General features: G+C 59.8%; 1 protein-coding gene across 1 annotated transcript; it reads left to right on the forward strand.

The window, feature by feature from the left end:
• The first annotated feature begins 13,426 nt into the window (after window positions 1-13,426).
• On the forward strand, window positions 13,427-58,647 carry HS6ST1 (heparan sulfate 6-O-sulfotransferase 1). Its single transcript, XM_062183120.1, has 2 exons — window positions 13,427-13,978; window positions 55,857-58,647. Exons 1-2 carry the CDS (start codon window positions 13,452-13,454, stop codon window positions 56,563-56,565), a joined length of 1,236 nt encoding a protein of 411 aa, XP_062039104.1. The 5' UTR covers window positions 13,427-13,451; the 3' UTR covers window positions 56,566-58,647.
• The last annotated feature ends 7,508 nt before the right edge of the window (window positions 58,648-66,155 follow it).

A 66,155-nucleotide genomic window follows, 5' to 3' on the forward strand; every position in this document is an offset into this window, starting at 1 on the left:
CTTGAACCAGTGTCCATATGGGATGCTGGCACTGCAGATGCAGGCTTAGCCCACTGTGCCACAGCACTGGCCCCTACATGCATTTCTATATACAGAAAAAGCCCAGAATTACAAATATCAAAATAATGGCCCGCGCCACAGCTCAATAGGCTAATCCTCCGCCTGCAGAGCTGGCACCCTGGGTTCTAGTCCTGATCGGGGCACCAGATTCTGTCCCGGTTGCCCCTCTTCCAGGCCAGCTCTCTGCTGTGGCCTGGGAGTGCAGTGGAGGATGGCCCAGGTGCTTGGGCCCTGCACCCCATGGGAGACCAGGATAAGCACCTGGCTCCTGCCTTCGGATCAGCACGATGTGTCGGCCGCAGCGTGCCGGCCGCAGCGGCCATTGGAGGGTGAACCAACAGTAAAGGAAGACCTTTCTCCCTGTCTCTCTCTCACTGTCCACTCTGCCTGTCAAAAAAAAATATTAATGATGGTGTCTTCTGGGTTATGGTATTGTAGTAATTATTGTTTTTTAATGACGTATGTGCTTGGTTTTCTCATCATCATCATCATGTGTTGCTTATATAATCTAGAAATATTGTTTTCAAAATTCAGTGAAATACTGTTAATGCGAAACATGCCTAACTGCTGAGGGAAATTTTTTTTTAAAAAAAGGTGAACCTCAGGGAAATGTAAAAAAAATAAATAAATAAATAAGTTGGCAGTGGAGGGGCCATTGCTGTGATGCAGCAGGTTAACGCCCTGGCCTTAAGCGCCGGCATCCATATAGGCGCTGGTTTGAGACTCGGTTGCTCCACTTCTGATCCAGCTGTCTGCTGTGGCCTGGGATAGCAGTAGAGGATGGTGCAAGTCTTTGGTCCCCTGCACCCTCCGTGGGAGACCCAGAAGAGGCTCCTGGCTCCTGGCTTCGAATTGGCACAGCTCCAGCCGTTGCAGCCAATTGGGGAGTGAACCAGCAGAGGGAAGACCTCTCTCTCTCTCTCTCTCTCTCTCTCTCTCTCTCTCCTTCTCTCTCTGTGTAACTCTGACTTTCAAATAAAAATAAATAAATCTTTTAAAAAAAGATTGTTTTAAAAAAAAAGAAGTTGGCAGTGGAATCATAGAAGTGATGAAAATAGTATGCTATGCCAAATATTGACCTAAACTTCTTAGGTGCAACCAAAGTTGTGCTCAAAGGCAAATTCATAACCGTTAATGATCCTATCATTTAAAAAAGAAAAGTCTGGGTCCAGCACTGTGGTGCAGCTGGTACAGTCGCCACCTGTAACACCTGCATCCCATGTGTTTGTGTCCTATTGCTCCACGCTCAGGTCAACTCCCTGCTACTGGCCTGGGAAAGGCAGCAGAGGACGGCCCCAGTGTCTGGGCCCCTGCCACCCACGTGGGAAACCAGAACGAAGCTCCTGGCTCCCGGCTCCGGCCTGGCCCTGCCCTTGGCTGCTGCAGCCATCTGGGCAATGAACCAGTAGATGGAAGACCTCTCTCGGTGTCTCCCTCTATCTGTAACTCTGACTTCCAGATAAGCAAACAAATGTCTTTAAAAAACTTTTTAAAAAGACTGAAGTACATGGGCGTGACCTCCTAATCTTGTGGTCATCAGCACACATCAGCTGGCTGATAACGTTTCTAGGGATGTGCTGCAGAAACAGAAGAGTAAGCCTTCGCTTCTTGCTCTTTCTGGTTGAACAGATCTGGGGGGTGAGGGGGAGCGGAGACAGGAGGAGAAAAAGCTCCTTCTAAGGCTTGTGTTCTCGAGTCCTTTAATTCTGGCAAAAGCATGGGTAGCTTCAAATGCCGTGACCAAGATTCTGATGAAACCAAGTCTACGATAGGAAACACATAGAAAATTTTCAATGTTTTTACTCTACTCAAATTTGAAAAGATCTTAATAACAATATTCAGTGATGCAGCCACTGTTACATACTGGGATTATTTTTTTAAGATTGATTTATTTATTTGAAAGGCAGAGTTACAGAGAGAGAGAGTGAGAGATATGGAGAAAGATCTTCCATGCCCTGGTTCACTCCCCAAATGGCCACATCTGCTGAGGCTGGATCAGGCCAAAACTAGGAGCCAGGAGCTTTGTCTGGTCTCCCTTGTGGATGCAGGGGCCCAAGCACTTGGGCCATCTCTCTGTTGTTTTCCCAGGCCATTAGCAGGGAGTTGGATTAGAAGAGGAGCAGCCAGGACTTGAACCAGTGCCCATATGGGATGCCGGCGCTGCCGCAGCAGTTTAACCCACTGTGCTACAGCGCCAGCCCCTCTCATATACTGTTTGAGAGAAAATAGGAGTGCCACCTGCCTGGAAAGGGATTTGCTATTATGAATTAAGACTCTTAAAATTGTTCTTGCCCAGGGTCCATCAAATGCCACTTTAATAAACTGTTGTAAGAAAACAGCCTAAAATGCAAACAATAATTTGTGCATAGGACTATTCACCATAGCATCACATTAAGTGGGAAAAAATAACCACTCAGAAACAATTTTTAAAACGTCCCCAAAATGGCTAAAATTCCAACAGTAAGGTAACCATGAAGTAAATTATGATTATATTCAAATGATTATATTCAAAATCAGAAATATTGAGTAGTCTGACATTATATTTATTGTTTTTCTTAATAATTTGCAAAAAATGCTTGGGGTACTATATCAAGAGAATAGAATAACAGGATCCCACACCATATGGATGATAGGTTGTCAACTACTGCGTTATAATGTACCAAGGAAAGAGACCAGCAAGAAATAAGAGCATCGTTAGCAGTTAATTTTAGATAGTTGAGTTACAAGTGATTGTCATTTTTTTCCCTTTACACCTGTTTTCTCCTTTCCTGTGTTTTAAATTACTGTCCAGGGTTGACGAAATCATTGCCAAAGAAAAGTCTATTAAAACTCTCAGAAATGAAACACACTTCAGTTCACACCCCTGCCCCAGCCCAGCCCCAGCCCAGCCCCAGCCCAGCACAGGTGCTGCCCGGGGAAGCAGGGGCCACCTGGGGGAGGTGGGTGGAGAGCCTGCAGGGCAGGGGTGAGACGGTCACTGTTTTCCTGAGCCCAGCGCCTGGGAGAAGGCTCGGCTGCTGGTTCCTGCCAGGGAGCCTGTGAGAGGTCAGTGCAGTGTGGCAGGCTCCGAGCAGGCAGGTGGGCAGATGGGCAGGTGGGCAGGTGCTCCCAGCCCTGGCTGCACGGCACACTCACCTAACAAGCATCTCCGACTCCCCTGCCCTCCACCGGGGCTCTGTGGTGACTGCTGTGCAGCCAGGCCCTGGAAGCAGCATTTGTCGGCTCTCAACCTGATTCTCTTTTTCCCACTGCTGAGACATGCTGGGAAATGAGCCCAGCAAGAGAAAGGCCAGAGATGGCAAGCAGGGTCCAGGGTGCCTGAGCCTGAGAGCGGGATTGCCCAGCATCCCCAGCCCGTGGTCTCCCCTGGGCAAAGGCTTGGAGACCACAGCAGGTGGCAGCCCCACACTGAGCTGCCATCCCACGGAGTCTCGGGCAGGCAGCCACTCATTTCGGCCCCCAGGACAGACAGCAGGGCTGAGACAACAGCAGAACTTCACAGGTGCAGAGATGCAGAGAGGCAGTGACACGGCCAGACCCCCTTTTCTTAAGAACTTAACTTGTTTATTTTGTGATACCTAGAGACACACGCAGCTGAGCGACTTCCGTTTCCCCTTGTGGCAACATGCGTAAGCTCCTGCAGAAGCATCTCCCGACACAAGCAGGAGAGTGACATTGGGACAATCAATACTCTTATTCAGATTTACCCAGTCTTACTCACACTCAGTGGTGTGTATGCATTTAGTTCTATATGATGTGATCACCTGTGTAGGTTTGCATATCTGCCCCCAAGTCAAGATACCCAGCGGCTCCATCCCTCTTCTAACCGCACGTCCTTGGCAACCATAGAGCTGTTCTCCATCCGTAGAACTGTGAATGCTACGTACAAGGAACCCCGCTGCGCGTACCCTCTCCAGTGGCTGCTTTTCCCTCTGCTTGACTCCCTCGGCGCTCTTCCAGATGGCTGTGTGTATCAATAGTTCCTTTTCACTGCTGAGTACTACACCAGAGTTTGTGAAGCCGTCTGCCCGTTGATGGGCATCCGGGCTTTCTCCAGGGTAGGGCCATCATGCCAAAGTCACCATCCTATTCCTTTTTCTTGCTGCTTCCCCTGTTTCTCATCCCCCTGTGTCTCTTTTCTCATCTCCCCTTGGGTCAGGATTCACATCTGGGGCATTTGCAATATTTTCAGTACATCTCTCGAGTTTTGGTCATAGTTGCCCTGGAGGCTGCACTGTAAGTACGTGATTGATTGTCACGTGAGTCCGGTGGCGTCACATTTTTCCTACTGCCAGGGACGTGTGGAACCTCCACTCTATTTGGGTTCCTTCATCCTTCCCACTTTTAAGTATTGTCTTGAGACGCAGACGATGCTGTAACTGTTGTCTCAATCATGAAATATGCTTTACAAACTTCATAAAACTCTGAGCCCCACGGTTTTAGATGAGAAGCCTGCTGTCGCTTGCATTGCTGTTTTCCTACAGATACTGAACTGTTTCTCTCCCTCCAACCGCCGTCAAGATTCTTTGTGTTCAGTGTTCAGAAGTTTCAGTGTGATGTGTCTTGACAAGAATTTCTTTATAGCTGACACATATGAGCTCTGCTCAGCTTGAACTTTATGTTCACATCTTTCATCTAATATGGAATGTTTTCAGCCGTTATTTCTCCAAATAATTCTTCCAGTCCTCTTGACTGCCAATGGAACCAACGTTGGTTCTTTGGTTATTGTCCCATAATTCCTTGAGGCTTTGTTAATTTTTTAAAGATGTGTTTATTCATTTATTTGAAATTCAGGGGTACAGAGAGAGAAGGAGACACACACACACACACACAGACAGATCTTCCATCTGCTGGTTCACTCCTCAGATGGGCATAATGGCCAGGGCTGGGCCAGACCAAAGTCAGGAGCCAGGAGCTTCATCCAGGTCTCCCATGTGGGTGACAGGGGTCCAAACACTGATGCCATCTTCCATTGCTTTCCCAAACCATTAGCAGGGAGCTGGATTGGAAGTGGAGCAGCTGAGACTCGAACCAGTGCCCATATGGATGCCAGCACTGCAGACAGTGGCCTTACCTGTTATGCCACAATGCTGGCCCTAGTTCTTTTTTTTTACATCCATTTGCACTATACTCCAGATTAAATGAACTCAATAATTCTGTCCACAAGTTCATTGGTTTGTCCCCTGCCATCTCTGCTCTACTCTTGGCTTTTTATTTTTATTTCTGTTAATAGTTTTTTTTTCAGTTGTAATTTTTATTACTTCTATTGCCTTGTTGAACTTTTCTAGTTTTGAAATTTGTTTCAAGAGAATTTGAAAATGCTTGTTGAAGCATGCTTAGGGTGGCTACTTTAAAATCCTTGCCAGATAATTTCAGCACCTGTTTCATCTCTGCATTGGCATCCTTTTTAAAAGATTTATTTATTTATTTATTTATTTGAAAGTCAGAGTTACAGATAGAGAGAGAGAGAGAGAGAATCTTCCATCCACTGGTTCACCCCACAGATGGCTGCAAGCCCTGAACCAGACTGAAGCCAGGAGCCAGGAGCTTCTTCCAGGTCTCCCACATGGGTGCAGGGGCCCAAGCACTTGAGCCATCCTCTGCTGCTTTCCCAGGCGTATTAGCTGGCAGATGGATTGGAAGTGGAGCAGCTGAGACTTGAACCAGCACCTACACGAGACACCTGCATCACAGGTGGCAGCTTTACCTGCTACACCACACCGCCAGCCTCGTGTTGGCATCTTGAGTTTCTTCTTACGTTCGAGTTTGGCTGTTCCTGGGTTTTGGTAGGATGAGTGATTTTCTTGCCAAACCCTTGACATTAGCTCTAATATTATGGGACTGTTTGTACCACTGAAGATTTATTCAGCAGTGAGTCACCTACTTCAGTTCAGCACGCAGGTCCTGAACTCCTCGTGTGGCCTGTGGTTCCCATAAGGGTCTCCTGTTTGATGTTTCCCTGCATTATTTTGGTCTGCTTGGTTCATCCGGTTCTGCTGGAGCTTCCACAGAGACCCTGCTGGCGCTCGACGAGGCAGACTTGCCCCAGGCCCAGCCACTTGGTGCCACTAAGGAGGTGGAAGAGTTCTCCCAGTGTGTGGGAATAGCACTGGGCCACTGGCTGCAGTGGGATCCACCCAGACATCCAACAAGGTACAAGAGGGGAGTCTCGGGCCGAGTGAGGAGGAGCACGTCCCCTGGTCACTTGGAGCTCTGGCCCACACTTACAGGTGCTGCCACGTCCCCTGGGATTTACAGTAGCACTGCCTTTCACCTGGGGGGGGGGGGGTGGAGCCAGCCCACCTGGACGGGTGCCTTCTGCTGGGTGTGGCTGTGAGGAACCTGCTCCTCTGCTTGTCCTCCAGCCCTGGGTCTCAAACCAGCCCACCCTCCTCCTCTTCAGCCTCTCAGCCTCCTCCTTCAGCTGTCTCCGGTGCCATTGCCAGCAGGGTGCAGCCTTGGTCTGCACACCTTGTCTGGACCAGAACTGCAGCCCTGCTCTCGTTCCTCCATCTGTCTGCTTCAGAGCCCAGCGCACGTGGAGCAGAGAAAAAACTGATGGAATCCCAGTCTGAGCCCATAATTGTTGGGGCTTTCTTGTATGCCTCAGCTTCGGTGTATGAAGTTTAAATTTTCACACAGTGGAGAGGGCAGCATCAGGACCGCACCTCCCTCTCCCCAGCATCCCAAGGGGCATTGGTGGCATTGCAGAATTCTCAATTCTTTGAGAGTCCCCAGGGGATGCCACTGCAATACAGAAGGGGTTGCGTATGGGAAGCAGCTGGGTCCTGGGTCTCAGACCGGCACGGCCTGCCATGACGGGCCCTGGGAGCCAGCTGTTACAGGGTCACCACGAGGAACCACCCTGCCCAGTCCAGATCTGCAAGTTCTGTGTCCCCACTGGGCCCCATCCATCTCGGCCACGAACAGATCCAGGGGTCCCTCCTGCACTGACTGGACAGCCCTGGGTTAAATCTGTCCAGAGACCCCCACGCAGACGCACCTACTTCCACTGCGACATGTGGAGAGAGGAAAGATTCAGAAAACGCTCACCGCTGAGCCAAGCCCGCGCGAGGAGCCGGCGGCCAGACACAAACACAAAGCCGGGACTGGCCGTGGGGAGCTGAACGTAGGCTCACGAGCCCACACGCACGCAAGCCAGCGCTGCCTTCAGCCGCACAGGCAAACACCAGGAGGAGGAGGTGCAAATGAGACGGGGCGTGTTAGCACACTTCAAAACAAAGGCTGTGAGAGGGGAACAAGGGCCCTAGAGGACACAAAACACAGGCAAGAGGGGCCCAGGGCAGAGACACAGAAATCACAGAGCCCGCCAGGCAGGGGCGCATGCCCACAAGTGGCAAGGTAGAGGACCTCACCAGCAGCCAGCCTGTCACTGTCCCTTGCTCAGCCTCAGCTTCCCTACCTGTGAAATGGGAGCATGACGCTCAGAGCCTATGCGACCCAGAGAAGTAACACGTGGAGGAGACCAGTCTGGGGAGGGCGTGGCACCCAGTGGGAGGAGCCATGACCTGGTCGCCAGTGGGCTGATGTCGACACGGAGCTGTCTGCCAATCAGCGGCCTCGCTTAGGCTTGCTTCACAGAGCTCAGGGAGAGGGAGGAACTTGCTGGGGGCACACAGCTGGGCCGAGGGAGCTGGGCTGAGAACCACACCCTTACTTCGACAGCCACTTCTGACTGGCACATGGCCGACTCCAAGACCCTTCTCCCTGGGTCCTCCAAGCCAAGGGGGCTCCAGGGGCCAGCATGAGGGCTGAAGGGGTGTCCCACACCCCCTAACTCACCCAAAACCCAAAACTCAAGGGCCAAGCCCCCTACCCAAAGGCCCTTGCCCAGCCCAGGCTAGCCCCAGGAACACAGGAGGCAGCTTCCCAGTGCTGCAGGAGCAAGCTCAGGGCGGAGCCGACACACGCGCCCTTGCCCAGCCTTCCAGACCTCGGATGCTCAGCTCTGGAGGCAGCTGGCTCCGTGACCTTGGCGGGTGACCTCGTCTGGCTTTCACAAAGGGAGCTGCGGCAGAGGCAGGTGCCTGTGGGTTAGCCACGCCGCCCGCCAAGGCCTCTGCCCCAGGCCAGCACTCCTGCCCACAACACTGGCTCCTGTCACAGGCCCCAGGGGATCTGAGCTGCACGCCATGCCGTCGCTTCAGGACAGAGAGCAAGGGGCCTCCCTCCCGCCAGCCGTGGCTGCCATAGCCACATCCCCAGTGCCAGCCTTCAGCAACGTGGGCGAGTCCATCCTTGTGCATGTGCTGTGGAGTTAAAGCAGGTGCTGTGGCCACCTGCGTGCCCGGCAGCCTTCTGGGGGGGTGGGGGGAGGACTGTGGGCTGCTCCTGCTGCTGCTCCAAGTCCCTGCACCAGGGCCTGCCCCACCCCCCACGAATGTTGAGGCACCACAAAATCCCCTCTGCACAGGAGGGCGGCAGCAGAGAGAAAGGGAGAACAAAAGGGCCACCAGCACGCTGTTCCTGGGAGCACAGTGAGAAGTGGGCTCACGGCTGCGACCTTGCAGCCTGGGCTGGGAAGAGATGAGCCCCCACCCCACAGCACCCCAGGACAGGCAGCGCCCTGCTGGCCCAGGACCCTCTCTCAAACCCGGTGCCCCTCTCCATAAAGCACCCACTGGCACTGCCTAGAAGGGGCTGGCCCCAGCAACCTTGGAGGTTAGCAAGCAGAGCCATCAGTATCAGGCGAGATGAGTTAAGAAAGAGCAAACGGGGCTGGGCAGCCAGGCAGGGCCAGGGCACCAGAGCACGCTGGACAGACAGAAGAGAGAGGCAAGCCTGGCCCAGCCCCACCAGCAGGGCAGGAGCTGCCAGGAGGGTGCAGGCATGGCCACGCCTCCCCAGGGCTCCCCAGGACTGAGGCCTCCTTCCCCCACCCCACGTCTCGGACCCCAGTGGCTCCAGGGTCGGGGCAGGGCAGTACAAGCCCACGTGTCTCTTTCCCTTTGGGAGGCTCCCCACCCCCACCCCATCTGGGCTGCGGCCCTCCTGGACAGAGAACACAATGGCACAAATCTGGGGTACAGGGGGCCCCGATGGACACTGCACATGGTCCTGCCCCACCCCACCCCCGCCGCCCCCACTCACACACACCCTCCCAGCACTGACATTCCGGAAGGCAAGTCCCAGCAGAAGTTCCAGGGAGAGCCAGGCCAAGGCCCCTGGGGGAACAGTGAGCCTGGCCACACCCCACTAAGCTGGCAGAACGTGCCCGGCCTGGCCAGCGAGCCGTGCCCCGGGGAGCAGGGTGGGCTCGCTGGGACACGCTTCCCATACAGGCCTGGAGGCACGAAGAGTGCAAGTGTGTGAGTGGCCAGCCTCCGTGCACAGTGTCCGGGCCCAACAGGGGAAAAGCCACTCCAGGTTCCCCATCCCACCCCCACCCCCACCCCCGTGGGCCACAGCCAAGGCACAAACCTCAGCTCCTGGGAGTAGGGGGAGGACAGATGGGGGCCACGCTGGCTCCAGCAGAATTGCTGGGACTCTGCTTAACCAACGCCTATTCCCACCACCTTCTCCCCAAAAAGGACTCAACAAGGGCCTTGAACCCCAACAAGACAGAGCACAAAGGGACCGGACAGCAAGGACACAGGCAGAGGGGCTGCAGGTCCAGCGGGGCTCTGCACCTCCAGCCGCAGCCCCCCACCCCCAGCCAGTGAGGACCCCCCTCCCCCCTCCCCGCGAGCAGAGCCAGAAGGGGAGCCCCTCCCGCCTGCCATGGACAGGGCCTTCAAGGGCTCACGGGAAGCCAGGCAGGGCAGCAGGTGTCCCAGGCCTCATGCTGGACAGCCGCATCTTCCCCAGGGGGCCACGGGAAGACCCCAGGCAGGCCGCGGTGCACTGGACTCAGCTACCTCGTACAGGAGGACAGCCCTGCGTGGGAAAGCAGCTGGACAGGCAGCTGCAGCCTGGGCCACGCGAGGCCAGCCAGCAGCACAGGGCCGACGGTTACCGCCGGCATCCCAGCCCAGGGTCCGGGCCGGCCCCTTCACAGGCCACGCAGATCCCGCCGCGATCCCGCGTGCCCTTTCAAAGTTTGTCCCCCAAGCCAAATCTCTGTTGGCCCAGCCGCGGGGAGCGGGGCCGGCTCCGAGGACAGAAGCAGCTGCCCTCCTCCTCCTCCCCCCACCCCCGACTCCTCTTCCCGCTCGGACGCAACAATGGGCAGCCGACCGAAAGAGACCCGGGGCAGCGAGTGTGGAAAAAATCCCCCACTTTTTTTTTTTTTTTTTTTTTTTTTTGCAATGTCAACCGCGGGGTGCTCTGCGAGCCGGCGGCTGCGGCGCTGCCCCCGCGCGTCCGCCCGCGGGACTGCAGCCGGGGTGGGAGGGGCGCCGCGGTTGATCTGCTGGTTCTCAGACGCCGAGGACGCACGGCGGGGTAGGGAATTACGCGTCCCTCCCAAAGCTGGTAGCGGGGTGTGGGGCAGCCTGGCATTCCCGGGGCAGCTGGTTGATATCGGATCCTCCCAGTCTGCCACCGGCCCAGGCTCCCTTTTTTTCTTTTTCTTTTTTTCCTCTGGCCGTAAGTCCGGGATCCTACGTGAAACCACTGATGGAGGGGACCTCCAGGGCACAGGGAACATCAGAGCTGCGACTCCTGTGCCCTAGGCTCCGCGGATCCCGCGGGCCGGCGCTGACCGCTGCCGGCTCTGCGCCCTCCCGCGTGCTCCAGATCGATCTCGGGGCTGGAAGGAGCCGTGGCTGCTCGCCCCTGGGTCACCCAGGGGGAGAGGGGCAACAGCAAGTGGACAGACAGCTCGTGCCGGTGCCAGGTGCCCCGTGACCCCTTCCCAGGGAGCCCACGGCAGCGTTCCCCTAAGGGATGACAACAGCAGGCGCAGTCCCCAAAGCTGCCGGGAGAAACCTGCCCAGTCAGGCGGCACAGCGACAGCCTGCCCCCACCTTGCCCCCTGAGTCACGGTAGCTTGCCGCATGGCCAACGGCTCACCTGCCTCCTTGACTCCTTGCCTCCATGGGCTCCCGGCTCCTGGGCGGGGCTTGAGTCCAAGGGGAAGGCCGAGTGGAATCCTGCAGCCTCTTAGTAAGAGTTTCTGCCTCCTAAGAGAGTTCTGGAATGAAAGGGCTTCCCCAACTAGGGAGGGAGTTCCCCATCAGCCACCCTGGCCGTTGCGAAGCTTGGTTAAATGGCCTCAGTTTCCCCACTGGGACAGTGAGGTCATCCTATTGTGAGGCTACAGTCCGCACACGGAGGGTCTCCTTGAGTTCTCAGAAGTGCACCAGCCTTCTGCCCAACGCCCCGGGCCCACCCACATCCCCGGTCCCGCAGCAGCAATCGCCTCCGTCACCAAGAGCGGAGACGCAGCCCCTGCCCCTGGCCTGGGAGCTACAGGGAATGCAGGGGTGAGTAAGGGTGAGTAAGACCCTGGAGCCAGGGTCATAACCTCTTCAAACCTCAGTTGTCTCACCTGTAAAATGGGTACTGTAGGGGCTGGCGCTGTGGCTGATCGGGTAAAGCCACTGCCTGCAGTGCCAGCATCCCTTATGGGTGCTGGTTCGGGTCCCAGCTGCTCTACTTCCAACCCAGCTCTCTGCTATGGCCTGGAAAAGCAGTAGAAGATGGCCCAAATCCTTGGGCCCCAGCACCTGTGTGAGAGACCTGGAAGAAGCTCCTGGCTCCTGGCTTCGGATCAGCACAGCTCTGGCCATTGTGGCCATTTGGGGAGTGAACCAGAGGATGGAAGAACTCTCCCTCTCTCTCTGCCTCTTCCTCTCTGTAGCTCTGCCTTCCAAATACATAAACATAAATCTTTTTTAAAAAATGAGTACCCACAGGTACTGGAAATGTCCTAGGGACCATGCCTGGCACCCAGGAGCTCTGGGTAAAGAACAACTGGGTGTACAGGCTGCCACTTGGTAGAAAGGGGCGCCCTGATCAAGGACTCCAGGTGGGCTCCCCCAGGGCCGTTCTGCCTCCAGGCCTCAGCCACAGACTGCAGCCCCTCCCCGGCACCCCTGGGTGCCTCCTCACAGCAGGAATTCAGCATTACTGGGGGGGAGGGGGCTAAGCGAGCTGCCCCCAGGCTCCATAAGCAGGAATTGGGTCACACAAAGGACACGTCCCAAAGGCGCTGGGTGGCTGCAGCTCTGCTCCTGGTGCAGCGCCCGCCTGCCCAGAGCAACATCCGCTCCCCGCACCCCGTTTTGTGGTCTCCTGTGTCCTCTTTGGCTGGGGTTGGGGTATCTGGGTTTTTCCTGTTCTCAGGGTTTGCTTCCACAGGGACTTCCTGGTGTGTTTATATATATATAAAAGCAGCTTTACCAAGGTCCAATGGTCATGCAAATACCACCGTGGACAGGCCGGAGCCAGGCCGGAGCCAGGCAAGCAGGAGCTGGGGATTGCTCCTGGATGCTCACAATTTTTAAATACCGCCTCCATTTTTTTCCCTAACTTTTTCATTGGCGTGTAATAAACTTAAAGAGAGAGAAAAAAAATGTACCCAAGCTGAAAATCCTTTCCACCAAGAAAAGACTGCGCGCGAAAAGCGGGGTCCGCGGGGCTCCCGCCCAACGGGGCCCTAACGCCCCGGGCACGGCAGCCCATCTGGGCCGTGGCTGAGCGCCCCAGGCCTCCTTCCCCTTCCCGGCCCTGGCCCCAGCGCCCCTCGGTCCCTCCCAGGGCAGCCTGGCCAGTGCGTTGCGGACTTGCCGGTGCCCAGCCCGCAAGGTCAAGGCCTTTCGTTCCGAGGAGGGAGGCTGGGGAGGCCACCCCGGGCCGGGACCCGGGGAGGAGGGGGGCACCCAGGGCGCCGGCCGCAGCGCCACCCCTCGGGCCGCGGTGCCACCCTCGCCTCGGCTCTTTGCGCCCCAGCTCCTCTGCCTCCCCTCTGCGGGCTGGAACCAGCTCGGCGCCCGGGACCGCCCGCGTCGGAGCGCCGCCGCCCCGCGTCCAGCAGCGCCCTGCGGGGGCCCCCCCGCGCTCCGGGGGCGGGGCCGAGGACCGGAGCGGGCGGCGACGGCAAGCGGCGCCGCGGGGGCGGGCCGGGGGCGGGCCGGGGCGGGGCGGCGGCGGACTGCGGAGACGCGGCGGCGCGCGGGGCGGCGCAGAGCGTTCTCGGCGCGGAGCGGAGCGGGCCAGCGCGGGGGGCGCGCGCGCGCGGGCCGGGGCCGGGGCCGGGGCGAGCCGGAGCCGAGGCGGAGGTCGGGCTCGGGAGCCAGGAGCCCGGGGCCGGGATCGTGGGGGCAGCCATGGCGCCGCGGAGGGCCGGGGCCCGCGCCGCTGCGGGCGGCCTGGGCGCCGCGTAGCCGGGCCGGGCCGGAGCGGGGCGGCGGCGGCGGCGCCCGCGCCCGCGCCCCCCGCCCTCCGGGCCCCGCGCCCCGCGCCGCGGCGGCCGGCGATGGTGACACATGCGGCGGCGGCGCGCCGGCGGCAGGACCATGGTTGAGCGCGCCAGCAAGTTCGTGCTGGTGGTGGCGGGCTCGGCGTGCTTCATGCTCATCTTGTACCAGTACGCGGGCCCGGGGCTGAGCCTGGGCGCGCCCGGCGGCCGCGCGCCGCCCGACGACCTGGACTTGTTCCCCACGCCCGACCCACACTACGAGAAGAAGTACTACTTCCCGGTGCGCGAGCTGGAGCGCTCGCTGCGCTTCGACATGAAGGGGGACGACGTGATCGTCTTCTTGCACATCCAGAAGACGGGCGGCACCACCTTCGGCCGCCACCTCGTGCAGAACGTGCGCCTCGAGGTGCCTTGCGACTGCCGGCCCGGCCAGAAGAAGTGCACCTGCTACCGGCCCAACCGCCGTGAGACCTGGCTCTTCTCCCGCTTCTCCACCGGCTGGAGCTGCGGGCTGCACGCCGACTGGACCGAGCTCACCAACTGCGTGCCGGGCGTGCTGGACCGCCGCGACCCCGCCGCGCTGCGAACCCCCAGGTGAGCGCCCGCCGCTGGACGGCACCGTCGGGGGCCCCCCGCCCCCACACGCGCGCGCGACTGCGCCCCCAGAGCCGGTTCTGCTCCCCGCCCCTTCCGACCTGCCCCAGTGGCCCCAGCTCGTATGCTCTGGCCGGCGGCCGCCCCCTGCCCTCTGACCGGGCTCTCATAACCGCCTCTGCGCGTCCCTGCCTGGCTGCGGTGCCCGAGCTCCCCGCAGGGTCACCGCCCGCTGCCCTCACCTCTGTGCGCCCGCCCGGCGGGCTTGAGAGCCGATCCGCCTAGGCTGTGGATCCAGGCTGGTCCCGCGGGTCTGCCTGCGGGGTGGGGGCGTCACGGTGGTGCGTGTAGCCCACCTGGAGTGTTCGCTTCCCGCAGCCTTCTAGTACCAAAAGTGAAAGTAAGAGAATTGAGGCACCTGTGCACCCGTGGTGCCCCCTGCCTTCAGGGGGGCGGGGAGGCGCTGCCTGCCGGTGTGTGCAGGTAGAACAAAGGCCCTGTGTGACCTGAGGCTGGGGGCGGAGAGGAGGCAGGGCTGCCTGCCTGTCCTCCCCAGACGGCAGAGAACAACAAAAGCTACCTTTTGGGGGCTTTCTTCCCCAGGAACACAACGGCCAGGTGGGGAGCTGCTTGGGGGCACCTGTGCACCCAGGCATCTGGGGGCGGAGGGAGTCCTCCATTCCCCACTCCCATGCCCCCCATAGCTGTGGGAGTAGGGAGCCCAGGGTGGACCTGCGTGTGGGCAGAGGTGCGGGAGCAGCTTCCCTGGGGAGCACTTCCCGTGGGACCTGGCAGGTGCGGGCTGTCAAGGTGAGAGTTGGGATGGTTCCTTCCCAGGCCCGTGGGTCCCGGCTGCAGGCTGCGGGCTGCCCCTGCGGGCCAGAGCCAGGTCCTCTGCCTGCCTTTTGTTTCTCTGCCTTGTTTGCCTTGGGACTGAATTTGCAGCCTGGCTGGGGGTGGGCGCGGCTGTGGCTGGTGGAGGGGTGTCCTGTGGTGCCGTTGGGTCTAGCAGGTGCTGTTCTCAGGTGTGTCTGGGGGGGGTCCAGCCGTCAGGGTCCAGCCGTCGTCCTGGAGCTGAGCCCAGGCCACCGTGCGGCCGCCGCTGGGCAGCCGTTGGCCCTTCTCTTTCTGTGGTCTGTCTCAGACTGTCAGGAAACGGGGAGTCCTGCAGCTGGGGGGTCTCCCCACTTGCCTTTGGCTGTGCCTCCCCCCAAAAAAAACATGCTCCCAGCCCAAGAGGTGACGTTCTGGGCCTCTTAGGCCACGTTCCAAACTTGGCGCTGATGGAGCTGTCTGCCCAGGTCCTTGAAGCACATTCCTGCCGAGAGGACCCCCACACACACACCTCCCACCCCCTGGACCCAGCCACGATGTACTAGACTGAGCTGCGCTGGGGGCTACAGCCACCCTGCCTTCCAGACCAGATCCTGGGCTATAGGCTATAGGCTCTGGGCACTGACCAACCCCGACAGGCCTGGGAGGGCACCTCCCTGCCTGCAGTGGGGCCGCGGAGTAGGGTCATGGTCTTCCCTGCCGAGGGAGACGGAGTTGGTGGAGCAGAGCCCCGGAGGGGAGACTGTGTTGCACCTGCCAGGAGGCCGCCAGAGCCTTGGAAGTGAGCGTGCCCTGCAGAGGCAGCCGCAGCCCCAGAGAGCAGCCAAGATGCTCTGCCTGCAGCCCTGCCTCCCCCTGGTCCTCAGATGAGTGAGGGGCCCCGGCCTGCCCCACTTTGGAGCTGGCCTGCCAGAGCAGGAGACCCTGATCCACCCCTACCCCCCCCCCCAGCCCAGCCAGCAGTGGGAGGACCAGGTGGGGCAAACGGGCCCCAGGCCCATGGCTGGAGAGGGTAGGGGATGTGCATGGTCAAGAAGCCACTTGCCCAGCAGTATGGGAGGGGCTTCCAGGCCCTCCAGAGACCCCCCCCCTCCTCGGCCATCCGCTCTGGCAGTGGGCAGGGCCACCAGGCAGGTGACAGCAGCCTGTCCCCCTCTTTCTCTCCCTCCCTTCTTTGTGCCTGTCCTGGGGACTTGGTGGGTTGCTTGTTGAATGAGCTTCCTCAGGGGCTGTGTGTGTGGCAGCTCACCCGCGGAGGGCTCCGCACGGCTGCGCCGGGCAGGCAGCGTGTAGCCGAGGTGGGAAGGCACTTCCCCCCTTTCACCCAGGGACGGTGGAGCTGGGTGGTGTTGAGCGGAGCGTTGTGGTTTGCCCGGCCGTGCTGCGGCGTCTGCCCGCCCTCCTTGCGGCCGAGGGGAGGGGAGGGTGACCAACGTGGCTGGTGACCTCAGGATGGGGTAGGCTGGCTGGGTGTCCGCAGACAGGGGCCCTCTATTCTACCTAGCTGTGGCCCCAGGGGCTTCCCCAATCCCTGCTCAGCTTCTGGAACTTCTCCCCTGGTACCAGGGTCTGCAGTATTTGGGGGGAGCGAGGAGAGGTGGGCCCTAGGTGAAGGCTCCACTTGGGCTACTCTGAACAGGGCAGCGCATTCCGGTGACAGACAGACGGGATTCCAGCACCTTCCTGGAAAAGGTTTGGAGCTTCTAGCGGCTGGTAGTGCTGGCTGCCGTGCGAGAGAGGAGCGGGCTGTAAGCGAAGCGTCGGCCTGTCCCCCTGGGTCCTGTGTCCCCTGTGGGGGCTGCCTCGCCTGGGAGCTTTGAGAGCACCCAGGAAGGACACATTGCTGGCCAGCCTTGCAGAGCTGATGCCCATAGACAGCGGCGAGTGGCTGGCTGTTACGAAGGGCTGATGGGGCTGGTGTGTGGCTGCGCCTTCCCCTCCCTGTCTGCCTAAGGTGGGCTCGCAGCACCTGTGACGTCAGCCAGCAAAGGCAACACCCCCTGGAAGGAGAGAGCACCACGGAGACCAGAGTCCTTGATGCGTGGTCTCTCGGGACCTGCAGCTCCTGTTTGTCCACCTGCCCCTCCCCTCCCCCATCATCCTGAAGTCGGCTCAGGTTCCTGGTGCCCAGCCTGAGCTGTCCCTGTGCCCAGCAGGCCCTCCTCCCTCCCCCCACCGTACTCCCGGTTCCTCCTCTCCCTTTGGTCTCTGCTCGTTGCGCCCCTTCCTCCAGGAAGCAGCCCCTGACTGCTGTCCCTGGCACACGTACAGTACTTTGGTGCCAGTGTTGCCCTGTTGTTGTCTTGTTGGCACCAGTGAGAACTTTTCTTCCTTCCCCCGGAGTCTGGGCTCTGTTCCGCCTTTCCCTGGGAGCCAGGTTCAAGGAGCAGGCGTGGTTGCTGTGCTGTGCCCCGAGGTCCTCAGGGGCTCCGTCCTGGGGCAGGCCAGACGGGGGCCAGGCTTGCATCCCAGCACTTGCATCCCAGTAGCTGCTGCCCTGTCTGACAATTTGCAACCCTGCCTTTGTAACCCCCTTCTTCCTTAAGATCAGGGGCAATCCCACACGTGCAGTGGGGACAGCTGCTACCCGGAGCACGTGACTGAGGCCAGGCAACGGGACCTGGGACCCCGTCGGGGAGACAGCACGGCCTCTGATGGGCCGGGGACTCTGAGTTCAAGATGTCCCGAGTTACATTTCTGCTGAAGACAGAAAAGCTGTTGGAAAACCGCTGCTGCTTAAGCTGACCCACGAAAAGGCAGACTCCGGGCGGTTTGTCCACTGACTCATCCTCAGTGGCTCATCGGGCTTGTGCGGTCGTCACCGCGGTGTCACTAGTGTCGGCTGAAGCCCCAGAGGGTGAGCCAGGCCGGGGCTTCCTGTCCTAGGCACTTCGAGCGCATAGCCTGGGCCGTGATGAGCCGTGCATGTCCGCAGTGCTGGAGCAAGGATCGGCCCCAGCCCAGGGACTTGTCTGCTCCCTGGGTCGGCAAACCCCTTCCTGGTATGCACCTGGGGTCTGGCGGGGGCTAACAGGGAGGAAAGGCAAGGGCCTTGCTCTCCGGGCAGTAAGGGACCTGGAGCCTCACTCATTCACACACAGGGATGGTTTGTGGTGGGTGGGGGAGGGGAAGGAGGAAGAAGGAAAGCAAAAGCATCCTGTTCCCTACGAGTAGTTTCTCCACTCTAATTGAAACCACGGCATAAATTACCCCGCGCGTGCTGTCCCGTGTCATTAAGAACTTGCTTGTCAAGCGGCCGCAGGCACTGGCCGCCCCCCGTTGGACATGGCCGCCTCCCAGGCTGTTGTGGACTTGCGTGTCACGTAAATATTTTTGCAAAGCTCCGGTTTCCTTTGGAAATTCCGAGGAGCGGAATTTCTGAATGGCAGCGCCTGGCTGCTGGAATGTTCTCAATGTACATGTTCAGTTACTTGTCGGAAAGTCTGCCCACCCTGGGTTCCCCCTGGAACACTGGCTTGCCCGTCTCCACAGCGCCCTCACTGGTGTATGGCCGTGGGGTTATAAAGAGCCTACTTCCTTGATTCGGCAAAAATCCCTGGCCTGTGGTTTCTATTGCAAAGCCCTGCCCAACCCATGTGCCTTTGGAGGGATGGTCCAGCATTTCCCCAGGATGGTGGGAGTGAGGAGCTGGGCCCCAGGCACCACTCCCTGCTCCCAGAGTTTCTGGGGTCTCAAGAGGGGACAGCAGGCCATGAGGGCAAAGGAGAGGCCAGCGGGGCAGCCTCTGTCCCCTGAGTGCCCTGTGGGTACTTGGAAGGAGTGACCTTGCTCGGCCCTTGGCATCCCCGTGAGGCTGGTGTACACATATGGCCCCATTTCCCAGACAGGACAGCCGAGGCCCAGGAAAGTTGGAGAACTGCTCAGTCCCCGAGCCTGGAGGGCCGTGAGCAGACAAGTGGCATCTGCAGATCCTGCAGCCTCGCGCTGCACCCCCCTGCACCCCCAGGTTCCGCTCCCGGGAAGATTGACCCCGGCCGAGAATGGCAGCCGCTGGGTCAGACCCAGGTGGGCTTCCGAGACCTGGGCAGACATACCTGTGTGGTCAAGTTTGCTGGCAAACATGGCAGCAAGACAAGAAGCTGGCCACACCCTCCTCTCTGGAAAGAGGTGCTGGCCTGGGGGTGGGGAGTTGCAGAGAGAAGCCATCACCCATGGTGGTGCTTGGGCGGGGGACGCTTCGTGCAGCGGGGCTGGCACCCAGAGCGGGCTGTGGGCTGTGGGGAGGATGGCCATGCAGGCTCGGACAGGCCTGAGCTGACCCCACCTCCGCTTGCTCGGCCCTGGTGGGAGGTGGGGGGCCAGGAGGCGGGACCTCCCCGCCCCCACGGCCCTTGTCTTAAGGCCTCATTCCTGGCTTTTCAGGAACCAGCTTGGCTCTGGTACTTCCTAAGAAGATTGCGATGTTTGTTTTGGCTTTGGCGGGGAGAGGGAGAAGCGAGTTGTACTGGAAAAGGGAAGGGCCTAAGCCTCAGGAGGCGAGGCCGCCCGGACAAGCGTGTTCATGCATGCGTGGTGGCAGCGGGCAAGCCAGCCTACAGCCCCCTGGTCGGGCTTTGTGGGGTGAGCAGGCTGTGGACAGCAAGCTGCACTCTGGATCCACAGCCCTGGTTGAAACACAACACCCGAGATCCCTAGCTATTCCCGGGGACGAGTGGGAGCCCGCGAGGGATGCAGGGACTCAACAGTATGGGTGCACAGGGCCGAGCAGAGGCCTGGCATGGGTGTTGCGTCTGCCCCCGAATGCAGCGCGGGCCTGGGACTGGTGGCCTGAGCTCTCCCTTCCGGGGTACAAAGGCCTTGTCCCCAGCCCCCAGCACACGGGGGCTGTCATGTTGGAAAAACTCAGCATGTGCACAGCCACACGCAGACCTCCTGACCAAAGCAGGCACCAACAGAAGAGGCCAGGGTCAGCCAGGCGGGCGGAGGGAGGAGGCCGTTCAGCCACCGGAGAACAAACCCTACCCTGCCCGGCCTTAGTGTGAACCTGGGGCCTGTTTGCTCGGATGAGGAGCCAAGGCAACCTTCGTCCCGTTGCCACCTGCCACCCCACAGGAGGCCTCTCCTGACCTCTGCCTCTGCCATCACCTGCCATTTGCTCTGTCCCAGGCTCTCTTCCGGGCAGACCCCTGCCTGTTGGTCCATTCACTCAGTCACAAACGCAGGGTCTAGGACAGCAGCTGCCCCAGGGCTGCCCATGGAGAGTGACATTCCCCAAGGTCCCAGCAGGCCAGCTCAGGAGCCCTTGGGGGTCATGGGGCCAGGTCTTTCCGAGCCTCAGTCTCCCCATCTCTGAAATGGGGGCATCAGTCTTCCCTTTAGTTCCAGAGGAGCCAGCGACCTGTTAACAAGCCACAGCCTCGTGGTGCTCCACCCCCACGCTGTGTCCATGTCTTTGGAGAGCCTTGCCCCCTCCCCCATAACCCACGGCGGGGTCCTGTTGCTCATCTGTAGAGCAGGCTCCGGCCAGGCGCGCGGGGATGTGAGCAAGAGGCGACCCGCGGCTGCCCCATAGCCAGCCGTCTGTGCCGGCGACGTGAGCAGCAGAGCGGCGCGGCTGCCTCGGTGTGTTTACTTGGGGATCGGGATCGTTAGAACGCCCAACAGGGGGACGTCAGAGCTCATCCATAATTGTCTGGAGAGATTAACACTCTGCAGTTACTTGTTTACAAAACTGTAGAGGCCACGGAGGCCAGTGGCCGTGGGTCACCCACCCCTGCTGGCCCCGGGCAAGAAATGGGGGCCCTTATCTCCCCAGGACAGGGCCTCCCCCCCACTCCGGTAGCAGGGCAGGCCCGGCCCTTGTCCATCCACTGGCCAGCCAGGAGCTGTGCCTGAGTCGTGGGTCCAGCAGATGCTGGAAGCCAGCCTGGCCCTGCTCCGTGCCTGGCCGCTCAGAGCTTTGCCGTCTTCCTGCAGCGGTGGGAGGCCAGGGCTCTGCGGGAGTCCGACCTGGAAGCCCCACTGCACCCTGCGCAAGCACGTAAGGACAGGACGACCCAGCAGCGAGGAAGCCAGCCCAGGAGAAAACTGCCCAAAGTGTTTGAGAGACCAGGCGCAGCGGCAGCCAGAGAGCTGCCCCGGACCCCAGGCACCCTGGGACCTGGCTGGGGGAGGCAGGGGACCCAGGCTCGGAGCCGGTACCAACCTGCTCAGCTCCCAGCTTTGCCTCTCACAAGGTCTGTGCTGTAGTTCCCTCATCTGTAAAATGGGCACACCACTAGTGCTTGCTCCCTAGGTAGGCACTTGGAATTGTACCTGCAAATCCACTCTTTTGTGTAGGAGGGCTGCCAGGAGTCCCATCTCTCCTGGGGATATGGAGGGAGCCTCCAGAGCCAGCCTGGGGTTAGTGCTTGTTCTTCTTCTTTTTTTTTTTTTTTTCTTTTAAGATTTATTTGTTTATTTGAAAGACAGAGTTACAGAGAGAGGGAGAGACAGAGAACATCCATCCACTGGTTCACTCCCCAAATGGCCACAATGGCCAGGGCTGGGCCAGGCCAAAGCCAGGAGCTAGGAGCTTCTTCCAAGTCTCCTACATGGGTGCAAGTATCCAAGCACTTGGTCCATCTTCCACTGCTTTCCCAGGTGCATTAGCAGGGAGCTGGGTAGAAAGTAGAGCAGTCAGCACTCGAATGGGTGCCCACGTAGGTTGCTAGCATCGCAGGCAGAAACTTTACCCACAGCACCACAGCACCAGTCCAAGCTGTTATTCTTGTTCTGTGAGTTGATCAGCTCCACGACCTGCAGGTTGCATCAAAACAACCAGAGTCTAGGTGGATGGGCTCCTGTCACCTGAGATACCCTCCAGGTGTCATCACTGGCCTCCCCAGGTGACAGCCCGGGACGTGCTCTGCTTTAGCTGTGAGGGTCTCCTGCTTCCACTAGGCTGTGGCATTGGGGGCCACCCAGCACCTTTCTGTCCACGTCCACTTAAAGGTCCCCAAGAAGCCCCTGGCCTGCCCAGAGACACGGAGCCCACCATGCGTCTTGGTCCTGGTATCTGCAGCCTGACCCTCTGAGAACTCAGCATCCAACCAAGGACGCCAGGTGCAGGGCGGGAAGGAGTGAAAAGGCCCATGGTGCTGGCAGGGCCCTGCCTGCTCCTGTGTGGGGGATCCCCTCCTCTGGACACCCCTCGGGGCATCTGCAGGGGTGGAAGCCCCACTGCAGGCATACAGCTTGCACAGGCGCAGCCCGTGCGGCCCCTGGCCCCATCCCGCGTTCCCCACACTGCTGAGCCTGTCGGGCTGCCTTTCTCCGTCCGCTGTCGCCCTGGGCGTCCCTTAAACAGCGCTCAGCACCGTTTTCATCTTACAAACTTTCTAGAGCCTGCATCAAACTGCACTGAACCTTCTGCAGCCCGCTGCCTTCTGCGGCCTTGGTTTTGAGATCGAGCCGTGTTGGCCCATGACGTGCGTGTTAATTCATCAGCTGCCGGATCGCACAGCAAGGTCGCCTAGACCTCAGCTTCTTCCTCCCCACCCCTCTGCTCTGTGCCGAGAGCAGCCGGCGGCCACCACAGCCCAGCGGCAGTGATCATGCCCCTCCATGGTCTGCCTGTGTCCCCAGGCACATGTGGGCTAGAAGGTGGCTTTGCCTCGCCCCCCCCCCCCGCCCCTGGACGCTGGGCCTGAGGCTCGCTGTTGCCAGCCAGCCCCATGGCTGGGAAGGGGGCCCCTCGCCGTGGTGACAGTCGTCAGGGAGGTGGCAGCCTGCTGTGTTCATTCACCAGCGAGCTGTCCCCCAGGGACTCCTGGTGCTTTGCCTGCTGATTCACAAGTCCTGGTGATGTGCTCAGCAGCGCCCCCTGCTGTCCATCCTTCCGCTCTGCCTGTGGGTGCCCAGGTCAGCCCCATCATGCGGCCAGGGAAGGGCGTGCCTGCCCATAGCTGAACTCTGCGATCCCGGAGCTGGGCCAGAGGCTCCAAAGGCTGGGTGGGTGGACAGATGGCCTGGCTGACCGGCCATCCCTCTTTGCAGCATGGACTCCCAGGGACGTCCCCAGGGGTCCTCCCTGGCGGCCAGGGCAGCAGCTGAGCCACCCAAGCCCCGGCAGCCAGAAGAGGCCAGCTCACAGCCATCAGCCCACATGTCCTGGGATCCTTGGCTAAAAACAGACCCTTGTGAGCTTGGACCCAGTGCTCGGAAGTCACAGGAAACCTCTCCGTCCCCCACCCCCATCACCCAGTGAACATTGACAACCCCCAGCCTGGCCAAGGAGCTGCACCCACACCTTGTGCCTCAGTCTCCCCACCCCACCCCCCATCACAGGTCAGTGCCTCCAGCTGGCACCCAGTGCCCCCGCATGGCGCTGCACTGGGGACAAAGCTCTCGGCACCCCCACCTTGGCCCAGGCTCCCTCCTGGAAGCAGTTGCTGCAGGCCAGACCTGCCACCCCACCCCCACCCCCACTGGCGCAGGCCAGACAGAAGGGTCCCATCCATCACTGCCCCTCTGAGATAGAGAAAGCTGTCACATCACCCCAGGAAGGGACGTGGGCAGGGCAGGGGGTGGGGCTTGTTCATCCCCACATTGGGAGATGCGGAAATGCACAGGTAAATATTTACGTCTCTGGAGCACCGGCGTCCTTGGGAAACGGGGACCCGCCGGCCTGGTTGTTTCGCCTCTGCGTCTCCGTGGCATTGGCGTGTCCTCTTGAGCAGTGAGGCTGGGCCTGCTGGGCGACCCTTGGTTCACGTTCCTCGTCTGGGAAAGCATTGCTGCAGCAGCCCAGTCCTCGGGCCAGGACTGCAGGGAGAGCTCGGGGGAGGCACTGAGGCAGGCATCCCCATCCTAGCACGACCACCCTCATCGTCAGGGGCCCCATTCTTCAGATGAGTAAACCGAGGCTCGGAGAACCTAAATACCTTGTCCACTAAGGTCCCCCGTGGCAGAGGCCATGGCTCCAGGATTTCCCCTTTATTGTGACCAGAAGCAGGAAGGGGTCCTCACCTATGGGGGTGCTGCCTGCCTCTGAGGGCAGGTGAAGTGGCTGCACTGTGGGCAGGGGTGGTGTGGAAGCCCAGGGAGAGAGCCCCGCCCTCAGGGTCCTGTTGAAACAGCTAAGGCTGGGGAGGGGGGGGTCACGGCTGGAAGGCAGAGCAGCTGCTCTTCCATTTGGAGCTTCTAGTGTCACCTAGACACGAAGGCCCCGCCCACACATGAAGGCCCCGCCCACACATGGGGGTTGGGTAGTGTACTGGGAGGGACTTCCAGCCCTGCCCGGCTAACAAAGCTCTTACCCACCAAAGCCCTTACCCACCGGCTCACCGTAGCCCCCAGGGCGCCAGGCAGGAGGAAGGGGCTTCTCTCCCCTTCCTCCCCGCCCCCCCCTCTGTTCCCTTGCACTGCAGCCAGGTGAGCGAGCAGGTCTGGGCGAGTGCTGTGGGCCCACCCCCGGAACCCTGCGAGAGGTCAGGGCCTCCCATCCGGCCAGGCCGTCCATTTGGGTGCGAGGCAGACAGGTGGATGGGAGGCAGGAGCGAATCTCCTTTCTCCAGAAAGTGGGGTTGGAGGGGGACCCAGGCAGGCCGCGGCCCAGGCTCGGCCACAGCGTGGCAGGTGGCAGAGGTCGTAGGAGCCCAGAGCAGAAGGGCTTAGGTCGTGGCGGCGGCCCGCAGCATCCTCCTCCTGGCTCCGTCTGCTGCTCAGGCCCCTGCTCTTGGGGGCGGCAGAGGGTAGGGGGTCTCTCGCTCTGCGGGTCAAACACACAATAGAGCAAAGGCGCAGAGGCTGCGTGGCCAGGGCTGTGGACCCCCTCCCACACAGCTCCTGGCTGCAAGGCCAGCGTTTGCCACATGGGCAGCAGTAACCCCTCCCTGGTAGGGGCTCCCACACGGCTGGGGACAAGGGCCTGCGTGTGGTGCTCAGACGAGGCTGGCCACTCGACCCCTGCCTCATCCCCCGGCTCTCACCTCCACGTCTCCCGCGGGCCAGGCCAGAGGCAGGCAGGCGGGGAGGGGAGTTCTGGAGCCACAGCGGGGACTGGCTTCACATCGCCCTCCTGGATGCAGCCTGTGACCTCCTGCAGGGCAGTGACCTTGTCAGTGCTCAGCTAACCACCTTCCCTAGCCCAGTAGCACCGAACTGCTCCCAGGTCACAGGGTCAGCAGGTACAGGAGCCTGGAGCCCTCCTGACCACGAGAGAGGGAGCAGCGGCCACCCCTAGATGTCAGGAGATGCTGGGCACTCCACTTGGGGTGGGGGCCCTCTAACTGGCCCAGTGGGCCAGCAAGGAGCAGCAGCCACAGCCATGTCTACCATTGTCCCTGGTGTGAGGCTGTGTGCCTTTCGTCCCAGTTGCACTCACCCAAGGTCCCAGGCTGCTCCGTGGCCGAGTGGCATTCAGGCCAGTCACCTTACCACAGAGCCTGTAAGAGGTGCGTGGGTGGGCGGATGCGTGGGGGAAGAACCATTGTGGGAACTGGCCCCCTTGATCATAGAGACCACGAATCCCATGATCCACCCTCAGCATATCGCAGAGCCAAGAAAGCCAATGGCGTGGCTCAGTCCAGGTCCCTAAGTCTGAGCTACCGGGGTGGCTTCAGTCCGGGACCCAAGGCCTGAGAACCCAGGGGCTGTTGGCACAAGGCTCAGGGCCCAAAGGGCCAAGAAGCCGGAGCCAGATGTCCCAGGCCAGGAGATGGGCATCCCGGCTCCAGCCAAGGGAGGGGATCCCCCCTTCCTCCACTTCCTGTCCCCTGCAGGCCCTCCGCCCACTGTGGTGGCCTCCTCACTGAGGGCTGGTCTTCCTTACCCGGCCGCTGACTCAGGTGCCAGTCTCCCCTGGGAACACCCTTCCACATACACACCCTTTAACAGCCGCCGGTGTTCTGACGCTCGTCAGCACGTGGCCTTTAAGCTGGGACCGCGCTATAGGCAGCGACGCACTCACTGGTCACTCAGACTGGCAGTGGCTCCAAGGGGAGCCTCGGTCATTTATTTTGAGCCATCCACCTGACATCCCCTTTAACAGATGGGGGTGTCACAGAGCAGGAGTGGGTGAGCACTTGGCTCAGATGAGCAGCCACCAGTTGGGACACTTGCATCAAGTCCAGGCTCCACTCCCAACCATTGCAGGCATTTAGGAAGCGAACAAACTCTCTGTCCCACTCTGAGTCTCTGCCTCTCAAATAATTAGTTTAAAAGGGAGCGCCCACCTGACAGGGCTGGCTGGCCAGCTGTGCACCTGCTCTGTGAGGCCCGGCCGGGGAAGGTGTACAGGCTGCACTTGGTGGCTGTTGGCGCTTGCGTGGATCAGCCTTGGGTCTCTCTTTGCTTGTCCTAAACTGTGAAGTGAACAGAGAGGCAGAGCAGCATGGAGGGCCAGGCCCTGCGGAGCTCCCCCTGCCTCTGGGGCGCCCTCATCCACCAGTCTCTGTTTCTGCCACTTGCTTGCTGTGTGTTTCTCAGTCTACAAAACGGGCTTATGCCTCCCACACTGTGGCGAGGGTGAGATGAGACAGGGATCAGCACAGGGGCAAATCAGGGTGGTCTGTAAGGCTCCAGGGTCGGTGGGACAGAGGGCAGGGACCCCCGGAGGTGCACCCTAGACCGTACACTCCATGCTGCCTGGCGGCTCCCCTGCAATTGGCAGAATGAGTCAGCATGTGCCAACAGCACCAGTGTCTTGATTCTTGATCACAGACCTGGAGCTGACGTGCACTGAGACCAAAGTCCTCTCTGTTGCCTGGACAGACCAGGAGCTCAGCCCTGTTCTTCTCCCACTGCTCAGTGCCGCCTTATGCGAGGGTCACTGCAGTGGGAGACGTGGCCACTAGGCACCTGGGGACAGCAGGGCCGCCCAACAGTGGGAGGGAGGCTTCCAGGTGCTACTCAAGGAGGTGACAAGAAAGGAGGCAGCCAATGGGCACAGAGGGCAGGGTGGGGAGGCTGAGGGGCGCAGTGCACCATGGGTGCAGGACCTAATCAGAGCCCTTCCCGTGCCCAGGCAGAGGAGCCTGGACCAACCTGCTCGGCGCCGCTCTCGTCCAGCAAGAAACCGACACCGGGCGTCTCGTAGAAGAGCTCTTTATTACTCAGGGCGCGGGAGATCAGACCTCGATCTCTGGCGGGCAGGAACTACTCGCACATCCGGTGGTCGGGGCATATATACGCAGTACACGTCACGAATCATATGATTACAAGGCTGTGTCAGGATAGGACAGCTCAGGGGTAGCGCGGGAAACTTTGCCGGGGAAGAAGAACCCGGAAGCAGGAAATGAGCGCCATCTTAGCGCTGCGGTTCCTCGGGTTTGGTCCCCTACATCTCCCTCCTTTTTATTTTCCGCAAATCAGCCTCCGACGGCCGTGGCGGCCGGGATATCAGCGACCGGACAGAGAGCAGAGGTGCATGCCCAGTGTGCCGGTGGGCATATTGTGATACACCAAAGGTTCGGCCGCAACCCTTGGCCTCACTTTTGCCCTTAGTTTCCCTTTTTCTGGGACGGGTTGGGACCACCCCCGTATGCACATGCATATACTCTCCCGAGGCCCCCGGAACCTCCGGGTGAACGCTCGCTGCGGTATCCTTGATCTCGCATGCCTCGGTCTTTTACTCCCGGTCGGAGGACGGGGTTATGCCCAATTGGGGAGAAGACTAGGGACCAAACAATACGAGGAAGGCGGGAGTACAATGCGTCAGGAGGGGCGGGCTAGTCTTCGGTGGGGGCACGGTCATAGGTCATTCTGGCGAGCTTGGTCCTGAGGACCTCCACCATCAGAGACATATATGGGTGCCCCCACTCCCCAACAGACGACAGAAGGGCTGGAGTGGGCGGGGCATCTAAGCCTGCATGAGAGCTAGGGAGGAGGATAAGACCCAGAAAGAGAAGGGCGACGGCCGGTTTACGGCCCAACATCCTCAGGAGGTGGGTTGAGGTTTATTAGCCTCGGGGGAGGTATCACCCGTTGATGACGAGGGTGGCTCCTCCGGCGGTCGGTCTTGTGGCGAGGGTGTTGGTTCTTCTGTCGGTGGATCCGCTTTCCTCACCAATCGCTCCGGGACCCAAAGGGGTTCTCTTCCCGTCTCCTGTGGGAAAACACAAACTGCGCCTCGGTTCCAGCATAGTACTGGGTCCGGGCCGTGCCATAATCCCGTAAGGATATCTTTCCAGCGGACAAATCCTCGTGCAGGGGGTTCCTTTATCATGTGTCTTTCAGCGGGGGGCATAGACTGATCCGTCAAATTTAAAAAATTTAAGGTAAATAATGCGAGGGAGAGGCGCATGCGGGGTGTCTTGCCCGCTGCAATTCCCTCCTTCTGCTTAGAAAGGAAAGCCTTGAGCGTTCTGTGCGCTCTTTCGATAATACCCTGACCTTGGGGGTTGTAGGGGATTCCGGTCTTATGTTGGACTTGCATGCGTGAGCAAAATTGTTGGAATGAAGTGGAAGTATAGGCAGGTCCGTTGTCGGTCTTTATAATTTTGGGTTTGCCCCATGCCGCCCAAGCCGCAAGACAATGGCCGATGACATGGGAGACACGCTCGCCGGTCTCCAGAGAGGCATAAATAATTTGGGAGCACGTGTCGACAGACACGTGGACATATTTTATCTTTCCAAACTCTGGAATATGAGTGACGTCCATTTGCCACACATGTCCTGGCAGGAGTCCTCGGGGGTTAACTCCTAAAGATGGGACAGCGGTTAAGGTAGGACAAGCTGCGCAACGACGAACAATATCACGAGCGATTGCACGGGGGAGGTTAAATTTGGCGGCAAGTGTTTTGGCATTGACATGAAATTCCGAATGAAAGTAGGTGGCTTGTTGTTCAGGGGAGGCTAAGTGGAATATCCACACCGGGCGTGTGGCCAGATCTGCCATGGAATTGCCCAATGCCATAGGCCCCGGCAGGGAAGAATGGGCCCTTATGTGGGTAATGTGAAAGGCAGCGGGCCGATTCCAAATGGCTTGCTGGAGGGTGAGGAAAACATTACTCACAGGGGATGATGTACTAACACTGCCCACGGTTTCTAATATGGAAACCGCATTCACCACATAGTGGGAATCGGAAACAATATTTACAGGCTCCGGGAAATCTAAAAGTACCTGATTAACTATGAGGAGCTCAGTTATTTGGGGAGAGTCAGTCGCAAACTGAAAGGCTTTCGGCTTGCTTCCGGTAGCAACATAAGCACCGACTCCGGTATTGGAACCGTCGGTGTACACCACTACGGCTTCGGGGAGCGGTTTGGAGGATGTAATTTTGGGGAAAATTACGGGGTGAGACTGTATGAAGGTTAACAGAGGGTCGCGAGGGGTTCTGTTGGTAATTGTAGCGGAAACTGAGCAGGCCAGGATTGACCAAGAATCAGTGCAAGCAGTGAGAACACGCACCTGCTCTGCAGAATATGGCACAACAATAGTAGATGGCTCGCGACCAAAATGCTGGATAGCCTTCTGGTTTGCCATAAGCGCAACGTCCGCCACCATGGAGGGATAATGGGCGAGGGATCTAGTGGGTGACACCGAGGGGTGGATCCAAAGAAGGGGGCCGTCTTGCCAGAGAACGCCCGTGGGCTGTTTGGGCGTGGAGAGGACCCACAGGGTGAGGTCTCCAGACGGGTCCCACCGCTTAAGTGCGGCCTCGCTGAGCGCTTCGTTAACGGCCAGCAATGCTTGTTTTGCTTCAGAAGTAAGTTCTCGTGGAGAAGTGAGACTAGGATCCCCCTTTAGGACGTCAAAAAGAGGCTGCAGGGTGGCGTTGGGGATGCGAAGGAAAGGCCTAATCCAATTGATATCCCCCAGAAGTTTTTGTAAATCGTTGAGCGTGGAAACATTCGGATATTTAATATGCAACTTTACAGGTTTGGTGTGGGTGGGTGTGACCGTGGTTCCAAGGTATGTGACCACGGAGGACACCTGCACCTTTTCAGGGGAGATAGACAATCCTGAGTCTTGCAGCGCTCGTTGCAACCCGCCGTACAGGGCCCGAAGCCTGTCCTTTGTAGGAGCAGCGCATAACAGGTCGTCCATGTAATGGAGACACTTGCAGTCAGGAAACAGGTCTCTAATTGGGTCAAGCACACGAGCAACATAGATTTGGCACATGGTAGGACTGTTTGTCATTCCTTGAGGTAGGACCACCCATTCCCAGCGTTTATCTGGTTCCTGTTGGTTAGTAGTAGGGACAGTAAAGGCAAAACGGGGAGTGTCCTCTTTACATAAAGGAATGGAAAAAAAGCAGTCCTTGAGGTCGATGACAATCACGGGCCAATTTTTTGGGAGTGCAGAAAGTAGCGGAAGGCCTCTCTGCACCGGGCCCATGGGCTGCATTTGCGCATTGACTGCTCTAAGATCGTGTAAAAGTCTCCATTTTCCTGTTCTTTTTCGAATTGCGAAAATAGGCGTGTTCCATGGGGAGGTAGATGGGATCAGATGTCCCGCCTGAGCCTGCTCGTGAACGAGCTTTTTGACTGCCTCCAATTTTTCCTGTGACAGGGGCCACTGCGGAATCCAAACTGGTGTGTCTACCAACCAGGATATTGATAGGGGCTTTATAGATGCAGGAGGCAGCGCAGTGGCCCCTAAGAAAAACCCAAACCATTTCTATTGTGTTTATGTTCGGGCTGGACAGGAGAGGGCGTGCCCTGTAACTGAATGCCGAGGCCTCTTCCCGGGACATACCCCATCTTTTGAAGCATGGAACGCACCGCGGGGGAAGTGGTGGTTAGGGCAACGTCCATTTCCGTTAACACGTCCCGTCCCCAAAGTGAAACCGGAAGGGGCAAAACGAAAGGGGCAAAATGTCCTGAGTGACCCTCGTCGTCCTGCCAGGGTAGAAGGGCCGCGCTTTTCTTTGGAAAGCTGGCGAAGCCAAGCCCCTGTAGGGTCTGTTCAGCGACGTCAGTGGGCCATGTTTTGGGCCAGTCCTTTTCAGCTATAATTGACTTATCGGCCCCCGTATCTAAGAGACCTTTAACACTTTTACCATTAATCCACAGGGTAAGCATGGGGCGTTCGTTCAAAAGCATGTGCAGGCCAGTGAAATTGGTTCCGGAGAACCCGAAACCACTCGTGCCGCGGGCGGGGCCTCTTGCAGGGAATAGGGAGTGAAGACTGGGTAACAACAAAAGTTGAGCTATGCAATCTCCAGTATTAATTAAAACGGTTCCTTGAAATGTTTGTACCATGATTTTTATCTTACCGGTAAAATCAGAGTCTATCACACCGGGAATTACCGTCAGGCCCCGAAGGGCAACAGAAGATCGGCCTAGCAAAAGCCCAACCGAATTCGGTGGCAAGGGGCCTGAGTAATCACTTTCTACCAGCTGAACTCCCATCTCCGGTGTTAGGAGGAGTGGGGAGGCGGCACAGAGGTCCAGGCCTGCGGAGCCACTGGTGGCGCGGCCTGAGGGGGTTGAGGGTATGGCAACAGCGGAGGGGGGGGCACTGAGGTGTAGGCGTTCACCTGGGGGCCCCTCGCCGGAGCGGGGAGCCCCCTCTGGCCGTTTTTTGTCCCCTGTCTGTTACCGGTGAGGGGATTGCCATCGGCATCAAAGGCGGAACGGCAGTCTTCCGCTTTGTGAGGGCCCTTGCGGCACCTGCGGCAGAGCTCTGCACTTGTGGAGTGCGCTGGGGAATGCCCAGATGCAAACGCAGGGCAGTCACGCTTTCTGTGACCAGGTTGGTGGCACTGGAAGCAAAGGCCAGAAGAGATCGTGGGCCGCGGGCGCCCCTGGCTCTGACCTCCTCCCTGTTTTTGTGTGGAGTTATAGGTGGCCAACATGGCGGCAAGGCCTGCGTTAGTAAGCGGGCCGCCGGCGTCCCTACAATACTTCAGCCAAGAATCCACAGATTTGTTTCTATGTTGCCGGAGGATGCCTTTACACTCACTATTAGCCTGCTCATATATGATTTGTTTGATCAATGGTTTTACGTCTGCGTCCGACGGAAATATCCGTGACGCGGCCTCGAGTATCCGAGCTACAAAGTCAGCAAACGGTTCGGTCAGGCCTTGGACAATCTTGGTAAGGTGGCTAGAGGATCCACCCGAAGTGGCCGCCTGTCTCCACGCCCGTCGGGCGCACTCGGAGATTTGTCTGTACACTTGTCTTGGGTATTGTGTTTGATCGGCCTGATGGGGTCCTCGCCCTAATAGCATGTCGGCGTTCCACGCGGGGTTGCCGTCCTCAGCGTTTTCGTCCGCCTGATCGTGGCAACACTCGGCATTCATAGACTGCCATAGAAGAAGTGTGCCGGGACTTAAGCAGGCGCGAGCCAACTGAGTCCAGTCACTGGGTGTTAAGACCTCTTGACCGACTGACTCAAGCAGGGAGATAGTAAATGGGGCGGTGGCACCGTAGTCAGAAACTGCCTGCTTGAGGCTTTTTAGGACCGCCATGTCCAACGGTGCGTATCTGACCTCTCGGGTGCCCAGGCCCAAGACCGGGTAAGCATGGGCTGAGCCGGGGGCGTCAGCTTTTAGTTGTTTCCAGGCTTGCCGATGAAATTGCCTCCCTGTTACGGGTGGGGCAGTAGCGACAAGCGGGGCGGCAGGCGGCCACGGCGGTGCGGGTGGAGCTTGGGTTGGCTGCCTAACATCAAAAGTGCTGCCGCCTGGGGGCGCTATGATTTCAGACTGATAATCAAGTGGGTAGCCACCAGGGGGAGCCGCGGGGGCGGCATCAGCGGCTCTCAACCTTCGACGCAACCGCGAATATAAAGGGGGGGGTGATTTATGCGGGCTGTCGCCCTCCCCCTCCGCGTCAGAGGAGGAGGCGCCGGACTCAGAGTCCGGGGCCGCCAGGGAAGTCTGACACCCAATTTCCTTAAACTCTATCAGGTCCTGAGCGCTCTCGGACTTCTGAGAACGGACTTCCTCAAAGGTATCACGAGCGGCTGCGAGCGCCGGGTCGCTCGTCCGAGTCGACCCCTCCTCCCGAAGGCATGCTCGAACCAAGTCCCACAGGGGAATTACCATGGGATTGAGATCAGGTTCTTTAGGGTCCTCGGCCGTGCGCCGGAGGTCCTGTCCAAGTTTCTCCCAACAGCTAAGAGTGATCTGGCCTGTATGAGCGAACCACGGAGCAAAGAAGTCAATGCTCCCGAGGAATTCAGCAATCGTGGATCGAGAGACTTTAATTCCCTTGTTGCGCAGTAGCGCCTTTAACGGGGCAATCAAATTTGACTGGCTCGGGGCATTGCCCATCATGAATAAAAGAGGGAAAACACTTCCTCAACAAAGAGGGAAAACACTTCCTCGAAAATAGGGTGCGTCCACCCCTTACCCGTGAGACCTACCTCGCTCACGGGGCCACGCCGGTAAGACTTACCTCGCTTACCTTCCACGCCGAGAGTCAAGCTCTTTCGTTTCCCCGTACGGGCCACCAGCTGCTCGGCGCCGCTCTCGTCCAGCAAGAAACCGACACCGGGCGTCTCGTAGAAGAGCTCTTTATTACTCAGGGCACGGGAGATCAGACCTCGATCTCTGGCGGGCAGGAACTACTCGCACATCCGGTGGTCGGGGCATATATACGCAGTACACGTCACGAATCATATGATTACAAGGCTGTGTCAGGATAGGACAGCTCAGGGGTAGCGCGGGAAACTTTGCCGGGGAAGAAGAACCCGGAAGCAGGAAATGAGCGCCATCTTAGCGCTGCGGTTCCTCGGGTTTGGTCCCCTACACCAACCCTTGGGAACTTCCACCCACACCTGCAGAAGGCCACACACGTATACATGTGTGTCATAATACACGTGTGCACACATACATACATGTACACATAAGAGTGCACACACGAAGTCTTGGAGGCGCAGACCCAGCCAGGCCTGGGCCCTGCAAGCTGCCAGCGCCTCCCTTGGCTGCCCACACGTGGGACCTTGGGCTGCGGCAGCTCAGCAGCCAGCCAGCACTTTATGTAGCCAGGGATGTGCTGCCTCCCCTCGCTGCACCCCTCGGAGGCCCTCCAGGGTGGCTACACCTGCTCAGCTCGCAGGTGCCTGAGCGACAGGACTGTCTGTGACTTGGAAGAAACGGCTTTTTTGCAGAGGCAGCCAGCCCGGCAGGCACTGGGGAGGCCTCTGCTCTGCCTTCGCTCCCTCAGGCTGGCGTGGTGTCCCCGACCCTTTGTCAGCCTGGGTGGAGGAGCGGGCCAGCCAAACCCCAATGCTGCACGTGGCTGTGGTTTCCATCCGTGCCCGGCGATTCTCTGGAGCAGGGTCAGCCTCAGACCTTGCACCTGCACAGGTGTGTCCGCAAGAACAAAGAGGCATTCGGGAGCTCCTGGGGCTGCGCGCGCGCACACACGCACACGCACACCCCCAGCCGCAGCTCGGGCTGCAGAGCCAGCGGTGACTCAGAAGCATTATGGAACAAGAATCCTTTTTTTTTTTTTTCCTTACAAATGGTTGGCACTTCAGGATGTTTCCTCCCATTTGGAATTCCTTCCCACCCGTCCCCTCTAAGAGCTGAGCAATTTTCCACTTGGTGGCTGGGCCACTCCTCCATCCTGAGCCCTGAGAAGGGGCCCGGCTATTAGAGGAAATGGGTTTCCACGGAAGATCTGCTGTCACTGCAGAATCGAGGAGGGGGCAGCCCCTGGAGGCCCCGCCACACGGGCTGGGAACGCCAGGCCCACAGGGCTGTGCAGGGAGCCAGAGCGCCCAAAGCCCAGCCTCAGACCGCATGGCCTCACGGCTCCCTTCCTCCTGCTACCCCACAGGAGGAGGGGTCCCCAGCCAATGATGGTGACGGCCACGCTCTCCATCCCCCGTGTGATGGGTGGGCTGTGCCAGGTGCCCTACACGTGCTGGGTACATGGGGGATTCTCCTCCTTGGGAAAATAAGGGTTGGTGTTCAGCCTGGGTAAAGGGCTGTGGGGTGAGGCAGGCCCTGGGCCTCTGCTCTGCACCCCTGGGAGGATGGGAGTGCAGCGGTCACTTCAGTGGGGTCGGGGGGACTGGCACCCACAGCCAGTCAGTGCCCCCTGTGAGTACCAGCAGGGCTGGCTCAGCTGTGCCATTCTGTGGTCTGAGGAGCCCGTGGGGCCACAGGCCCTGCTCAAGTAGCACCCACCTGGGCCCCTTCACTTAGCGTCCCGCTTGCCAGACTGTTAATTCAACACTGCTCAGCCCAGGGCGGGCACCAGGCCACCCTGCTGCCCTCTCTCTGCCTGCCCATCTCCCAGGGCCTGCGGAGGCTAGGACTGCCTACCTAGGACACAGACCCCCTCCTACGCCTCAGGAGCCTGGATCTGGGAGGCATCCCCATGCGGGGTGACCCCCCCCCCCCAACTCCATGTCTGGGCTGCGGTGGACCAAGTGCTCTGGCCTGGACCACTTGCAGGATGCTGGCTGCCCCTCCTAGGCTACCTGGTGCCAAGGTCAAGGGTCAGCACAGGGCCTTTCTGCTTTGTCCCCTTCCCTGCCCCCTGTGCTCCCCAGGAGGATGCAGATCACCTTCTGCTTGAGCCCCCAGACACGCTTCGGGCTTAAGCTTTGGTTGCTGTTTCCCTGGTGAGAAACTTCGGAACCTTGTAGGTTTTCCCTCCTCCACCCGGTTTCTCTGGAGCTGCAGGCCAGGCCTGGGTGGGGTGCAGAGAAGGGGGGCGGGGGGCGTGGAGTGGCCTTGGTCCTGCCCTCTGGAGGCCTCTTGCAGCAGCTCCCTCTTCTGCATCCAAAAGCAAAGCTGGGAGGGTTCACGCCAGGGCCTTTGGGTTCCCCTGGGGTCCAGGTCTGCTCTCCTTCCCCTGGGGGCTGGGAGGAGCCATGGCTTCTGGGAAATCAGAAGTACCTAGTTCCTGACCTCCAGGGCTCCCCCCAGTGTCTGTACAGGGTCAGGCCACTTTGTGGAGCTGCTGTCATCCCTGTTGGTTGTTCAGCGTTCTTCCAGGCCCCAAACCCCTGGCCGTTCTCTGAGTCCTCACTCTGCAGCCCCGCCCCCTCCAGGGGACCAGGCTAGTGGGGAGTAGGAGAGGACTGTACCCATGCCACACCCAAGGCTAGACATGGGAGCCCAGCCCATGTGAGCCCCTGGAGCACGAACAGCTGAGCATGGCCTTTGGGGTGCAGGAGCCTGGCATGGAGGGGCCTGAGCCATGGCATGGAAGCCGTCCAGGCCCACACAGGTGAGCGGACTACGAGCCCCCGAGGTGGTCTCCGGCCAGCCCCTTCGGTAGAGAGGAGTCGAGACAGAGCTGGGGAGGGCCTCAGAGCACCCTCCCTGAGTGTCCGTCAGCCAGACCGAGTGACAGTGGGTGTGTGGGGTCCCCAAGGTGAAGATCTGGGCCCAGCAGCAGTGGGGGGTTATAGTGGGCCTCCCACTGCAGAGGCTAGGGCCTGCATCCTACAAGGGGGAAGCCACCCCAGACAGCCCCCGAGAAGTGCTGGGAGAGCCTGGCCTGGGATGGCCTCTGAGCAGGGGACACGGTACAGCTGTGCATCCCAGAGTAGAGGAATTAGCATGGGTAGGGGGCAGCTGGCATGGGTCCACCAGGAACCCCACAGACAGGCCCCTGGTATGGGTTTCGCTGGCCCTGACCCCAAGGAGACTGGTGGCCAGGTAGAGACCCCAGCATGGCAGTGTGTGACCAGGGCCCCGCCCTCCAGGGCTCAGCCACCCCCAACCCCTCCGGAAGTCTGCTCAGCTTGGCCCGGAGCAGGACATGGGGACCCTGGGTGTGCTGCACCCTGCCCCACTCCCAATCCCTTCTCTCCTGCACAGAGCCGAGTGCTGGCCTGGCACCTCCTGTCTCAGAACCACAGCTCACGTCTGCTGTGCTGGGGAAAGCCAGGTGGCCCCTGTCGGGTCTGGCATGGGCAGGTGAAAGCCAGGCCACACCCCCACCCCCACCCCCACCCCGAGGCTGCCCTCCCTGTCACCTCCCCTCTCCATGACCCTCCTGAGTGAGTCAGGGCCCCCGTTCCACTGGGAGCCCGTCAGCTGATGGCACCCCCTCCTGCCCTTGTTTCTCCACCTCCCCCATGCTCCCGGTGAGTCACTGCTGCTACCGCACTGTACTCCCTGGCCTGCAGCTCAGATACGGGGCCACAGCTCCCTCCTGCAGGGCAGGGGGACTTGAGCCCCGCTCTTCAGCCAGGCCCACCGACACTGCCCTCTGCCCAGGGAGAAAGTGCTGGGCCCCCCACGTTCACTATCTGAGGCCCTGGCTGTGAAGTGGGTTTCTGTTCAGTGAGATGCTGCAGTGCCATGTGTGTGGGTGTCCCTGCCCCCAGAGCCGCAGCTCCCCTTCCAGCTCAAGAGCCACCCTCCGCCAGAGCAGGTCAAGGCCAGCAGCCCAGAGCCCATCCCAGGCTGTGTCTGCTGTACCTGGGGTACCAAGCAAGGATGGGCATAGCAGGTGGTCCTGGGCAGCCCAGATGGTCCCCTACAGGTCCTCTCCACCCCGTCTTCACTGGGCCAGGGCAGGGAGTTCCCCCACACCCACCCCGCCGCCCCCTGCTCTCACTGCCCACTGCCTGCTGGCCATCTCTGCGAGTCTCCGCCCCCATCTGCTCACTCTCACCACTGCTCTGTGCAGCCCCCCCACGCACACACTCTGGGACAGGCCAGGGCCCCGATGCAAGCATCCATGGGCCTTCAGAGCTAGACCCTTCCCCCAACAGCCATGCCGGGAGCTTGGGGAAGACAGCAGAGGGGAAGGAGGGCTGAGCACCGCTCATAGGGAAGCTGTGTGTGTGTCTGTATGTCTGCGCTCGCCTGGGAGGGAGAGCCCCTGTGCTGGCTGAATGAGGTGGAAACACCAACTTCAGGATGCAGGCGCTGGGCAGCGCTGTGAACACCTGTCCTCACAGCAGGTGCCACCTCCAGCTCTGCCCAGGGCCCCTGACAGAGAAAAGGCAGGGTGATAAAATCAGCAGTTCCCATGCTGCTCTGCGCCCTACACTCACAGATACCCCATAAAAGCCCTCCTGTGCCAGGTGGGGCACACAGCATGTGCTGCGGGCTCCCTGGAGGTCCACTTTGCCCCAGGCAGGGCCCAGCCTCCCGAGACCCTGGGTCATGCAGCCCGGGCTCCCTCCCTCAGGACCCACTGAGCTCACTCGGAAGCCAGCGCTGATGCTGACGCACCTGCTGAGCTCAGCCGGCATCCCCTGGGGACTTGGGGGTGGCGAGGGGCAGGTGGGGGGAGGCGCTGCTGTCTCTCCCTTCTAGGCCTGGCCGGGCAGACCCAGAGAGTCGATCATCAGGCACCATGGCACCCAGGGCAATGGCAGTGGGCCTGGAAATGGCACTCGGGTGCCCAGAGCTCCATGTGATCAAAAGGCAAGGGGCAGTGCTGGCCAGGCTCATCCCTGGTTCCTTCTGTGTGTCAGCCGAAACCACTGGGAGAGGGGCCGGCTGTCCCATCCTTGCCCAGAGGGAATGCATCTGCAGCTTCAGCTCCCCCAGCAGGCCCTCTTGCTCTGAGTTTGGGGAGGGGAGATGCTCTCTCCCTGCTTTGCCGAGATTGTGTTACAAATAGCTGTTGCATTTCAGCAAGTGCTTCTCAGGCAGGTCTAAGGTTTTTATCTGGGACTCTTTTATATCCCTATTGTGTTCCTCTGGGTTTTGGCCTTGAGGTTTTAGCTGGAAGAAAGTCACCCCCTTGACTAGAAGAGTTTGCATAAAAATTGGGACAATCCGGTTCTTTTACAATTTGGTAGAAATAGCCTGGCGCTTCCTTTGTGAGAATTTTCCGCCTCACTTTTTATTTTGAAAAACTCAAACCTGCAAGCAGATGAAATAGAATGAACCTCAGGCCTCTCCTGGGTTCGCTGACCATTAACATTTGGCCATGTTTGTACACCTGCTATGTGTTCTCACTCACACTCCACACACGTGTTTCTGTAGGTAGAGATGTACTGAAGCACACTTGAACTTGTATGTGCACCTCCATGTGTGTGTGTGTGCGCTTTTTAGCAGAAAGTTTGGACCCTCAGTCCTTGAAGATCTGTAGTTACTGCTTGGATTTGGTTTTTGGAAACTGTAGGACTATTTGTGATTGCTTTGTGTAAATTATCTGGCTGATGGCTTCTCTCTCTCCTTGTCTCTTGCATGTTCTCCTGGTGCCCCCGACCCGCGGCGGATGCATGCAGGTAAGTCCATTCCAGCTGTCTCCTCTCCTCTCCTTCCAGCTGCGCTGGGCCCCTCCTTGTGCCTGGCGCCGGTGCTGTGAACTCCTGGAGGCCTGATGCAAGGAGGAAGTGGATGCCAGAGGCGTCCTCAGGGAACCTGTCACAGACGCGCCAGCTGCTCGGTGCCAGAGCGCTGGGCAAGTTGAAGACCTGGGCCCTGCATCCGCAGCAGCACCCTCAGGTCCTGTGGGCGCCCTGGGGACACCTGCCAGCAGCAGATGCACGCAGGTGTCAGGGGAACTGCGGCTGCAGCCAGCCTCAGTTTGCTTATCTGCAGAGGGGGTCTAATGGTGGTGACTGCCGCCAAGGTTAGAGGAATAAGGCAAGCAATGCCTACCAGGCTCCCAGCCCCACGTGGGGGCACTGACCACAAAAGCACTTGAGACAGGGGCGGCCACTCACGAGGTGGCAGGGGAGGGGACGTCCTCCTGGGAACGCCGTCATCTCCCTGGTCAGATGACAACTTGCCCAGTGTGTCCACTGGAGGCAGTCACTGTCCCTGTGAGCCGACAGGTCAGCGAAGCCGCGGGACAGTGGAAAGTGGGCTGCTGTGGTTAACCAGGGCGTGGGCTAGCTTCTTTCTAGAATGTGCTGTCTGTCTGGGAAAGGGGAGTCAAAGGTTGCAAGGGTGCAAGGCCATCTCTCCACCAACTCTGGGTGTGTGCACTTAGGGGCAGGTGTGACCCCAGGGCATTGGACTTGGGGCTTTTTGTGTGGGCTCCTGGAAGAGGGGGTTGTTGAAGGCTGTGGACCCAGCCACCAGCTGGAGGGGAGCCCAGGGACACCCCCAGTGTCCTTACATGTGCTGTGGCCCTCCTGACCCTCTCCCCCGGGAAAGTAGACGCTGGTGGCCTTGTGGCTTTGGGGGCATCCTGAGGCTGTTGGGGAGACTGAGCTTCCCAGGCCTTCCTGACTCCCACAGGAAAATCCAATGTAGTCACGTATGCTCTTGCTCTTGGGTCAGCGTTTTTCAGGTTTATAATACGCGCTTGGTTATAGAAAACTGGAAAAATCTAGAAAAAGTTGCCCAGGGCACCTGGCTGTGGCAGATCCCCCTGACACCTGGTGTGTGTTGCGTCTGCCCCCTCTCCCTCTGTGCCTGTCCCTCAGCATCTGGCCATCTCCTGGCCATCTCCTCGGTCCCTGATGCTCATCACAGCCATGAATTGTGCTCCTGGGTCCTCGCACAGTCACCAAGAGGACCATGCTTCCCGTTTGCCATGCAGTCACCGGGCCTCGGGATCACGTTGTGCGCCCTGACCCCTTGTGTCAGTCCCTGAGCGCTGTGTGTGGGATACGTCACTGGCACAGAGCCCCAGAGGTGGGCATTCCCGGGCAGTGGGTAGTGGCCATGGCCCTGCTGCCTCTGGGCAGGGCCCAATGCTGCCTCTGACCTCTGACCTCGTTTGCAGGCCTCCACTTCTGTGTAATTACAGGCAGCAAGGACCTGGGGGAAGATTAATCGGAATCCTGGCAATGGCTTCAGCCAAGGCCCGGAAGCAGGAATGGGCCCCCGAGCTCTTGGCTGGGATAAGAGGAGACAGGCTTTGCGTAAATCCAGCACACAGCAGCCCAACCCCGTGCCCAGCAGAGGAGCAGGGCACTGTCACCCGCCCCTGACCCCGAGGTGTAAACATGTGTGTTCAAGCGGAAGTGACATCTTGCCTGTCGGCTGTCGGGGGCCAGAAAATGCCAGGCGGGCGGGTGTGAAATATGAGCGGGCAGGAGCTTGGGTGCATTGGGAGGGCGCAGGGGCACCAGTGAGGAGGAGGTGGTCCCTACCCACTCCTCTGATGGCATCAGCGAAATCCGGGGCCGGGCCGCCCACAGCTGTGCTGGCCTTGGGGCCAGCAGGCCGGATCCGAGAAAGCCATCAGCCCTCCCCTCCATGGAGCGGGCAGGTCAAGGCAGCCCCTGAATCTCCAGTGTCCATACCCTGACCTGGGCAGGGGCCTGGCATTCCCTGATCCTGTTCACCCTCAGCCATCCGTGGGGACAGCTGTCCCTCCCTGCACACAGCGGGGCGTGGGAGTGGGTGCCTGGCCCTGGTGGAGGCAGCATCCCAAGGCCTAGGCATGTCCACTCAGAGGCTCCCACAGCAGGGACCGCCCCTGGTCAGAACAGAGTGTGACCAGCACATGAGCTGGGTTGGGTGGGTACCACAGTCATTGTGCCCGGGTAGGAGTGGCCTATGCAGCGCCTAGGGTTAGGTCATCTGATGATGGTTAAGTCATCTCCTGCCTCTGTGACAAAGGTGACAAAGTTGCAGGGAGCCCCCAGGGGTGTGGCCCCTGCCTCCTGGTCCCTTGCCCCATCCCAGGGGGAGAGAGAGAGGACTCTGGCTCCTAGCATGTGCTCAAAGGGGCTGCCTGCCAGGGGCTCAGGCATTGCCTCAGTTTCTCCATGTGTGAGGGCACAGCTGTGCAGGGGCCCAACACCCCCCACCCCTCCACCCCCACTCCCCGCATGGAGCCGGCAGCCAGGGCGGGGTTGGGCGTCAGAGGCCACGCCCCACCCGAAGGTTCTCACGAGGCCTTTTCCTTCTTGGCTTGTTTGAACAGTGTGGGTATCTTGAAACAGGACGGATGCTTCCGTTGTTCCCACCGTTTGATAACAATGTGCAGCCCTTGACTCGGCCAATGCATTTCCTCTTCTCGGGGACCAGGCTCCTAGACGAGACCCGCGGGGTCCTGCCTCCCGCCCCTCTGTGCCTCACCCTTCGGGGCTCAGCTCTGAATGTCGCCCCGGGTGGGCTGTTGTGGAGCAAGGCGCTCCAGCCTTTCCCTCAGCTTGCAGCGGGAGGGCCGGCCTGAGGCGCTCAGAAGGCCTCCAGGAAGGGGACAAGTGACGGGAACAGCTGGCCGTCGTGTGACGCGAGGCCCGGTGTCTGTCTCTGCTGTGTCATTTGCAGCCTCAGCCTCCTCGCTGGGACCGAGCTATTTGGAGCCAACAGCAGTGGCGCCTGTCTCAGTGCAGGGTGGGAGATGGGAGGTGCCCCGCACCCCCTCCCCCGCTCTGGCACCGCAGTAGCTGGCAGACAGCAGCATCCACAGGCCGGGAGACAATGTGCGGGCCTCGGGGCAAGATTTAGTCTAGTGGAGCAGGAGGCAGAGGCCAGCGTGCTATGGGAGGGGCCTTCTGCTCCCGGGAGCTCCAGGCATCTGGTCGGACAGCTCATGCCCTGGCTGTGGCTCCCCTGTGGGGTCTGCCCCCGCCGCGAGGATCTGCCTGTACCCACTTTGTTCTTTTGTGGCCTCAACTCTGTTCAACAGAGAGACCAGCCCCCAGCCCTGGGTTGTAGGCACACTGTGTGCTGGAACCACGCCCCCCACAAACCCCGCCCACCCCCTCATCCGTGAACCCTTCCCTGTTCCGCATGGCTGCACACAGCAGGGGTCCCAGTGCTGGGAGGTGGGTTCAGGCCTTGGGAGGTGTCTGGGCACAGAGGTGCCAGTGCAGGGGTGGGCAGGCCCGAGCATCCTCTGGCCTACACCAGCTGTTAGTGGCCCCAGAGGAGTCTGTAGGGCAGGGCAGGCCAGAGAGGGGGTTTCAGGGCTGCCTTGTTATCCCTATCTCCCTTACAAAGCTCAAGGCCTGGGGACCAAAAGGTTGAGCCCAAAACAAACAAACACCGAACACCAGGCCCTGGGACAGCAGGGAAGGCCGAAAGCCAGAGAGCTTGGACACACATCAGCCTGGCCCCTGGAACGAGAGCAGTCACGCCCAGGCCTGGCCAAGTTCACAGCAAGATCCCAGTCACGGCCTGGTGCTGGCCTGGTGAGGACCAATGAGCCCGAGAGAGAGAGAGAGAGGCAAGCTCCTGTCCGAGCTGCTGCACCGGCTCCGGGCCCGGGCCCGGGCCACCTGCTCCTCAGCACTGCACCTGTCTGTAGCCAGGCTGAATTCAAATCCTGGCACCCCTCAGGCAGCACTGCGACACAGGGCAGCTCCAGGACACAGGCCCAGAACCCTTGAGTTCCTGGTGCAAGTGCTGCCACTGGCGGCCACCGCCTTGTCTCAGGTCCTAGCCCCTGGGGGTCACCTCCTCCGCGAAGGCCTCCCTGGCTGCTCTGTGTGTAGCAGAGCCTTGCACAGCGTGACTGTCCAAGGACTCCCAGGCTGGAGGCTCTGGGCTTGTTCCCCCAGCTCAGGGGTGCCCGCCCAGTGGGGAGGCACAGGCGTGAGTGCTGCTGCCTGCAGGGGGATGGAAGTCATCCAGGGACCTGTCTGGTGGCCTGGAGCTGCTGCCTGGGGTGGCGTGACAGAGGCAGATCCCCAGGCCACGTCTCGCTGTGCAGCAAGAGCTGAGAACCCTGTCCCCATTCCCCCCGCAGGAAGGTGGGCTTGGTGGAGTGGCCTGCCCAGAGCCACGCAGACCGCAGCCCTGAGCCAGGCTTCTGGGTCTGAGGAGACAGCTCTGCCTGTGTACAAGACAGGTGACGCTGGGGGTGGGGCTGAGCAGGAAAGTGGAGAGATTGACAACCCCTGGCGTGGAAGGTGGAGTCAGCAGGACTTTTGCCCTGGCCTTCCGCTCCACAGGCCGTAGGCCAGGAGTCGTGGCTGAGAGCTTGGTGTGTATGTGGCTGGGCCCAGCACTGTGGACAGGCCCCGCCCCCTCCAGCTCCAGAAGCTGCAGGCTCCGACCCTGAATCACCCACTCCCACACTGCCTGGGAGCCAGACTGTGGCGCGTGCATGGGAAGGGACAGAGGTGCGGAGCCGGGCCCTGCCCTTGCCCCCAGCGCCCTCCTGCCTCTGGGCTCCTGCCCATCTGGCCTCCGGCAGGGGGCACACATGCTGTCGGGACTCTGGCCGAGCTGTCATCTCGGCTCCCCCCCGTCCCCCCAGGAGCCAGCCTCACTCTGTCATCAGCCATCTGCCACCAGCCCGCAGGGGTGAGGGAGGGCTGTGTGCGACGCAGGGGCGCCTGTCCAGGAGAGCAGAGGGAGGCCCGCCCAGGTCCGGCCAAAGTCCGGGGCTCGGCTCCGCCCCGTGCTGCCCAGGACTGCCCTCAGGTTTCTGTGTGCAGTGGTTCCGACCCAGGGCTGTCGGCCTGCACAGCAGGTCTGCGTGCACGTTTTTCTCTGACTCCTGATCTAAAGGAGATGGCTTGTTCATTCTTCTGTTCATACTTGAGTTAAAAAGCACCACACCCCTGGCTGGACAGGGGGCCTGGCCTCCCCCAGGGCCAGCAGTTCCAGGCTGCTCCGCCCCCGCCCAGGCTGTGGCTCAGCAGGGAAGCAGTGCAGACAGTCCAGTCGGGTTGATGGAGGCAGCCGGGGCTCCAGCCCTCGCAGACTGCGCGACTTCCCGGCCTCAGCCTCCGCATCTGCAGAATGGGAGCCGCTGGTGTCGAGGATGGCCAGTGACGCACCGAGGGTTCAGGGAGTGCATTAACTTGGTCATTACTGTGCCCGACACTGCCAGGCCCCCGCCCGGGGAGCTGCCTGCCCACCGTGTCCCAGTCCTCACTGGCTCCCAATCGATGGAACGGGTTCAGAGGTCAAACTAGGGCAGCGGTTTGTTTTCTTCTCAGAGCCCAGCCTGTGGTGCAGCCTCAGGAAACACCAGGGACCCAGGCTGTTTCTCTGGCCTCTACCGGCCCCAGGAAGTGGGGCATCTGCCTTACGGCCCAAGATGACTGCGGGCACCCAGCAGTCACATCCACGTTCCAGCCAGCCAAAGCAAGCTGGGCAAAGAAGGGTGTCTCTGAGGACATCCTGGTGGCCAGACATAGTCAGTTACCTCCTGGGCTGCTTCCTCCTCGGGGACCTGCCTGCACTTTCCTAAGCCTGTCTCTTAGGGGCCGCGTGAGCACAGCTGCCCTTTCCTGCCCATCTGTAGAAGCTCAGCTCACCTGGTGACCAGGGAGACCCACCCTGGCAGGAGGGGAGCAGGGAGGCGGGGCAGAGAGGTCAGCTAGGCCCCGCCTGTCCTGGGCTCCCTTCCTGTGGGACTTAATACACCTGCGGCCTCAGCAGTTTCAGCCACAAGCCCAGCTCCCACCCCCTGGGTGGCGGGGAGGGTGGGAGGGAAGACCAGGCAGGTGGGCTTGGGCCCCATTCACCTCTCTGGGTGCTGCCGCATCTCTCTAGCCCAAACCTCAGGCACCGACACAGCGGCTCAGCCCGCCCCAACCTGCCTCCTCTCTGGCATTCTGTTGCTTGCAGGTGTTACCTTGTCCTGGGCTTCCGAGGCGAGAGGTGGCTGAGGAAGGAGCGGCAGGCAGGACAGCCCCCCTCCCCTCCCCCCTCCCCTCCCCCAGGAAGCCTGGGCCCACCTGGCCCCCGACCCCTGCTGGCACGGAGCCTCTCTCTGGTCCGCCATGACTGGACAGCCCCTTCTGTCCCGCAGATGTGTCCGGGAGAGCTGCCTTAGTGCAGCATTCTCTCCGCGGCGTCTGCAGCGGGCTCCCCCGCCTGCTGCTGCTAGCTCAGCACTTGGCGATCGGGCCTTTTCCCGCAGGCACTGCCGGGTCAGGTGCAGGGAGCAAAGCAGAAGGGGTGGGCTGGAGCCAGCAGAGAAGCTGTTTGCACTGACCCGGGCGTCCTTTGCTGTCACGCCCCTGGGAGCCAGTTGTCTCCTCCGGGCTGTCGTCCCACCGCCGCCTCTGCCTACAGCTGGGCCCCCTCCAAGGGCAAGGACACAGCTGCCAGCTAGCTCTGGCCTTAGTGGCCCTGGGGAGCCGCACACACGGGCCCCTTCCTGCCACAGGAAGGAGGGGGCCCCAGCCCCACACAGAGCTCTGTGGCTTCTACTTCCCAGTGGGACTCGGAGCCAAACTCAGCTTCAAGCTTTGATTTTTTTTTTTTTTTTTCTTTTTTTTCCTAAGGAATGAAGCAGGAGCCAGGTTGCCTGGCACTGTCAGGGGCCAGGGCTTTCTGGGCCACTTTTCTGTCACGGACTCCCTGGTGGTGGCTGTGTGTGACTTCCTTCCCGTGTGACAAGAATTCGGGCCACAGCCCTGTGATGGCCCAGGGAGACTGGGGTCAGGGCGGGAAGCAAGGTGCCCGCTCCCGAGTGCCTCCAAGCGCCCCAGCCCCGCTCTGAATGAGCATCTCTTCCCGAGCAGTCTCTCTGAATTCCTGGGACCCCTTGGAGTGTGGTTGGGTCTGGCCTTGATGGCCTGGATCCTGGGCCAGCAAAGGCACTGTGGGGGTGGAGGGCAGCTTGGAGCCCGTCCCATGGTCGCTGCATTGAAGCCAGCCCCTCAGATCACCATGGCATGTGTTCTCCCCCAGTGACTGTCAGAAGGAGGGGACGCCACCATGTCTCGTGTGGCCGTGGTTTCCACCGGAATGGCGGTGTGCTCACACAGTGAAGGTGCGGCTGTGCGGGCCCCAGATGCCCACGGCCCAGGGACTAGCCGCAGAGCTGCGGGTCTGAGCCTTGTGGATGAGACGTCCCTGGTCCAACCCAAGGAAAGCAGCGTGCTGGGGACAGATGCCCCCTGGCCAGACAGAGCCAGGCAGAGTGTGCCAAGCTGTTCCTTCCCGATCAGCGTAAGTCCTTAGTAAGGACAAGCTGAAGAAACCCATCCTCTCGCTGTCCTGGGAGCTCCATGGGATGACCCGTTACCTTCTGAGGTGGGATTATTTTTAAAGATTTATTTCAAAGTCAGAGTTGGAGAAAGAGATAGATCTTCCATCTGCTGGTCCACTCCCCAGATGTCCACAACAGCCAGGCTGAAGCCAGGAGCTTCTTCCAAGTCTCCCATATGGTTGGAGGAGCCCAAGCCCTTTTGGCCATCCTCTGCCACTTTCCCAGGCCATCAGCAGGGAGCTGGATCAGAAGTGGAGCAGCAAGGACTCAAACCAGCGCCCTTCTGGGATGCTGGCGCCACAGGCGGCAGCCCCTGAGCATAAACATCATTTACCCTGACTGCAGAGCGCACTTGCCACTGCGCAGGTTGGCCCCGGCCTGTCTCGCTGTGCGTAGTCAGCTTCTTCCCAAGCTTCCGGGATAGGTGACGTCTTCCTGAACATCCTCCCCAGGTGGCGGCGCCACATCCATCGGACCCCTATCCTGCACTCCCTCTCTCGTGTGGCCTGGGCCAGGTTGAAGTCTTGTCTCTGGCGGGAGTCCCGCACTTCCCGAAGGGAGACTCGCTCCACCCCCACTCGGGAAGAGCCAGGCCGCCTGTGTGACCCGTGGGTGGGTCGAGCACCCCTCCTCTCGGAGCCCCGTTTTGTGTCATTCTGAAGGTGTGTGTGGTGCTGGAGTCAGGTGCCAGGATGAGCGAAAGGGGGCTGCCTTTCCCCCAAGTCCCAGCACCTCTCTGCTGTCAGCTGCTGCGCCAAGGAACTCCAAGCCCCACCCCTGGGGGGACGGGCTCCTGGCCAGTGCTAAGAGCCCACCCCTCCAGGGGCTGCTGGCCTGTGTGAAGATTGTCCTCTGATAATCCAGACTCTAACAGGTGAGAGCAGCCGCTCCCTGGCAGCAGTGTTTTGTCAAAGAACAAAATGACAAGAGAGTCCCAGACATTAATGGGCTTTATTTGCAATTCTAGAATCAGACAACACTTGGTGCCATCAAGTAGAATTTAAGTGTTCCTCTGGGCTGGGCACAGGGGCCTGGGGGTCCAAACAGTGGGGCTGATAGGGGCAGACTCGGGGACAGAAGCGGGTTAGGTCATTTCAAAGTCGCTTCAACAGGAGATTCGCAGGTTAGCATCAGGGTGATTAGGGTAATCTTCTGTGTGCGGATGAGGGCCAGAGGCATGGCCTTAGCGTGCCAGCTGCAGCCAGCCTGATTGGGAAATGACTTTTCCGCAGGTCAGAGAACTCGGTTTCCACTGGAAGCTTTGGCGTGAGTGACTCCATTTTGATTTTCAGTCTGATCTATTGGGCAGGAGCTCCTCAGTCCCACTCAGAGGAAGAGGTGAAGGCAGGGCCTGCTCGCCACTCCCCGTGACCCTGGGCTGTCTCGGTGCACATCACACAGTAGGTGTACACAAAGGCCTGCTCTGGAGCTTGGCATGCTGGGGGGGTACCACATAGGCCAAGACACAGCACTGCCTTCATGGAAGGTACTGGAAGGTTGCCACCCTGGCATAGCATCATTTGCCAACCAAGGCATGGAGCAGGGTCCCGGCCCCTGCATCTGAATGGGCGGCAATGGAGGGGGCCCTTGGGAGTGGAGCCAGCCCTGTCTGCACCCCCACGGTTCTCCCAGGCAGCAAAGCCAACCACCAGCCGGATGCTTGGGCTCGGCGGGACCCTTGGTCCATTTCCAGGGAGGCCGCAAAGCGGTCAGGCTCTCATTAATGCACGGCTAGTTACCAAACCACAGGCACCCGGCAGACCTGGAAACCGGCCGCCCTCCCTGAACAGGAACATTCCCCCTTCACTGCAACCCACAGGGGCCCCCTGCACCCTCTGGGACCTCATCTTGCTCACCGCAGCAGGTGGACCGTGGGTACGAGGGGGAAGAAGGAAAGAGGGGAGGCCTGGAGTTGGCTGGGTGCTGGGGCGGGAGGGGAGGCAGGCGTAGGATGCAGCAGGAGCGGGGAGTAAGGAGGGGCTGGGAGCTGTGGGAAGCTGGGGTTTGGAGGAGGCCGGTGCACCTATAAAGCCAGCCGGGGGCCTCTCGGGACGCTCTACAGGGTCTCAGGTGGGACTGTCTGCCTTCCCTTCTAAAGGGACCTGTTTCCTGTCGTGAAGCGTTGGGGACACTGCAGAAATCAATCATAACAATAAACACTGGAACACCTGCTGCCTCCCCTTAAGAGTGAGGACGTGATCCGGGCCGTGGAGCCACCATGAGCAGCCTTGGTGCCCTCCCCAGCACGCACCAGGCCAGCCTGTGATTTGACCTTTCTGGTGTGTGCTCTCATCATAATTTCAATGTGTACAAGTGTATCGGGCTGGATCGCATCTTCCTGGGTTTTGTTCCCTTTTGAGAACTTGATAAACATCATCATCAACATCATCACCGTAGCCCATTGAGTCCCTGCCACACCCTGTGCTTCCCATTTGCTTTGTTATGGTGAAGAGTTGGTGCAGAGTCCCCCAGGGAAGTAGACACCGCTGAGGTTGCATTCACGTGGTGAACATTTGGGGATGGTGCACGCAGTTGGGTCCATACCTCCTGGTGCACACACCGAGGTTTCTGAGGTGGATGTGGGGGCGAGGAATGGCTGCCTGGGGCATTCACACCTTCCATGAAGTGCCATGAAGACACTGCACACTTACTGTCCCCATTCACGTCCCATAGCTGCCGTCAGGAGCCAGCAGCCCTGCCTGTGCTTCCTGTCACCACACTTTCCATCACACTGTGGCTTCAGGTGTCACTCCCTCCGTGAGCATGCTCCCATGTGCTTTTCTGGCCAATCTCCTCTTCTCTTTCACTTTGAATTTTTGTTTTGTTTCTTAAATTTTAACTTCTTTTATTTAAGGTAAGCAAATGTCATGTAATTCATATATACAGGTTTAGGAACATTGTGATTCTTCCCCCTCCCTCTCTTATTCCCTCTCTTATTTTTTTACAATGAATGATCTACTTTCAGTCTGCTTTATACTCATAAGATTAACCCTACAGTCAGTAAAGAGTTCAACGAGTAGTAGGAAGAAAAAAACACTGTTCCTCAGTAGTCGAGACAAGAGCTGTAAACAGTCATCAAACCTCACAATGTCCATTTCCCTCGTATACATTTGCTTTTAGTTTTTGTTGTTGTTGTTGTTGTTGTTGTTGTTGTTGTTTGACAGGCAGAGTGGACAGTGAGAGAGAGAGACAGAGAGAAAGGTCTTCCTTTGCCGTTGGTTCACCCTCCAATGGCCGCCGCGGTAGGCACGCTGAGGCTGGTGCACCGCGCTGATCCGATGGCAGGAGCCAGGTGCTTCTCCTGGTCTCCCATGGGGTGCAGGGCCCAAGGACTTGGGCCATCCTCCACTGCACTCCCTGGCCACAGCAGAGAGCTGGCCTGGAAGAGGGGCAACCGGGACAGGATCGGTGCCCTGACCGGGACTAGAACCCGGTGTGCCAGCGCCGCAAGGTGGAGGATTAGCCTAGTGAGCTGCGGCACCGGCCTTGCTTTTAGTTTTTTAAAGTAACTTACACTTAATGACAAAAACTAACATTTGTTTTTTCCTTTCCAACCTCCCTAAGAACATTTGCAATAATTGTCACTATTCTTCCGGTGTTTACTTCCATATTTATAAATCAGTGATAGTGCCGTTTCTTGATGTATTGATTTAAACATTGTTTACTCAGTGTTTTGGAGGTGAAACTCAGCATTCTTACACATCCTTCTCCTTATACAGCTCATCCTCCCTGTACAGTCAGCAATCATGGTTTGTATTATGATATCTCCGGAACTGCTGTTTAGTTCTGAGCCTAGTATGTACTTCCTTCCCTTTTGTATGTGACTTTCTGTTTTTCCTGGAATTGATGATTGCCTTATCTTTTAAAGTGCTTTGTTTTCTATATCCGTAGACATGTTTTTCCAAATGATTCCAAAACCTGCCACATTCCTACCATTCTGTTAGATCAAGCAATATTCCATGTCCCCCCTCCTTTTTTTCTCTACAACTCTTGACTCTGCTCCTGACAGGCCCAAGGTCCTGACATCTGGGATCTCTCTCCTGGGTTGCGGCTCCTGTCTCCCACTTTTTTTTGTTTTTCCTGTCTACTAGATGAGACACATACTCCAGCACCTTCCTGAGACAGGATTTGCAGGTGATAAACTTCCTAAGTCTGTCTAGAAATGTCTCCTACACTCCTGCCTCACTTGGTTTTGAAAATTTGGCAGGGGAGGAGATCCAGTTGGTCATCTCCCTCCGCGTCTTGAAGACGCTGCTCTGTTGTTTTCTAGCATGTGGTGTTGCCATAGAAGAGTGGGGACCTGTTCTGACAGCCAGTCCTCCGTCCCCTCTTCGTGTCCTGTTGCTTCAAGGGCCATCTTTGTCATCCCAGATTCAGTCCCCATGTTTCATTTGCTGGTGCTCAGTGAGCCATTTCAGTGTGAATGAGCTATGTAGTCCGCCTCTGGTTGCTTCTGTCATCCTCTGTGCCTACCTTCCCCTGGGGAAGCCCTGTGGGGGAGCACTGGGTGTACAGACCCTGCTGTGCGGACTGTGGTCAGTACAGAGGCCCTCCAGCTTTCTGTGGGCTGGGCGCAGGGATTGGATGCCAGTTGTCTAGACACCAGAGGGCAGAGCTGGGACCCACCCTGGAGTGCTCAGTCTGTTCTCGTACCCTGGGTCATGAGCCACCCCCTCAGCACCTCCAGAGCAAGCGCATCAGGGGCCTGGCCTGGGTCTGGGGAAGGGGGTCTTCGGCACCACGCCACACTCCGCCCTGCCCCCCCCCTTTTAGAGGGGAGTTCGGTACATGAACAGCTGATGGCCTGACAGTAGGTACAATGGGCAGCAAGGGAGACAGGGTGTGGGAGGGGCCGGCTGGCGGTGCCCGTGCTCAATGTGGCGTGGCTGCAGGGGTGTGGGCCTGGCAGGGTCACCCCTCGCCCAACGTCACATGTGCAGACAGGGGCAGGAAGATGCACACAGGACTGCTGGCCCCACAGGCGGGTCCCAGAGTCTTCTGTCTCTATGACAGTCGTATCCGAGAATGGCATCTGGGACCCCAGGCACGGCAGGCGATGTCCTGAGCAGAGAAGTGCAGCATGCCCCATCCCGATGGCCACGTGGGCACCAAGCAGCCGTGGGCGAGCCTTGCTCTCGTCCCACCCGATCCAGCACCAGGTAGCACCCAGGGGACCCTGTGGCCAACATTGGCGCCAGAGGCTAGGGAGGCTTCAGTCAGCTGCTCAGGCTCCCCAGGGAGAGCAGTGTGCTGTGTGGGGGGCAGGGGGTGCACTTTACTGTTTTGCTCTAAGTAGGGCACCCAACACTGCTGAGCAGAACATGTGCCTCTTTGTGCACTGCAGAGGGAGGTCCCCAGCCGCCATCCCTGGGCTGTAAGGCCATGGGCCCAGGAAGGGCAGGCGAGGCAGGCAGGACTGGGACAGTGCTCTGCAGGAGCCTAGCTGGCCTGGTCTCCATGGGCGGAGAGCATCCCACAGGCACATCCTTGCCTGCCCCCTGCCCGCGTGATGCCGGCTGAGCGGATGCAGCAGCGTGAGGGAGGGAGTGCGCCCCCTCCACCCCATGCCCTCAGCCCCACACAAAGACGGCTCAGAACCCGTGGCCCGCCCTGAGCGGCCACACTCCAGTTTTTGCAGACCCCAAGGGGTAAATTGTTATATGCTTGAGTTAAGTACAGGAAGTGAACAGTCACACTGTTCTAATGGCTGTCCCCTGCCGAGTGGGCCACCCGCCCAGCTCCCCGCTCCACCCACCTTGGCCCACCTTCCCCTCCTAAGATGCTGCTCCTGTAGATGTGGGCATGGGAGCTTTGTTCCCTTTCCTGTGTGCGCCACGGAGAGGAAGCCGTGGCAGCACGTGGGCCAGCAGCCCCTCCCCGCCCCGGCCACCATCCTGCAAGGCCACGTGCCGTCTGCAGCTCCCAAAGCCACACAGCGTGTGCACGCCCCCTCCAGGGCAGCCTGCCACCCCAGCTGCTCTCCACAGGGCCAGGTGGGGGCGCTCTTAACAACAGTCAGGGCTGGGCCCAGCCAAAGCTGGGAGCCTGGAACTCCATGCAGATCCCAACCGTGGACTTGTTCAGGCCTTGGCCTAGGAGGCCAGAAGCAGACTCCTGAGAGATGGGCCGGGAGAGACTGCTGGTGTGGTGCTGAGCTTTCTCTCCCTGGGGAGAACTTGCTGAGGGGCTGTGTGGCTGCAGGAGAGGTCTGGGGAGCATCGTGGGCCAGCAGCAGCCCCGTCCAACACAGGCAGCACCTTGCTCAAGAAGGGCCACTCTCGAGGGCCCCGCCTGAGCTGGGCAGGATGGGGCCTGTCCTCCAGGGTGGTGTCCCTGCCAGCCCCTGTCCTTTCCCGCTCCTCCCCTCTCCTAGAGCACTCTGGGAGGACTCACGACTTTGTGGGGGAGGCGTGCCTGGGGTGAAGCCAGAAGCCTGCAGGGTGACTGAAGGTGGCCCAGTAGCAGAGGCGGCTTCACAGCCTGCCAGGTCCTGGGGCAGGAGGGGAAGCCCAGCCCAGCCCCGTGGGGGTGCCTGCAGGTGGCACAATCCCTCCTCCACCCCCGCCTCCAGGACAGACACTTGACACTCCTAGGCCTGCCTGGGCGGCTCATCCCAGCTTAGCTGGCCATCACCGTACCTGGGAAGGAGGAAGGTGTGTTTAGCTCAGAGTTTGGAGGTTTGGATGGGACAGTCCCGGGGGCACAGGCAGCCAGGGGGCTGGAGGACAGCAGGGATGACCCCTTCCTTGGTGAGCCAGGAAGCAGAGAGAGAGGCATCCTGGAACCAGCCCACTCTCAGACTGCCTTCCCCGGGGCAGGCTGCCGATGCCCTAAAAGGCCACCCGCCTCTCGGACGCCGCACTTAATCCATCACCCTTGAGCGCTAATCCATGCACAGTCAGCCAAAGACTTAGGCATTTAAATACCTGCATGAGCTTGGGAAGCCAAAACCTGTTCACAGCAAAGCACCCTGGTCTAGGGCAGGCCACAGAGCTTGAGACTAGCCCCTCAGCCCGGCCACAGTGCTGGTGCCGTGGGCCCCAGGCGGCCACTGCCCTCCTGCGCACATGCCCCACGACCCTGGAGCGGCTCGAGAAGTCTCAGGGCCACTCAGGCTCAGGACGACGTGAGGCAGTGCAGAGGAGGGCAGTGGGGACAGAATGGAGCAGGCAAGCCTGGCGCCCAGAGCTTGGGGGTGACAGTGCCTTGTGCCAGGCAGAGGCGCAGGGTGGCATGGCACAGATTGGGCAGAGCCAAGCAGGACCACCCGGTCCCTGCCCCTGAGCTTCCCCCTCTGTGCTGTCTCCCACCCCACACCCTCCCTGTGTCACAGACCCTGACACCTGCATGCGTTCCCAGGTGAGAGCCAGGCAGGTGACGGGGACCCCTGATGCATCCCTTGTCATTAAGCAGGGGCTAGCCAGGTGGCACTAAATATGCAGCAAGGATGAGAGGGCTTGTCATGTCCCCTGGGACCTGCCCGATACGCATCTGACACACACTGTACCTGCAACACCCCTTGTGACCTTGTCTGCAGGACCCCAAGCGCCCAAACACTCAGGCCTCTGACAGTGTCAGCCCCACCGTCTCACCAGGCACAGAGCAGCTGGCACTGCAGCCATGATCACCAGCGTGGGTCTGGCCTGTGGCCTGGGCGAGACTTAACACCCTCTAGGCTGTGATCAAAGGAGCCTGGAGGACGGGTGACCCTGACCTCTGTGCAGGTCAAGTGCTGATGGGGAGCCTGGGCTGCAGGTGTGGATCCTGGGGGGTGGGGTGCAGGCTTGGGGCTGCAGTAGCTGCTGGGGAAAAGCAGGTGTGGGGATGTGCTTCCTGGTGCCGCCTGCTCCACCGTGCATAGTGTGTCCTTGTGGAACCTTGTATGCTGGGAGCTGCTGCCTATAAACAGACGTACAGGTCAGGGCACACAGGGATGCATGCTCTGGTCTTAAGGGGACCAGGAAGCAAGGACCTGATGACTCCCCTGGCTGCCCAAGCTTGGCAGGAGGAGGCGGCCCTGCCCCTTAGGACTAGCCATGGCCTAACCTCTGGGAGCAGACATCAGCTCCGTCCACCGGGCACCTGACAGCAGGGGCTCAGATGGCTTCCAGGGGACTCCGGCCACTGCAGGGCACAGCAGGAGGGTGTGCAGGTCCCAGACACAGGCCTGATGGGCCTTGTGCACTTCAGCCATCTGACTTCCTCTTCTACCCAGCAACTCCAGCCCTTGGAGGCAGAGGCCTGGGTCTGCCAGCCACGGGGGCCACAGGGAACGTGAGGACAGCTGCTCTGTCTCTTCCTCATCAGTTTCAGCAAATAGCAGGACCGGCCATGCCCTCTGTGGGGCTCCCCACAACCCCCCTCCTCTAACCTCAGCCCTGCAGAGAAACCCCAAGTCCCCTGTGGGAGGCGCTGGGAACCAGCACCCTCCAGTTTCCCAGCCATGCCTCCATCAGCTAGGGTGGCCTCCCCAGTGGGACCCCTCCACCCTTGCCCCTGCCAGGCACCACGCCCAGCCCTGGGGTCACCTTACTCCCAGGAGATGTGCAGCTGTCCCAGGGGGCTGTCCAGAGGCGACATGAGCTGAGCATTCTTGCTAAGGTGGAGGACAGGATGGATGCAGGTCCCTGTCACCATCTGGGGAGTCCTGGGGCTGGAGCTTCCCCGAGAGGTGATGAGGGGCCCCCTGGGCTCCTGCTGCTCTCCCTTGAGGACAGTCTAGGCTGCCCAGTTCTCCTCGGTGCAGGGGCCGCCCTTCTCACCACCCACGGGGCTGTTGCAGCACAGCCAGCACCACCACTGCCATGTTTTGCTCACCTGTCCGCAGTGTCCTGACTCCCGCAGGCCAGGGACCAAGAGCATCCTGGGCCCCCGCCACACGTTGGGGGGGGGGGGGCAGAGCCCTCCTGGAGTGAGTCCTCCCTATGCACAGTGCAGGGGGTTGGCATCTTGGTGGGGTTGGGAAGTATCTGGGAGACGACATCTGGTATGGGTTATGGCTTCTGGGGGCCCTGGGGTGAACCTCGCTGACCCCTGATGAGTGGCTCCTGTGGCAGCCCCGTCTGCACTGTCGACAGCTCCCGACATCTGCTGGTCCCAGGGGGCTGTGGCTCCACAGCTGTCTCCAGCAGATGAAAGCTGGGTTGTCCCTCCCAGGGAGCCGGTGGGAAGGAGGAGGCTGAGGCTGACCCTGCACAATATGGTGGGGTCACACTTGGTAGCCAGGTGCCCTTGGCAGGGACAGTGCCATCTCAAGCCCCAGGCTTGGGGTCTTGCATACAGAGGACTGCTGGGGGAGCTGAATGCAACCATCAGACTCAGGGCTGTGTCGCGGCTTTGTGATGCTGCAGCCGGGCCCCTGCCCTAGCGTAGTCCCGGCCCTGACCTCCCCTCTCCTTTCTCCGGGCAGGAAGTTCTACTACATCACGTTGCTCCGAGACCCGGTGTCCCGCTACCTGAGCGAGTGGCGGCACGTGCAGCGCGGGGCCACGTGGAAGACGTCGCTGCACATGTGCGACGGGCGCACGCCCACGCCCGAGGAGCTGCCGCCATGCTACGAGGGCACGGACTGGTCGGGCTGCACGCTGCAGGAGTTCATGGACTGCCCCTACAACCTGGCCAACAACCGCCAGGTGCGCATGCTGGCCGACCTGAGCCTCGTGGGCTGCTACAACCTGTCTTTCATCCCCGAAGGCAAGCGCGCCCAGTTGTTGCTGGACAGCGCCAAGAAGAACCTGCGCGGCATGGCCTTCTTCGGCCTGACCGAGTTCCAGCGCAAGACGCAGTATCTGTTCGAGCGGACGTTCAACCTCAAGTTCATCCGGCCCTTCATGCAGTACAACAGCACGCGGGCGGGGGGCGTGGAGGTGGATGAGGACACCATCCGGCGCATCGAGGAGCTCAATGAACTCGATATGCAACTCTATGACTATGCCAAGGACCTCTTTCAGCAGCGCTACCAGTACAAGCGGCAGCTGGAGCGCCGGGAGCAGCGGCTCAAGAGCCGCGAGGAGCGCCTGCTGCACCGCGCCAAGGAGGCGCTGCCGCGAGAGGGCGCCGAGGAGCCGGGCCGCGTGCCCACCGAGGACTACATGAGCCACATCATCGAGAAGTGGTAGTGGCGGCGCGGGCGGGGCGGGGGGACGCTCGGGGCCCACGGGCCAGCACCCCAAGGGCCCACCTCCCACCCCGCGAAGCTGTCATGCACAGGGAACCCTCCGGCGGCCGCGCCCTGGGAGCGATGGATCCGTGGGGCTGGGCGGAGTGGCTCTTGCTGTCTGCTCCAGGCCAGGGGGTCAGAGGAAAGTGCTAGAATGCCCTGGTGGGGACGGGCGTGGCAGGGCCTCTGGGGCAAGCAAGGAGCCTGCCCTCTTGCCCCTCCCCACCCCCGCGTCACAGCAGTTGGAGGTCTGAGGACAGTTGCTGGGCCAGGAGTGAGTCTCACTGCAACTATGCACACACCTGCTCCTACTCACCTCTGGCCCAGCCAGCAGGGCTGGAAACCAGCGCCAGGCAGCCACCCCTGCCCTCCGGGGCCTCAGTGCCCCATGGCCTAGGAGGCCCCCTTTCCCACTCCAGCCACAATCAGAATGCTTTGGGTCGAGAAACCAAAGCAGACTGATGGAATCCTTCCCCACCCCCACCTCCCACCTTTCCCATAGTCCCCAGCCTGGGGTGGGCTGTGGGGAGGGGCCCCCGCACTGTGTGGCCCCCCCTTTCTGCGCATCCCAAAAGGGAGAGGCTATAACCAGGGATGCAGCAACCTCCCAGGCAGATGGGGCTCAGGAGGGGTGTGGGGACCGGGGTCCCTTAGCAGGCCGCACCAGCCCCCAGCCATCACTGGACACTTCCTCAAGGGCTCACGGACCACTGCTCCCACTGGCCATCGCCTGTGAGCCGTGCCTTGGGGCTGTGGTGCTTCCGGGCGGCCAGGAAAGGGGACTCCGGCTCCCAGGTTCTGAGCTGGAAGAAATGGCTCTGGTGGCCTCCCTGGCACCCAGATGCTACACCCTCCCCACCCCTGCTCCCTGCCTGTCCCACCCCGCCCTCTTCCCAGCAGTCCTGTGGGCTGGCCTCTGGCCCTACTACAAGCCATGTTGCATATCCGTTGTAAGCACTTGCCCTGTGCCCCATCCCAATGCGCTCTGGACCAGGCCAGCTTCTTCCCCTGGCTGGGCCCAGAGAGCAAGTGCATGTCCCTGACCCTGAAGCTGCACAGGGCCGCCCTGCCCCAGGCTACACTGGGCCACCACAGGTGTGGGAGGCAGGGAATTCTGCCGCCCAGGAATAGCTAGGGGGGTGACAGGTGAGGCTGTTGCCAGGCAGGAAGTGGCTTTGATTGCTGCTGGTCTGTCACCTTGCAGCCTGGGGCTGGGCAGTCAGCACACAGGGCTGAGGAGCCAAGCACCAAGGTGAGTAGAGGGAATGGCTCCTTTGAAAAGGCAGCCAAGGTCATTAACGTGGGGTGCACCTGCTCTGACGCTCTCCGTGTAGGCTGGGCATGCACCTAGAGGGAGGGTGGGACATGTTCAGAGGAGCCCTGGGGGCCTCGCACAGGCCACACAGGGCACTGTGACTTCCCAGCAGAAGGCAGGGGCCTGGCTGCAGGCGGCCCCTCCTCGCCCTGGGCTCCCTGTGTGTACAGGCCCGCACACGGAAGATCGGCTTTGTACATATTGGAATATGTTTTAACTTATGCCCCACCGTCCCAGCTCGCGGAAGCACGGTGCCTTCCTCATCTCTGCCGCATAGTCCTGTCTGGGGCCAGCACCAGGCTGAGGTGCCCACAGGCCGCCGGCTCGGGGGCCATGGTTGCAGCATTCCTGTAACCCACCCCCACCTGACTCTGAGGACCCCAGGCAGCCAGGGGTCCTGCCCAGGGCTGAGACAGGTGCAAACCCACAGTGAGCTCGGCCACGCTCCCTCCTGCAGGAACAAGCCGGGGAAGGAAGAGTCGCCTGAGCGACAAGTCTGTGAACTTTTCGGGAACTGGAACTCTCTCACTCAAACCCGGGAGCGTTTAAAGCTTTATTTATTTATAGCTTCTTATTAAAAAAAAAAAAAAGTGTCGAGAAGAAATCTTTGGGTCATTCGTACAAAAGGAAAAATGATTGACGATGGAACGGCGAGTCATAATCCTCCAATTGTTTTTGTCTAGGTTGAGAATGAATGTTAGCAGACGAAATAAACCTCAAAAGGCGCGCTGGTGTGCTGTGGTGTGTGGTGGCCGTGCAGCAGGGGCTGGGGGGCTGGCAGCGGGGCTCAGAGAGCGGTGACCTGGAAGGAGGCGATGCAGGAAGACAAAGTGACCGTTGTCACCCCAGAGAGGAGCAGTTCATTGACCCCTAGTACAGGTTTCGGAAGGTGGCCCCCAGTTGAAAGGCCAGGAGAAATACACCACTGGGCCACAGACAGTGGCTTCCAAGAGGCTGAGAGAATTTGGTGCCTGGACACCATCACTCTTCACTTAGATGTCCCCGGAGGTGATCTATCACGTGCCTTTTTTTTTAATGATTTATTTACTTATTTGAAAGGCAGAATTACAGAGAAACAGAGATCTTCCAGCCACTGGTTCATTCCCCAAATGGCTGAGGCTTGGCCAAGGACAGGAGCCAGGAGCTTCCTATGGGTGTCCCACATAGGTGCAGGGGCCCAGGGACTTGGGCCATCATCTGCTGCTTTCCCAGGCCACAGCAGGGAGCTGGATAGGAAATGGGGCAGCCGGGACTCATCCCAGCACTCATATGCACAGGCCACAGCTTAACCCGCTGCACAGTGACGCTGGCCCCTGTCACATTTCTCATCCTTTTCCATCTGTCCACACACCCCTGCGCCCACGTGCATTCACTTCTGAGACATTTCAGGATTGGGTGTGGTCATGGGAATATTTCCCTCCTGGATACTTCACAACCATCTCCTGGTAAGGACATCCCGCTGCGGAGCCCAACCCTGTTACACATCCCCGCAGCTGAACACGGGTGCTCTGCAGAAGTGTGGCAGCGGCGGGGTGGGGGGAGCAGGTGCTCAGGCTCGCAGCTCCGGAGTCTGCGTCCCACATCAGGGGTCCCGGGCTGCACACCCGGCTTCCGCCCCCCGCTAATGCAGAGCCTGGCGGGCAGCGGTGATGGTCAGGCGACGGAGTTACTGCCACCTGCGTGGGAGACCTTAGCTGAGTTCCCGCTCGGCTTCTGCCCCAGCTGGGTGCCGTTGCAGGTGTTTGGGAAGTAAACCAGCGGGTGGGAGCACACTTTTGCTCTCAAATAATTTTAAAGTTCATGGCAAAGTGGAATTAAAAGTTGAGGTGCAGGCCAGCGCCGTGGCTCAACAGGCTAATTCCTCCGCCTTGCGGCGCCGGCACACCGGGTCCTAGTCCCGGTCGGGGCTCCGGATTCTGTCCCGGTTGCCCCTCTTCCAGGCCAGCTCTCTGCTGTGGCCAGGGAGTGCAGTGGAGGATGGCCCAAGTGCTTGGGCCCTGCACCCCATGGGAGACCAGGAGAAGCACCTGGCTCCTGCCATCGGATCAGCGCGGTGCGCCGGCCTCAGCGCGCCTACCGCGGCGGCCATTGGAGGGTGAACCAACGGCAAAAGGAAGACCTTTCTCTCTGTCTCTCTCTCTCACTGTCCACTCTGCCTGTCAAAAAAAATTTAAAAAAAAAAAAAAAAGTTGAGGAAAAAGTTGAGGTGCAAAGAAATTCAAATCTGTGCATAATTTTTGCAGGAACTTTCTGCAGGCCCAAATGGATAAAATCCTGGCATCTCTGCACAGTCTACACCCGGAGTCCAGTTGTTCCGGCCACTCTTTAAGGGCTGTGTGAGCCCAGAGCCGCACAGCCCCTGCTTAGGCCTCTCTTGCCTTCCAAGGAGCACCCCACCCACCCCCTGCTTCCAGCTCTCGTAGTGCTGAGGTTTGCTGAGGCCAGGTGTCCCCCGCCAGGTCTATCTAGCTATTAGAGAGTCAGAGTTACACAGAGAAGGAAAGGCAGAGAGAGAGTCTTCCATCCACTGGTTCACCCCTAGATGGCCACAACAGCCAAAGCTGTGCCGATCCAAAGCCAGGAGCCAGGAGCTTCTTCCGGGTCTCCCACGTGGGTGCAGGGGCCCAAGGACTCGGGCTGTCTTCCACTGCTTTCCCTGGCCACAGCAGAGAGCTGGAAGGGAAGTGGAGCAGCCAGGACTTGAACCGGTGCCCACATGGGATGCCGGTGCTTCAGGCCAGGGCTTTAACCCGCTGTGCCACAGCGCTGGCCCCTACATATCTGTCTTAAAGCTGGATTCTGTTCAGGGAGAGGAACCAGTGCTCAGCCTGCTCCTTCCTTGGAGAGCCCCTACCCAAGGTGTCCTGTGCTTTCCTGGGGCTTCGTTCATCTGAAGACCACTTTTCTCCTTAACCAGGGAGAAAAATGTGTTGGGAACCCCGTTGGCAACAGCAACAGACCCAGGTGGTACACTTGGCAGTGAGCTTAGCAGGAATGATGTCCACTGGGGTGACCCCCGGAGCCGAAGCCAGGGGAGCCTCTGGTTGGCCCCCAACCCAGCCCTCACCTGCTTCCTGCCACCTGCTGTGGGGACCCCTGCGGGAGTCAGCCTCCCAGCCCCCTCCTGCACTGCTGTTGCACTTTTATTTATTTATTTATTTTTTTGACAGGCAGAGTGGACAGTGAGAGAGAGAGACAGAGAGAAAGGTCTTCCTTTGCCGTTGGTTCACCTTCCAATGGCCGTGCTGATCCGATGGCAGGAGCCAGGTGCTTCTCCTGGTCTCCCATGCGGGTGCAGGGCCCAAGCACTTGGGCCATCCTCCACTGCCTTCCCGGGCCATAGCAGAGAGCTGGCCTGGAAGAGGGGCAACTGGGATAGAATCCGGTGCCCCAACCGGTACTAGAACCCGGTGTGCCGGCGCCGCAAGGCGGAGGATTAGCCTGTTAAGCCACGGCACCTGCTGTTGCACTTGACCTTGCTTCTCCTCGGCTCTCTGGGTTCAGTCCCATCCCCTGCCGGCGTCATGGCCAGCTGCCACCCAGCCCTGCCGTCCCGTCTCCTGGCCTGCTGGGCCTGCTCCCTGTGGCCTTATCCCAGGCCTCCCCACAGCTGATGGGCTGTCCCCGTCCTCACACCCCACTCAGATGCCGTCACCCCTGCACACGCCACCAAGCCCATTGTCTTCTCAGGGGAGCTGGGTCTCAGTGGACGCCCCTCCCCCCACCTGGATGTGCCTGGCCGCACCCCCTGGGCCCCTCCAGGGCAGCACACAGGAGCCTGTCCTTAGATAACCTTGGAAGACGGAGCCCCAACCCCCGGCCAGGACCACGCAGCAGACACAGCAGCGGTATCCATGACATGGGGATGAGTATCCCAGGAGGGCCTCACCCGGGCTCCAAGAGCTGGCCCTCGGCCCTTGTGCCTGGTGCCTCATGGGAGGAGCCCGGCCTGGAAGGGCCTCTGCACCAGCCCCGCCTCTGCCCACAAAGCAGCACCTGCGACCATGACCATGGCCGAGTCACCCGGAGACCAAGTCCAGGAGCTGCCCACAGCCAAGAGACCAGACCCACCCAGAGCACACCCAGGTGGGTCCCAGCCCCTCCCGTGGGCACACCCTACGCACTGCTCCACTTCTCCCCTTGTTTCCCCGGCCCAAAAGGTTCTCCCCTAGTTTCCCAGGAGGTGGGCGGATCCTTGTTCTCTTCTCCAAATGAAAACAAAAGACCCTCCCCGGGCCCCTGCCTGCCATGCAGGCCTGGGGGCTTCTCAGCCAGGGTGGGCCTGGGCGGACCCAGGGGAGGGTCTGGACTCACAAAGCACTGAGCAGCGTCATAGGGCAGCCCACAGCAAGTGGCTCAGTTCTAGAATCGGACAGCGCCTCATCGCCTAAAGCCCAAGGGGCTGAGCAGGATAGGGTGGGTGTTATAGACAGAAGGGCTGCAGGAAGCAGAGACAAGGAACAAGGAACCACTGGGCGTGGCAAGGTTCCTGTAAGGCGAGGCGAGGAGACAGAACCTTGTGGAGATCGGGCTTGGTTAACCTTTGGGTAAGAACTCAGCCAGGGGCACCTCCTATGTAGTGGCCACTGAAACCAGCAAGGCTGGGGACCGTGGCCATCGTGTCCCCTCTCAGAAGGCCTGAAAACAGCTTAGTTTCAGTATGGTGGTGTGCAACTTGAGCGTGAGTGACTCCATTTTGATTTTTAGCCCAGTCTGTTGGGGCCCAGTGCAGGAGCTGCTGGGTCTAAAACAATGGCCTCCTGCGATCTGTATGTAACAGCAGACTGGCGCCGAACGCGCCTTGACTACTCCTGACTGCCCTCGCAAGTGGGTTTACATCTTTTTAAAAATTTTGAGGGGCTGGTGCTGAGGCTTAGTGGGTGGGGCTGCTGCCTGCAGTGCCAGCATCCCATAGGGACACCAGTTCGAGTCCCAGCTGCTCCATTTCTGATCTAGGTCTCTGCTATGGCCTGGGAAAGCAGTAGACGATGGCCCAATCCTTGGGCCCCTGCACCCACGTGGGAGAAACTCCTGGCTCCTGGCTTCGGATCGGCGCAGCTCTGGCCGTTGCAGCCATCTGGGGAGTGAACCAGCAGATGGAAGACCTCTCTCTGTCTCTCTCTTTCTCAGCTTTTCTGTAACTGCCTTTCAGATAAATAAATAAATCTTTAAAAAAGAAAAATTTTTGTCCAGGGTCCAGCATTGTGGTGCAGTGGGCTAAGCAGCATCCTGGCAGGAGCACCAGTTCGAGTCCCGGCTGCTCCGCTTGGGATCCAGCTCCCTGCTAATGCACCCGGCAAAGAAGCAGAAGATGGCCCAAGTGCTTGGGCCCCAGCCCCAGATGGAATTCCAGGCTCCTGGCTTCAGCCTGGCACAGCGCTGGCCACTGTGGCCATTTGGGGAGTGAACTAATGAATGGAAGAGATCTCTCTCTTTCCTCTCTGTCACTCTGCGTTTCAAATACATAAATAAATCTTGGGGGGAAAATGTGTCTCTCCTGGTTCTGTAGGGACTGCCCCACCCCCACCCCACTTCCTCCCCTCTCAGGCGACATTGGGACCAGGCAGGTTCCCTAGCAGTGACAGGGTGCTCACCCAGAGCCTCTGCCAGGACCCCAGCCTCTGTCCATCCTCCCCAGCTGCTCTGTAAGGGGGTGTCCCGAGCAGTGGGGACTCCAGGTCTACCTGATTGGCTTTTCGGGTGAGCACAGAGACCCTTCCCAGGGACCCAGCCTGACCCCACTGTGCTGCTAGACCCTTACCCCCCACTCAGGGCCAGGCCCCTAACCCCCTTCGCACTCATCCCAGCCTCCCCTTCCCAAGCCCCCCCACCCCGCGCTGGCCGAGCCCTGTGGCCTCCCTGTTGGTCCAGGCCGAGTGCCCCCTGCAGCCTGTGGGGGGACACAGGCCCCGCTGCCTCTGTGCTGGGGCCCCACTCCGCGGTTCCCCAGGCCTGGGGATCCCCAGCCTTCGGAAAACTCTTTTCTTTGCCAAACAAAAAAGGCAAGCATTCAAGACAGGGCCTCCCGCAGGCTCTGGGGAGTCAGCCGGCTGGGCTTGCAGCTCAGCAAAGCCCCTTTGTTCTCCCGGTGCCCGCGCCCGCCTGGCGGGAGGCCCTGGAGCTCCAGGCGGTGTTGTCCGGGCCCCTCCAGGGCGTGGCCCGCAAAGGACAAAGCTTCGTGCACAGGAAGAGCTCCAAGGGGCCCTGGCAAGGAAGGCTTGAGGGGGGAGCTCACGGCCCGACCCAGGCCGCCCGCACATGCAGGCTCAGGAGCTCACATGGGAAGGCACCTGAGCGTTGTGCTGCTGTCTCCGGCCTCCGTGCATACACGGGTCCTCCCCTTCGTCCCCTAGTTGTACAAAACTGTGCCTCCCAGCCGCCCTGACAATGAGATGGGGCTTCATCATCAAGAGAGAAATCTCTTCCAGCTTCAGCAAACAATTCTCAAAGAGAAGCAGCAGACTTCTAGTGGCTAAGAGGAGGCTGTGATGGCTGGAGCTCAAGCAGCCATCTTGGACCATGTGTTGAGGAAGGCAGAGCAGTATATGTCTTTGGTGAGTGTGGAACCCCCTAAGATTTTACCTTTGTGAGGTGAGAGATGTGGCCCAGTGGGTTAAGCCACCATCTGCAATTCAACTATCCCATTTGGGTGCCAGTTCAAGTCCTGGCTGCTCTACCATTTTTTTTTTTTTTTTTAAGATTTATTTATTTATTTATTTATTTGAAAGGCAGAGTTAGAGAGAGGCAGAGAGAGAGAGAGAGAGAGATGGGAGAGATCTTCCATTCTCTGGTTCACTCCCCAGATGCCCGAAACAGCTGGAACTGTGCCAATCTGAAGCCAGGAGTCAGGAGCTTTTTCCAGGTCTCCCACATGGGTGCAGGGGCCCAAGGACTTGGGCCATCCTCTACTGCTTTCCCAGGCCATTGCAGAGAGCTGGACTGGAAGTGGAGCAGCTGGGACTAGAACCGGCGTCCATATGGGATGCTGGCACTGCAGGCAGAGGATTAACCTAGTGCGCCATGGCGCTGGCCCCCAAATAAATAAATGCTTAAAAAAATCAATGTGCAGAAGCAGAGGCTAAAACTCAGGGTTCAAGCTCCTAAAACAGGAGACCTTGGGCCAGTAGCCAGGTCCAAGAACCCCAGAGCTGAACAGAGGACCCAGGCCCAAGGGACACTCAGCGGCAGAGGCCTGGGGGGGCAGGGGAGGCGGCCGGAGAGGGGGGCTCCCATCAGTGCGCAGGATTCATTTACACAGCGGAGCCCCTGGTGTGGGCCTCCTGGGCGCACTGCTCGCCATGGCCCCGGGCAGAATCGAGACCTAGCGCCCCGATGTCCATCCGGGTGGCCCCGGGAGCCCTCTCCCCGCATGGCAGCTTCCCTGCTGGAGCCGCGCAGGATGCTGGGAGGGGAGCAGGCTTCTCTCACCCCAACACCCCGGCCTGGGGCCTGGCCGAAGTGTGACTGCCTCGCGTGACACCAGGGGCTGGGGCAGACCGCGCCTCCAGCCTGCTCTCCCCTCCCTGCCGCACCACAAAGGCCCGTTCTTTCTCCCCAAGGAAGGCACCGAGGGCAGAGCATGGAGAGTCCAAGGAGTCTGGCTGTGTCCAGCGGGAAAAGCGCGGTCCATGCTACGAATGCACACGTGCTGTCCCTGGCACACGCCACACCCAGCCTGTGCCATAAACACGGTGCTTCATGTATGCTACGTGCCATAGATGCATGGCACATGCTACATACCTAGATCCTTTACATGGCTTACGTGTTGCATGCTATGTGTGTTATGTGATGTGAGGTACATGTTGACACATCACATGTTATGTACACATGCCGTGTCTGTTTCATGTTAGGTAGAGTATATGTCACGTGTGTTGTGCGTTGTGTGTGAAATGCTACACGTGATTGTTACACATGTTTCAGGCAAGGCCCATCTGTGGTAATATGTTATATGCTTTGCACACATATTCTACATTAGGCATCTTTTATTAAAGATTTATTTATTTATTTAAAAGTCAGAGTTTCACAGAGAGAGACGGAGAGGCAGAGAGAGAGAGAGAGAGAGAGAGAGGTCTTCCATCTGCTGGTTCACTCTCCAGCTGGCCGCAACAACTGGAGTTTCGCCAATCCGAAGCCAACAGCCAGGAGCTTCCTCCGGGTCTCCCACGTGGGTGCAGGGGCCCAAGGCTTGGGCCATCCCCTACTGCTTTCCCAGGCCATAGCAGAGAGCTGGATCA

This window comes from Lepus europaeus, chromosome 1, assembly GCF_033115175.1.
Source record: "Lepus europaeus isolate LE1 chromosome 1, mLepTim1.pri, whole genome shotgun sequence".
NCBI classification, from domain to species: domain Eukaryota; kingdom Metazoa; phylum Chordata; class Mammalia; order Lagomorpha; family Leporidae; genus Lepus; species Lepus europaeus.

Bases quoted from the DNA above. Each gene is read 5' to 3' on its own strand.
- HS6ST1 (XM_062183120.1), top strand. From the start codon at position 13,452: ATGCGGCGGCGGCGCGCCGGCGGCAGGACCATGGTTGAGCGCGCCAGC. The intron at 13,979-55,856 runs GTGAGCGCCCGC...TTCTCCGGGCAG, and splicing joins GCCGCGCTGCGAACCCCCAG to GAAGTTCTACTACATCACGT.